At 36.7% G+C, this 72,089-nt stretch overlaps 2 protein-coding genes across 4 annotated transcripts in view; one reads left to right on the top strand and one right to left on the bottom strand.

Moving 5' to 3' along the window:
- Positions 1–2,865, top strand: part of LOC116246014 (BTB/POZ domain-containing protein At2g04740) — a 6,901-nt gene extending 4,036 nt beyond the window's left edge. The window contains exons 5-6 of one of the 2 annotated variants that reach the window (XM_031617684.2): positions 1,799–2,182; positions 2,363–2,865. In XM_031617684.2, coding sequence (XP_031473544.1) covers positions 1,799–2,126 — 328 coding nt within the window. In that variant the 3' untranslated portion in view covers positions 2,127–2,182; positions 2,363–2,865. Of the gene's footprint in view, positions 1–1,798; positions 2,283–2,362 lie in introns of both variants that reach the window. The other variant, XM_031617683.2, reaches the window with a different exon arrangement.
- Positions 2,866–33,832: 30,967 nt separating this feature from the next.
- LOC116246366 (fimbrin-2-like) lies at positions 33,833–59,791 on the bottom strand. Of its 2 annotated transcripts, none has more exons than XM_031618222.2 (14): positions 59,163–59,791; positions 58,859–59,049; positions 58,372–58,610; positions 58,098–58,269; positions 56,385–56,423; positions 56,141–56,209; positions 55,903–56,019; positions 49,665–49,876; positions 39,407–39,562; positions 38,669–38,868; positions 36,078–36,235; positions 35,895–35,991; positions 35,598–35,689; positions 33,833–34,319 (listed from the first exon to the last, which is right to left on the bottom strand). In XM_031618222.2, the coding sequence occupies exons 2-14, from the start codon at positions 59,018–59,020 to the stop codon at positions 33,987–33,989; spliced, it is 2,046 nt and encodes a 681-aa protein (XP_031474082.1). In that variant the 5' UTR covers positions 59,021–59,049; positions 59,163–59,791; the 3' UTR covers positions 33,833–33,986. The 2 variants fall into 2 exon arrangements, with proteins under 2 accessions (XP_031474082.1, XP_031474080.1); XM_031618220.2 differs by having other exon boundaries at positions 58,859–59,029.
- Positions 59,792–72,089: the final 12,298 nt, after the last annotated feature.

The following is a 72,089-nucleotide window of genomic DNA, read 5'->3' as shown; positions in this document are numbered from 1 at the left end:
TTTATTAATTATGTGTATTGTAGTCATAGTACTTTTTTGATTGGGAAACTTGAGCAAATACTGGTTGATACATCATTGGATTGAGAAATGTATGCATGCATGTGATATTTGTGGAGAATTACTAGGATGGCATGTAAAATGTGGACACATGGCTTATCATTTAGAAGCTGTATCTGCAGGGTTTAGAGGCTTTCTCAAATTTGCCATTTTAAGCACCTCTTTTCCTGTGCAAATTAAGGATAGCAAACCTTTTCTTGATATGTTTAACCACTTCGGTTTTTGCCTATGAAGCAACACTGAGTTTCTGCCTATTGATAGATAAGCATGATTTTGTGAAAGGAGATTAATATACTGCCTGTTTGTTCCACTTTGTGAGAATAGTGGATAATGTAATTAAAGTGGCTTAAGCACAGGTTCATGATTAAAAATGACGACTTGGTAATAGTTTAGGTGGTTTTGCATAGTTGCTCATATTCTAATCTTTAGGCTAACTGTCCCACATTGTTAGTCTCCAAGCTGTGGAATGTCTCCATTTGTTGTTAACTGTCTATCATTGTCAGTCTGTGGTATAATTTATATCACATACACGTATAAATTCTGCTGCATAAATTCTTGCTAGGTCAAGAATAACAGATGACAAGATAGTGAAGACACTAATTTTGCTAGTATCAAAATGAAATTTGATGGGTATTTAGTGGGATAATCCCACACCTTATAGACGATTATTGGGTCCGTTGATGTATTAGTATTAACTAGACCCAAATTGCTCATGCTGTTCATGTGGTTAGCTAATTTATGCATGCCCCAGCGTCAGTTCACATGAGTGTGTACTTTCAGATTGTCAGATGCATCACGGGAATAATAAGGGAGTTTTTCTGTTCCCCTCCTCTTTGAATTTAATTGCTTACGTAGATGCATAATCCTTTTTGCATAATCCTTCTTTTTTTTTCTGAACAATGAACTTTGTTCAGGAGGAAATTTTAAAGAAGACTATTGAATTGCCACATGTGGCTTCAGAGTCACAGCTTGTTGGTTTCTTTATGACGGCTCTTTGCTCTGCAAGATTCAATTTCCTTTTAAGCAAACTTTTGGTGATTACACTAAGTTTGAAGGAAGGTGTTAAAATATGCGTACATACTTATATGTATGTTTTAGTTATTATATATAAATCTATAATCAAATATGTTTAACACATATATGACTGGAAAATATATATATATATACTTGTATACAGGTTTTTATTGTATTTTTCTGTTTTATTTGTATTATTTTTATTCTTTGTTCGCTCATCCACAGCCTGGTTGAAATTGACTCTTGTTGGGACTAGCCAAGGGCTAGTTGCTGGCTCTTTCTCTCTCTCTCCTAATTGTGGCTGTTTCTGTAACAGCCTTCTTTACCAGCCAGTGGATTATTAGTAGTCGTAGATTTCCATATGCCCACTAGTAGTCGTACTGTTCTTTCTTTTTAGTTTCTTATTTCTGTTCTCATATTTGTCACACACCTGCCTTCTGTACTACTGTTTTTGGTAATATTAGGGGCCTTATTTACCAAATTTGTATTGTGATGTGAGTTAATCGTTCTGGACTTTAGTTAACCTAGTAGTAAGCGCAGCTTGCAAGTACTGATTCTGACTCAGTAATCAATTTGGAAACTTAGAATGAAAAAACTACAAGTTCTGTTGTAGGAAGACACTCTAAAGATGATTGCAAGTCTGAAGTCTTGTGCTCTCTCTCTCTCTTTATCTCCTCTGGGCAGGCATACTGTCATATATTAAATTTCATTTTGATTGAATTTGTAGGTATGATGTATTGAAAATTAGGGAGTACTGTCTAGATGCAATGGCTTGCAATTTTGAGGCATTTGCTGATACAAGTAAATTTAGAGCTATGCTCCTAAGATTTCCACCACCATCTGGTGATTCTGCATTGCGGACAACCCTTCCTAGTGCACCAGGAGCTGGTGGGACTACTAATCAAGGGAACATCCTTGATGATTTGCGTGAGAAATGGCTTGAGGCAGAAGCGGCTGAGCTGGACAAGAGAGACGAGAGTGCAGCACTATTTGATAGAAGATTGGAGATGCTTATTTTGGTTGCGAATGAAGAAAGAATTCATGATGGTTGTTAAGGGACCTTCATTATGCTTAATGAAAATTGTGAAGTCTATCATACTTTTGTCTTCAGGTAATCAAGCATAAGCAGGTGCTAAATTTTGGCGTTTATGGAAACTGGTTGCATACCTTCTGATATCTCATGGATTTGAATGAGAAGCCTTCATTATATGGTAAATTAACTTTTATTTTTGGTACTATATGCTATGTAAAATTTGGTTTTTGATTTGGTTGCTCTTTTTGTTTTTGGCAGAATTTCTTTTCCTGGTCCATGGAGGTGACTGAACAGTCAAGCGTGAATATGTGCACTAAAGTGGTGGGAGGTGCGTGCATTAGATGTGGTATTTCATTAACTAATTAAGAGGCGTACATGCTGAATAGTGCTGCTGGACCGTTGATGTACATGTAACCTACAGTACGTTGCATTTGACGTACAAACTACATTCACAACGTAGGACATGCCCATGCTGTTTCTGTGATTGTAAACTGTGAATATGCTGTTGCTGCTTCTTCCTTGTAAAGTTGATAATTTATCCTGGGTTGTCACAACCTAAGGGCTTGTATCTGAGTGGTCAGATTTGGCAGTTATGCAACACTGCTGGATGATTTTATTAACAAGTTGACTAGTGCATGGTAAAAATACATGCAGTGAACCATTATATACAGGTATCCTACGTAAAGTTGTGCACAGGACATGCGTGTGTTATTATACAGTTCCCCTTGGTTAATAAGATAGGCTTGTTTCTTTGATGTCCACCTGACTGTCTCGGCTTGTGTATGAATTGATCTTAGGCGTTCTAGAAATTAGTTTTTTTTTCTAGACATTGTTCACGAAGTAAAAGGCTATAAATTCAAATGATTGAAGGTACAATATAAGATAATTCTTAAGTTACATGGGTACTTCAGTAAAGTCCACGTATCTGTGTTGTTGTACCCGTACTTAAAATAGGTACTTTGACACTTGGGTACTTATAGATCCAAACTGTTTAATTTTATTTTGAATTAATTTTTTTTACCTTACTTTTTATTTTATTCTTTAGATGTGAAAATTTGATTGATGTTCATATTTGACTAGGGGGTTGCTTGGTTGTCCATATGTTTAAAGTTTTTCATAGGTTTCTTAAACACATTGCTGGAGCAAGAGTCATTGATATATATTTTCTATGTTATTTATTTGTTTATGTTGATGTATATTTTTTATTTTGATACATATTTTCTAAGTATTCTTATTGTTTACATATATATACGATCGTATCTCCGCACTCAAGTTTTTTAAAAATGGTCAATACCCGTACTAGCACCGGCACCCCGTACCCATACCTATGTGACATAGGATAATTCATATTTTATTCAGATGTTACCATATGGTTAAAAATTTAAAAAATGTTATAAAGATTATGTCATCATTGTATTATAATTGTTGTTGATCCTTTGTAGACACTTTAAATTTTTACGAGATAAAATGATCATTTTACTCTTTATAAAGGAGATTTTGAACTGATTTTTTAAAAGCCTTTCAAACATCAGGGTTAGACCCACCTAAGTTGTTGCCACTTAAAAAGGTGACCATTCTGCTCATGATAACTTCATTTACAATTATTTTATTCAAGAGTTATTTACATCTCTACAAATGACCAGATATCTTGGTAATATGTTTGCTAGCTTATATTTGATCATTGGTCTAAAAATGGTCCATTTTTTTATTTTTCAAATATTTCTCATCATCAACACACCTACACCTATAGACTAGGTCAGACCTACGATAGGAGCATTTTTGGATTCATTTTCAGCTTTGAAGCTCAAATTTCAATATTAGAGCGACCATTTCCAGGAAATGGTTTTCCATTTCTCCATTTTTACATATTTGATCACCATTTCTATCCAATTTAGGCGAGTTAGCTTGAATCGAGTTAGGATTATATTCTCTATTCTTAACTTCAATTCGAGCAATTATATATTAGATTGAGTATAATTATAGCTTTCTAATCACTATAGAGTGCCTGTGTCTGGACATTATCACTAGTGATTTCTGAACTAATTCTTGAGAGATCTAAAATGTCAATTCTCAATCTAAGAACACAGATGAATTCAACATCACTCGAGGAAGGTATAAATGTATTCACTTCCAATAGAAAATGTCGAAATCTTTGTTTTTCGATTTTACTTTGCACCTTTCTATGTATGTTTGATTTTAATTTGGTCAATTTTGAAAAATGTGATTTTTCAAAGGTAAATTGAGCAATTTTTTCACCAAACTTGCCACGCTTCTAAGATTAAGCCTAACCCACGTCTCAGTGTATTCAAAATGCTTACACAGCCTTGTAAAGTGTACTTTCTTGTTAAAGCCAAAATCGTCATTTGTACGTGCGTGCATTAGTGTTGTATAAACCTAAGTTTGGAGTTTACATGAACCGATGAAAGAAAAAAATTGCTGCAGGCTTGATGTCCCATGTGGAAGGTTCCTTTCAAGGAAACAAAGAACGAAACCTATTTTCATGCTGGCAAGACAACTTTGGCACCACACCTGCGCTTTGTTCTCCACCAATCACAGTTCTCATTGGCAGCAACCTTGTCAACGCCTCTCCACCAACAGCCATTACGTAGATAAAAATGGCAGGTTGCAAGGGTAAAATTGATCATTTTCAAGATGGTAGCAACCTAAGTGGTATGGGTTAAGTCCCTAGTTCTGGAATAATGTTCTTAGAGTTCCATTTCGAAAAATGTCCCCAACTGTTAAAATCATGCTTTGAAAACTGGTTCAAATCACATTGTGAATGACAAAACAATCATTTTGACTTGTGAGAAATTTGGGATGTCTACAATTAGATATGTCTATTAAGATAATGTTGTATATTTTTATCAGCCCTATGCACAGACAACTGTTCTAGTCAATACTTACATAAGTGGATGTAGAGATTCGCGTGCATCACTTGAAAACTACAAAAATGTATTTGCTTGGACATATGAAGATATACCAAGGCTAGATCCAAAATTGGCAGAGCACGGGTTGATTTTAAAGCCAGGAAGCCACCTCGTAAATCATAAATTAAGAAAATTAGATGCTCAAATTGAAGATAAAGTCAAAGAAGGGTTAAAGGGTCTACTAAGAGATAGATTTATTAGAATTATAGATTATCCATAGTCGTTGGCCAACATAATAGCGGTGCTTAAAAAGAACATACAAGTATGAATATGCATTGATTTCAAAGATCTCAACAAGGCGACACCCAAAGATAACTATCCTTGATGAATATTGACATGATAGTTGACAGCATGGCGGGACATGCAATATTCTCTTTCATGGATGGATAGACTGGTTACGACTACAAAGGATCAACCCAAGACATCGTTTGCTACTCCTTGTGAAACTTTTTGTTATGCATATGTGGATACCTAACATTTATATAAATCCAAATGATCATTTTATCCTTTACCCTGAGATTTCAAAATTGATTTTAGAAATCAAACTTCAATAACAAGTGTCATTACTGAACCACACAAGCACATTTTATCTTAGCATTGAGCACCTAGACCATGACCACCTATGTCGCCACTGTTAAAAAATATTGTTTTGCCCCTTTGTCCTGTCACATTGATCTAGAAAAGTTGGGATTTTCACCAAAACTTAGAGAATTGTCTAACTTTTGAACAGTTGAGTCATTTAGCATCTTTACAAAACCTCATGAGTCATTATTAGTCTTCTTCAACTCAAGACCAGCTCACTCTAATCACTCTAACCTGATCAGCTCACTGAGACTATACACCTACCAATTCTGGTGCACCAAAACCATGTCAAGCCAAACTAGACTTAACAAAAATTCTCCTCAGTGTCCACAAAATTTCTTTAGTTACTTTCAGTTCTGGAATCTAGATTTGAGTTCTAGAGCTTTGTCCTAAAATCAGAGTGACAGCCTCTCACCAACTTTGGTAGGTCCAAGCTAAGATTCTCCCAATCGAGAGCATATCAACTTGCACCGATCTAAGATCATATTATGTATCCCATTTAAGTATTTCAGACTTTGATTTAAGTTCAATCATCCATATTTGAGCTCAATTTCCACTTTATAGATTTAGAAAGGGTTGTCTAATTCTGAACATCTAGCGTCACTGTGGCTCAATTTTTCGAACTAAATTATGATCAATTTGGAAATCAATTTCTCTATTTCTTTACATGGTTGCAATCAGCAACTCTTCAAGAAAGTATGTCCAGCTCTAGATCAGACAGACATACCTCATATTGAAAGTTGTATTTTGCTTTTGCCTAGCCTTCAAAAAAGGGTCCTCATACTACCCACGAATTTTTTTTTTTTTTTTTTTGGAGTTTTGGAGGGGAAAATGAGGTTATTTTTCAACTAAATTTCACAAAAAGCCTTAATTGTACCTTGTGCACCTTATAATATGGTCGACATGCCCACACAACCCATTGGTTTTGATTTTCATGGTAGGTTCATTATAGTCTTTTGTTGCTATGTACATTTTTTTCATAAAACCTAAATTGTGAGTCACATGAACCTAAGTTAGCATTTCATACAAGTTCATATGAACCCAGTATCCTCGAGCCCAAGTTGAGCCCACTTCAAATTTCAATTGAACCACGTTTCCCAAAACATAACATAAATTGAGCCCAGTAGACCCCTTGCCATGCCTAGGTCTGAACCAATTTTTAACTGAATCCAACTTCGATCTAGTACAAGTGATTGAGTATAAACCCACCAAGCCCAAATTGAGCTAGGTCCAGGTTCATGCCATTTTCAGATCTCATATCCAGATTTCATGTTTAGATCTCATATTCAAATTTCATATCTAGATCTTGTATCCAAGTCTCAGATCTGTGATTTGTTTTTTAAATCAAGATTCTTAATATCAAATCATGATCCAGATCTTCATACCATATCCAGACCCTTTTTCTAGAACCTTATTTAGATCTAGACTATGATCTAGGTTTCAAAATCAAATCTAGGTCCAAGATCCATATGTGAACCTAATCCACATTATATTCATATAATGCATCGTGAATTTCTCACTTTATGCCTAAGGTCAATTTGTGAAAGGATATGAATCATGCAAAATTATTTCTGAGTAAGCCATCATAGATAGGATCTTCATCCATATGTAGTTGGAATGAACATTTTTCTATCTAATGTCTGTTTTAATACAAGCTTTAAATGTGTGTTTTCTCCGCTCCATGTTCATCGTTCGTCCTCCACGCTTAATGTCAATCCAAATTTTTTATCATGAATCGATCAGCACTTTCATGTGCACATGTGGTTTTCGCAGAATTGAATTTAGATTTGAAACAAGAATGCAGCAAATATTTTTCAAATGAAAACGTCATTTTAAACTAGTTTTGTGTTTTTGAGTGCGGGAGCATGACTAAAAGTTTAGTCGTATATCGATCTCCCTTCGGGGAGATCGACCTCCTTCTCACCTATGAAAGGGGCCTTCCCCCTCTCTCTCCATGAATTATTGAGCTATTAAAAAGGCCCATAAAATTTGGACAAATCCCACATAGGTGCTTAAAGAGTTTGGCTCACTTGAAGTTAAATTGTTTTGGAGCTTAGGTCTAAGTCTTGAGTTTGAGCTGCTGCAGTAGCACTTAACCAAGACCCAACTAAGCTCAGTGCAAAGGTCGTAGGAGCAGGCTCAATTAGATCTCAAGGTTCGAGCAACCTTTTTTCCTTCTTTCTTTTGTTCTTTGCAATGTAGTGCTTTTCTTTCTTTTCTTTTCTTAGGAGCATGATTAGGTTTTTCTTTTTTGCTTTCTACTAGCTTAGTTTAGTTTATTTCTTGCTTATCTCCTAGGTTTGGCTTTATTTTCCTTAATAATATAGTAGTTTAGCTTATTTGCTTTCTTAGGATTGAATTTAAATTAATGCTCTGAGACCACGCTTAGGGGTCAGGTATGCCCCTCCCATCGCGCTTTTCTTTAATTTTGTGCTTTCTGTTTAGTTTCCTTTTAAAGCAAGCATGTAGTTTATATATTTCATTCTTGAATTAAGCATGTGTTGCATGATTATTTAAATATGCACATTAGTCACTTTGCACATACGTGCACTATTGTTTGAAACTAGATTGGGCTAGCTTAGTAGCATACCTTGACGTAGTAGCCCTAGCATGTGAGCAGCTCGGCTCAATCACAGAGGACAACTTTCCAAAACATAGTTTTCTTTAAATGGTCTCAAAATCAACTTTGATAAAATGATTTCAAAAACAAATCATACAGACATGGAGTCTAACCCTATATCAGCTCTCTTATACCTCAACTAGACCGGTCTTAGAGCCCACTATCCAAAACTGAAACCCTAGAGCTAGGACATAGCTGACCTACACAAAACCCACTTCTATTGAACATGAAGTCCGAAATATAAACAACATGGTCTGCCAATTTCAACTAGGTTCGTCCCAAAACCAGACCCAGTTTAGCTAGGTTTGAGCCCCTAAGCCTAGCCAGCTTAGTCGACTAATGCTTATTCTATTCAAATCTTGGATCTCGATTCAAAAGCATTGAATCTTAATTATAAACCCTAGATTGCTTGGATAATGAATCCAAATCATGATATCAAAACCAGGTCTACCATTTTTGGATTTGGATCTCTAGAATCACAATGTGGATTTCAGATCTCAGATTTTGGATCTTAGACTTGGATTTTAGATCTTGAACATTTGATATTGGATCATGAACCCTAGGCTGATTCCCGTAGAATTGAATTCAAATCAAGAATTTAAATCTTGTTAACCATCAAATTTGAATTTATCCTATCTGAATTTGGATTTTAAAAGATCAAATCATAGATACAAAATCAAAATTTTATTGGATTTCAGACCTCTAACTTTTGATCATGAACCTTAGACATCCATATCTTGGTGGATCTCCATAACAGCTCCTAGTTCAAATTTAGAACAAGATTTCATAGAAATACAAAGAATTAAATTAATATTTCAAATCACGGTTACAAGCATTTGAATTTGGATCCTATTTCCCCAGAAATAGGTCCACCTCGTTCCCGATAGGTCCTTAATTTAGTCCTTACACAGCATTAAAACATTTTGATTTAGTCCTTAATTTGATAACCGCTGGTAAAGGCGCTAGGAATGGTCAGACCTCGTTCCCGATAGGTCGAGTCCAGTATCTTGGAATCCCACATTTGAAAACAATGGCAAGTACATGTAAAATTATATCCCAATTATACAGTTTACATGTAAGATGCGAATTTGGCATGTAAACAACATTGATGCCTTTCGGATTGATAAATGTCAAAGCAACATATCAAAGAGCAAAGGCCACCACCATGATCAAATGCACAAGTTCATGGATGCCTACATAGATGATATTCTTGTAAAATCTAAAACACATCAGGATTACATCAGAGTGCTAACACAGGTGGATTCAATACAGGCTCTCATCAAACCCACAGAAGTGTGTGTTTGTTGTTGAGTTAGGCGAACATTTGGGATATATGGTGAGGAAAAGGGGAATTGAAGTGGACCCCACCAGAGCTAAGGCCATTATAGATATGCGAGCCCCAACCGATCTTAAAGAACTATACAGTTTACACGGTAGGATACAAGCCATCTGCCGTTTTATCTCAAATCTAGCCCTCTGATGTAAACCATTTAATCAGTTACTCAGAAAGGGCATCAAGTTTGAGTGGGGCCTGAAATGTTAGTAATCCTTCAATCAAATCAATAATATCTCTTGAATCCAAAAGTTTTGAAAATAATGGCAGAGGGACAACGGTTGATGATCTATATTTGAGTAAACAATTCCATTTGTGGATGATTTCTAGCATAGTATGAGGAGGGCTGTACATTGAAAACATGCAATCTATTAGCTCAGCAAAACCTTCGATGCAATCTCAACTCAAGTACATTTTGGAGCAACATTGTCCCACAAGAAGGATCACCAAGTGGCAAGTACTTCTAATGCAATATGACTTTTAGAGTACATTTTTCAAAAATCTATTAAATGATGTTGTATATTATAATTCTAAGATGCTTAAATGAATCGCTCGTGCTCAAGGCTTAAAGACACCTGTAACTGTCCTAAGCAAATATCATCTAGCATGTGTATGCACAGTCATATTGATTCTCATTAAACATATAAATTATAAATTAATCATAATTAAAAAATCATTCAACTCTACAAACTCTCAATCCCAATCAATTTAAGTGGGACATATCATTCTCTAGAATCAAAATACGTAACAATTTGATACAAATCATTTCCAAAAAGTGCCCTTTTTCTCTATTACACACACACACACACACACACACACACACACACATATATATATATATATATATATATATAATCTTCTAATTAGCAAAAAACTTGATGTTCCTTAATCTAAATTTTTAGATTTCTAAGAAAAATGAAAATATATTTCAAAATTTCCCCCTTTTGTAGTGCATAATTTTATTTCTGTCTCTATGTCAGAAATTTTCTACTGGTAGGTACTTGTATGCATCTTATTTGCATAAATATCCGTAGTAGAGCTTGTTGGACGATTACTTATCTGAAAGTAAAGCCCTGAGGCTGAGGGTTAGTAAAATTCCAATTTTATTCTTACGAAATTTACTCATATGCGTTTCATAAACATAAATACCCAGTTTTACGACTTGATGCCATATTCACAACCAATTGCTACCCAATATAATTTTCTTATATAATTGCCCATGGTCATGTAACTGAGTTTGTTAAATCAGTGCACATTGCCACTTGACCCCTGTCGATTACCATCACGAGTTGGCACCAATTATAGTTGCTGCAGCGTGAAGACATCATTTCATTCCAAGATTATCTGCAGCACATATATGTGCTTGCCATTATCAACAGAGCGTATTTCAAGCGGTCGTTTGTGGCCTGAACATCAGTGGACGGAGAGAGTATTTGGCCGTTTAGTCGACGATGGTGAAAATACTAAAAGGCCGCATCCACTTCAAATTCGTGACCATCCTAACACTAAGGTAGTGGTTGATGGTCAATGGTCAGGTGTTTTACTGTAGCAGTAAAATAATATTTCAAACTTTTAAAATATTTCTTGTTTATCAAACATAGAATTTAACATGAAAATCAGAAACATATTTCCGAAAATATGTTTCCACCCGAGGGGTGGAAACATATTGAGCGGTTGGGCTTGATCGTGGAAGGAAGGGAGAAGGGAAGGAGGCGGAGGGGAGGAAGGAGGGACGAGGAAGAGGGGAGGGGGAAAGCGGAAGGAGGGAGGAGGAAAGGGGAAGAACGGAAGGAGGGAGGGGGAAAGCAGAAGGAAGGAGGAGAAAGAGGGGAGGAGGAAAGGGGAAGAACTGCGGAAGGAGGAGAGGGGAAGGAGGGAGGAGGAAGAGGGGAAGGAGGAAAGGGGAAGAACGGAAGGAGGGAGGAGGAAGAGGGGAAGGAGGGAGGCGAAAGAGGGGAAGAACGGAAGGAGGGAGGAGGAAGAGGGGAGGAGGAAAGGGGAAGGAGGGAGGAGGAAGAAAGGGAAGGAGGGGAAGGAGGAAGAAAGGGGCGATTCGTCATTTCTTGCAAGGGGCGATTCGTCATTTCTTGCAATCAAACTGGAAATTTTCAGAAAAATAATTCATGGTTACCAAACACAACATACATTTGAAAATCTAAAATTTTATTGCCAGAAAACCAATTCCAGAAACATACTTCTGAAAACTTTTTCCAAAAATATGTTAAATATTAACCAGACATTCTTAAGCTAAGATACATGTTCACCGTTTAACTACTCAGCACCGCCTGGCTAGGGAACAGCGGGAGTGCCATATCTTTTAGTGAGTGACATCAATTCAAAAGAGAGTGTATACCCACACACACACACACACAATATTTTATCTACATATTTTTAAAAAAATCGCTTACTACCACTACGAACAAGTGAGATTTAATTGCCTGCTTCTCCTTGCTTAATTTGTTGGGACGTAAGCTTATGAGTTGATGCTTTTTTGGTCTACTTTGCTTCCATTTACAAATCGGCTCCCGGTTGTCATTGTCATCAGAGTAGACCTAAAAACAAGTGGGTGGAGAATTAAGTCAGTTGGGGCATGCCCATCCTCCCCGAACTGCTCTTTTTTACAGTGTTGCTTATCACGATGGAATGAGGTATCTTCTTCACTGTGCAAAACTGTGCAAAAGAACATCCACAACCAAGATTATAGTGAATTTGGGCCATCGAGATATTCCACTTTCAGCATTATTAATGTACCAATTCTACTAAATAGCCATGCAAGCAATAGCCATGCAAGCAACAAGCAATTGCCCTGAGCATCACCTTTTTGTCTACTTCTTCCTAAGAAGTTGGCACAAGCTACCATTAAATGCACAACCTATCTCAAGAACTTGTTTATTTTTAAGGGTGGGCACGGGGCCGGGCAGCCGGCTGGGGCCCGGGACCCGGCCCGGCACAAGCCCAGCCTGTTAACATTTAAAAAATAGCTTTTTTATTTTTTTAATTTAACAATATATATTTTATTACTAAAAATATATTTGATATTAAAAATTATTTTATAATTTAAAAAAATATTTTTTTATTTTAAACGGACTGGGCCGGGTCGGGCCCGGGCCTGTATTTGGGTCTCAGGCCCGGGCCTGGGTCCAAGTTTGGGCTGACCCGAAACCGATTTTATGGGGCCGGCCCGGTCTGGCCCAGCCCAGCCCGATGCCCACCCCTGTTTATTTTATCAATAAAACCATGACGTACCAAATCTGGATTATCCTACTACGAGAAAACAATAAAGTAGCAGGACAAATTGGTGTTGTCATAAGGAAAATCATATGCTAGTGCAGCTAGTATGGTTAAAACAAAGTAAGCTAGATCACCCATAACTGGTCGAGTATTCTAGATTCTGAGTTATGATTGTTGCTGGATCCTAACATGCTCTTAAATTTAAATAGATGAGATTTAGAAAATCAAAATGGATCATTAGAAATTAGAGTGTATGAACAAAAGATTTTTATAATCCAGGGGTACAGTTCCTGATCCGTATTATCATCGATTCATGCAACAATTCCTAAATCTAATATGAATGAATGCAAACTAGTTTCAGACATGGTTGAGAACCGGTTTCTAAGGTTTTAGGGATGTGGACATGAAAAGAACTATGAACTGAAATCCAAAATATTGAGATCAAAATCTGTATCCAAGATCTGGTTCAAGAAAAAAAAACCAAATTTAAACTTTATGATCCAATTTGAAAATCTAAATCTAAGGATTTAGAATTGGGGTTTTGAATCCAAGAAGTCAACAAAGGTTGAGATCTGAGATCCATTTTGAAATTCCAACTTGTAAAGTTTGAGATCTTGATCCAAATATTGTGAAGATCTGAAATCCAAAATTCAAGTGAGGATATAATCCTAATCCTATAAGGTTTGAAATTGTGATTCTAAAATCTAAGATCCAAAATTTTAGGTATAATATTCAAAATCCAAATTGGAATATAATTATGTGTAAGATCCAAAATCATGATCCAAGTTACTTGAAATCTAGATCTGATGCTCTAAATGTGAGAAATTAAGATCCAATTTTCTAAATTCAGATTCAGTTATATCAGAATTCAAATTCGAAGGTCTAAGATCCAATTCACAAGATCTGGATCCATTACAGGTTCATAGGATCAATCTAGGTTCAAAGGGTTAGCTTAGATAAATCTAACTAGGATCTAGGTTTCAACTGAGTTTCAACTTGAGTTAGTAGTGGAACTTGACGTCCAGTCTTGACTAAGACATCGTGTAAAGCTGATGTGGTTTGAGGTAAGTCAAATCTTGGGTTAGATCTCAATCATGTCTAAAGCTAGTGTTTGAAAATTGGTTCAATTTTGAAAATGTGCAGTTTAAGACTAAGTTTTTGAAAATGTGTGCCCTTGTAGAAATAAATTTGGATCAAGTACATGCAAGGACTCTTGTCATATGCATGCAGCTAATAACCCAACCTCATTCTTACATAGCCTAACTCTAAGTGCAGTGTTTGAAATTAAATGCATGATACAAAGCGAAAGCAAAGTATATGAATGCACATCAAATATCATAAAACATCTGATTATACGATGTATGATTTTGAAAAGTAAACCCACGTAGGAACCAATTTGAATCATAAATACATGTGCAATGACTATTGTTTCAAGGCACGTGTTAAACTAGCATACATTTCTCAGTGAATCCGAATGAAAATTTGAAATCAAATGCTACATTATAATATCAAAGGCAAATGGGCTATGCATAATAAAAAGAATGTAAATAAACTTAATAAATTATGATTTACAAGCATAGACAAAAAGCCCTAACTATGTTCGAAACACAAGAAAAAGTCTAGAAAACTGGTTGGTCAGCTACATTTGGTCCAACTAAAACTCTATCTTCAATTTGGATTAATCTGAAAATTGGTCTGTAGACTCTCCACATAATAAAGAATCAACAGCATTACACAGATCCGAAAAACATGCATGGGGTAAAAAGTAATGACTTTGGGAACATAAAACATGAATAGCAAAAAGTAATAGAAACAGAACTGATTGGATACTTATATAACTACATTTAGAACAAGGATAGGGTATCAAATCAACCTATTTTTGCTTAAAAATTGATCTACAAATTCTCTATGTAACAGAGAATCATAGGAGTTGAAAGTTTCACAAAAAACTATATATATATATATATATATATATATATATATATATATATATATATATATATATATAGAGAGAGAGAGAGAGAGAGAGAGATAAACGACATCACGAAGTTGGATAAAAATATGATTTGTAGAAAGTTGCAGAAAATAATTTTGCCTAAATCACCTAATTGATTGGTCAAATAAACTTGAAATTGACTTACATTTGATGGGAAGAAACTAGACACATAGATCTAACTTCTAGCTTTTTACAGGATGCAAATAAGAGTTCTCAATCAAAAGTTATGAAGTTCGCAAGTTAGACAAATTTTAGGACCCGATTTCTATAGGTTGAAAGTTACAGAAAATAAACTTTGGGGAAATGATCAAATGAAGAACCAAAAAAGCTTACAATTTGATGAAATTTGTGGAAAATAGACATATAGGGAAAGACATGCTTTTTATGGATTCTCAATACTATTTCTGATTAAAGAGATGGAGCTTCTCGAAGTTAGGTAAAGTTTTGAAATTTCTGCACTTCTCAATCTTGCATGAACTCAAGAAGTATCTCTAAAGCTAGAAAACAAATAAAAAACCCAAAAGTCTTGACCTAAAAGCTTGGAAACCATTAATTTAAACATGTTTACAGTAAACGTGAAGAAAAATGACAAAATCGTATATGTTTATAATGAAAGGGTGGAAAATCCTATCTCAACTTCTTCTTTTTCTTCTTCCTTAAGTTCTTCTTTTCTTTCTTCTTTTTTTTTCTTCTTTTCCATTTCCTTATTTGGATGTGGGTAGCAATTGAGGCTTTCTTCCAAAATCGATGCAGACTCCAAGGGCTAGAGAGGGGGATGGGCATCCCCCTTTTAGGGCTTCTCTATTTATAGAGAATTGGAGAATCTCAAATACAAAGGAGTCTCTAGAATTGTGACAAGTGTCAAGTATCTAAGAGTGGAAGACTACCAAATGTGGTGCACTCTTATTATGGCATATGCCTTTGAGTGTCTGAGATCAGGCAAGATGATGACACACGTCCTTGAGAGTGAGAAAATTTAATAAAAGGGTGACGTGTTCCTGAAGAGTGGAAAATTTAAAAGGATCGTAGCATATAGTCACTTTGGATATAAATCTTGATTCAGATACATGTTTAGATTGTTATCTGGACTTGGAGAGATCTAGATTGATATCTGAATAATAATTTAGATATAAGATTTGAATCAAATGTCTAGGTCAAGATCTGGTTTGAAATATTTAGATTTGAAGATCTGAAATCAAGATTTGGATCTAAATCAGAGCAAATTATAGATTTGAGTTCTGATTCTATGTTCTAGATTGAGGATCTGACGTCTAGACTTAGTGTTCAAGAGGTAGACCACGGCTTGACCTAGGCCTTGAATGAGCTGGAACAAGTCAGGCCGCGCTTAGGTCGAACTGGGTTATGTTATGGTCAAACAGGTTCAAGTAGGTTTGAGTCCAGTTAAGTCCAATTCTAGGCTGGTTCAGATTTACTAGGCTCAGATGTCGTGTAAGAATGTCCTAGGCTTGATTTATGTAACCAAACTTAGATTTATACAAAAATAATGCACACTTGAACAAATAACGATTTCACCCCTAGCACAAAATTGGGCTCTACATGGCTGGTTGGGTAAGCTGTTTAACCACACTAGGATGTGGGTTAGGCTTAGTCCTTGGGGCATGCCGAATTTGGTGGGAAATTCTTTAATTTGCCTTTGGAAAATCACATTTTTCAAAATTGGCCAAACTAAAATTGACTCTACAAATGAAAATGTGAAAAGTAAAATATGAAACAGGGATTTTGACCTTGTCTATGGAATGTGTGAATACACTGATACTCTCCTCGAGTGACATTGAATCGTTCTGTGTAGGATTGAGAATTGGCATTCCAGATCTCTCAAGAATTAGTTCAAAAGTCACCAGTGATAATTTATGGACACAAATACTCTTGGAATGAATAGAAAACAAGTATGCTCAATCTAAGATAGAATTGTTCAAACTGAAGATAAGAATAGTCATATCTAGCACTGAATAATGAGATTCTAGATATATTTGGGCTGACTCGCTTGAACTGGGTAGAAAATGTTGATCATATATGTGAAAATGGAGAAATGGGATACCAAATGGTGTTCTAACATTGGAATTTTAGCTTTCAAGCTGAAAATGCTCTGCTAATACTGAAGAGAACTTGTCTAGGTCTAGTCTATTCTGCAAGTGCTCTAGTGATGAGAAATGATAGAAAACCTAGGGAAATGGGTCACTTTTGGACAGTTTCTAACCAACTGTAAGTTGGTAAACATGCTACGATGATATCTAGTGATTTGTAGAGATGGAAATAATCTTGATTGATCTTCGTTTAAATAATTCTCAGGACTTCCATGACTATTCAAAATAGTAATCATGGGTATGTCACTTTTCTATGTTACAGTCTGGGTGATGTGGGTCCTAGTGTTTGATGCCTAGAGCATATTATTTGATCTGGTGTAGTTCGTGGCCCCTATGCTTTAAAGTTCGTTATACAACATTCAAAATCTCATTTATGAGGGGAAAATAGTCATTTTAACCTATAAAAAATTTAGATTGTCTATAAAAAAATTTAGAGTGTCTATAGATGACCCTCTTTTCTACTAAGTCAGTACAAAGTCATGCTTAGTGGCAAAGACATGACACCAAATAAAATAAAATGCCCTAGTATAAGAGAAAGTTCTTGGCTTAGAGAAACCATAAATTGATGTACTTAAAAGCAACTAGTTTTAGAAAATCTTTCATAATTTGTGAAAATTTGAGTGCAAAATCTGCAGTGTTCTTGAAAAATAAAGGTGCCATATTTATAAGACTGGAAAAACATTGTGAAAAGTTTCTTGTTTAAGGCATTGTGCACTTGTGAGAGCAAGTCCTAAACATTATGTGCCCATGAACCATGAGTTACAAAAATTGTCTCTTTAAGGACGAGTTCAGTGTAGGATCCATAAGGATGAGTTCAATGTGTGTCCACAAAGATGATTTTATGTGAAATCCAACATCTTGTAGCAAAGTTATGTGCTTGTTGAACTTAATATCTCGTCAGAAACCTGTTATGATCCATTAACATTAGAAACCTGTTAACTTCATTGTCATTGCATGATCTTTATGCTCTCTAGTTCATAGAGACCCTTGTGAGCAACTATTAACCTAGTGGTTTCGAGATCATGAGGAATTTCATGCTATTTGTAAAAGAATTTCTAATTTGAGTAGTTCATGCCTCTCGAGAGTAGACACTCTTTATTTTTTTTTTCGTTTCATGTTTCTTTTTCTTTGCTTTGTTCACTTTGCCTCTTGTTCTCTTATTTTCCTCTTTTATTTTCTTTCTTTCTTTTATCAAGCTGACCTTCACCTATAGGGGAAACACCTCACCACCACACAGACACACAGGCTACTATGGAGCCCCACCATTTTGATGACTACGTATCATTTTGTTATGTGTTCTATTGAACCCATGTAGTGAGCTTTCAGGTTAATATCTCCTAAGCCCATTGGCCTTAGGGTACCAAGTGTAGAACGCTCACTAGACTTATTTATTCAAGTGTAAAAGGCTTAAAGAGACATAACTAGACATGCATCGCATTCATGGGTCACATGACATAATAGATTCAAATCAAGTCTTATGCATACTTGGTACTTTCAAGTACTAACCCAAAGGAACAACTATACTTGTCCCAAGCCTATCTCTTAACACTCATTGTGTTTGTTTAGTAAATCAAGAGTGTACTTCCGTTGATTTAACACAAGGCTAGTACCGGACCTAGTAATTTCAATGCCAAGAAAATATTTTAACTTGCCAAGAAAATATTTTAACTTACCAAGGTTCTTGAGATCAAACTCAATAGCCAACAGTTCCATTAACTTTGTTATTTCATCTTCATCATCACTTGCGACAATCATATCATCAACATATACTAATAGAAGAGTAACTTTATGCTCATTCCTCTTCACAAAGAGAGTATGATCTTCATTCCCTTGATAGTAACCATGTTATCTCATCACCAGTCTAAGTTGTTCAAACCATGCCCGGGGAGATTGTTTGAGCCCATATAAGCTTGCAGCATTTTTCAGGTTTCCTCATATCCTGGAGGCGTACACATATACACTTCCTCTTTAAGGTCTCCATTGAGAAATGTGTTCTTAACATCAAGTTGGTATATATTCCACTCCTTTATCATGACTAAGGACATAATGACTATGACTGTCTTCATTTTTACAATGGGAGCAAACGTTTCCAAGTAGCGAATTCTATATTTCTAACTGAACCCCTTGGCAACTAGGCGAGCTTTATTTGTCTACACTCCCATCTAGCATATATTTAATTGTGTAAACCCATTTGGATCCTACCAGATGAGCCGCTTGAGGGATATTTACCACGTCTCATGTTTTCTTTTTGTTCATTGCTTTCATCTCTTCTTGCATTGCATGAGCCCACTTGAAATTGCTCTCAACCTCAGTAACAGTCCTGGGAATCACAACTATAGAAAGAGATGATATAAAACATTTGTAGTTATTGCTCAAAGTATGATATGAAATTACCAATAGGGTGTTGAATACATGACCTGATATCCTTTCTAAGAGCAATGGTAACTCTTCATTTTCAGCCTCAGTACCTTCAACCATCAACTCCCAAGCATGACTTGGGTCATCCTTAGAAGGTATAACATTAGGATTGGGATTAGAATTTTCATTACCAGTCACCTCATCAGTGGGCTCAGTTGTAGACAATCTTTGCTTAGAGTAAACCTGCCCAAACAAGCGGTTACGTTCTTCCTCATTTCCAGTTGAGCAACCATCATCCTTATTGTGCTCTAGAAGGTCTGTAGCCTGAACATTTTCCTTTTTGTTGTCCAACAAATCTGTAAACTGAATATCTTGATTTGGAGAATACTCTTCTCTAGTTGTACTAGTTGTAGACCTCTCCTCTTGAAGAGAATTCTCACTAAAATAGAAAGTATTTTCCAAGAATGTGACATCTTTGGTAACATAAAGACGACTAGTAGAAGGGTCTAGACACATATCCTTTTTGAGTGGGCGAATAACTTAGAAAATGCCCTTAATCGACCTTGGATCAAGTTTTTTAATATTAAGACTATGATTGTGAATAAAACAGACACAACCAAAGACTTGAGGTGGAAGAGAAAAAGGTTGACGACTCCCTGATAACATAAAATGAGGTGTCTGCCTATTCAACACGCGACTAGGCATATGCTTAATCAGATATGCACTGGTGAGTACAGCATCTCCCCAATACTGTTTTGAAAGATACTGTTGGAATAAGAGGGACCTGGCGACATTTAATAACTGATGATTCTTTTGTTCAGCAACCCCATTTTGAGGGGGGTACATATACATGACGTCTTATGAACAATTCTCTTTTTTCGAAAAAAACTATCAACAGAATAACACATATACTCACGAACATTGTCAGACCAAAATGTCTTAACAGATGTTCCAAATTGAGTTTCTACAAGAATGATTAAAGTCTCTATGACATTAAGCACTTCACTACGGTCTTTTAGCAAGTATACAAAAGTGTCACGAAAACAATCATCTATAAACATTATAAAGTACTGAAACCCATGGCAAAAGGGAATTCCTGAATGCCCCCGTACATTAGAATGAATCAAAGCAAAAACTTCATTGAAACGATTGGTAGAAACATGATATGGAGCCCTAACATGTTTAGCCAAATGACATATATCACATACCATTGTCATATTTAAACTAGAACATAAATCAAGAAACAACTGTCTAAGAATTTCAAAAGGAAAATGCCCAAGGCGCTCATGACAATGCAGAACCAACTGAAGGAAGTCTTCTCTACACTTATTTGTTTTGCTAACCGCCATCATGAGAGTTGTGGCAACACACATGGGTAATCGATATAGCCCTTCAAAAACTGAACTAATCACAATCCTCTTACTTGTCACAAAGTCCTGCAAAACACAACGATTAGCTGAAAGAATAAGTTCACAATTCAACTCTTTCATAATTTTGCTAACTGAAATGAGATTCAAGGGAAGATGAAGAATATGTAGAGCATTGTGAACTAAAAACTTGTTTAAAAATGAGAGACTCCCTTTCCCAACCACAGAGATAGAGGAACGATTGGCAAGAGAAACTCATTCATTCCCTGACGAAAGCTTATACTCATGAAAAAACTTAGGATTGCCGATCATGTGGTAGGTTGCACCACTGTCAACAATCCACTCTCCCATACAAGAATTACCTTTTTCTCTATAGATAGCAAGGGTGCGATTAACTGATGTCTCAACCTGACTAGTTTCAAACTGATGTCTCAGCCTGACTAGTTTCAATCTAGCTTAGGTATGCATAAAGCTCATGAATCTATTCAGCAGAGGTAGATGTTTTTTTCCCCACTAGGATTAGTAACATCAAGAATAGGCTTCTTCCTATTAGAAGATCTCTCATGACTATTCTTCTTTTCAGGATGCAAATCCTAACAGAACTCTATGGTGTGACAGGTTTTTTTGCAGTGAGTATATTTCTGAGAGGGTCGAGTAGCCCCCATCTATGAGCTTGGCTAACAAGAGCAAATCTTTCACTATAAGCCCCTTTTTTCTTGTTATAATAAGACATCTTTGCTCTTCAGCTTCAACGCGAGAATAGACATATTCAATACTATACACTTCTTCTAAATTAAGAATTTGACTACTTATACCTTCGAATTCATCATTCAGTCCTGCCAATAACAAAACACTCGGTTCTTCCATTCCTTGGCCCAATGACACAGCTGGTCTTAGGGACAATTCCAAGTATCATCAGAGTAGTAGTCAAGTTCCTCCCATTTTGATTTCAATGCCACATAAAAGTCTGTTGCGGAAAGTTCTCCTTACCGTAGGGCATAGACATCCTTCATCAACTGATACACTCGAACATCCTTCTTCTTCTGGCCATATATCTGTTCTAAAATAATCCACATATCTTTGGCAGTCCTCTTACGAAGAATGAGGAGTTGAATATTGGAAGACACAACGTTGATAATCCAAGTTTTGACTTGGTTGTCCTCAAGAAACCATGTATCCCAAGCTAGACTGGTCTCAAGTGGTTCAGTCTTCTTCCCAATGACATAAGCAATCCGCCCTCGACTAGCGATCCCCATAGTGATAGTAGTAAACCATTAAAGATAATTATCCTTGGTAAGACGAATAGTGGTGACTTGAACAGGGATATTTTCAGTTCTAGAGGTCCCAACATTTGCTTGGTCAATACTAACAACAGAGGAGGCTGATTCCACAATCACCGAAGCTCAACAATGTAGCAGCGGTGGCAACTGTGCAGGTAGCGACAGAGGTGCTATAGCTAAGGGCTCAGATGTGCACACAGGCGATGAAGTCTGCTGCAGTCGCCTGACGTGCGTGAAGTGTCATCGCCATCTCTGCCCTATTGTTGCATGTTGCTATCTTCTCAGCCATTGTTGTGGTGTCTCGATCTTCCGCTACATCGCTTGAGGTTGAAAGTAGAAAAGACAGCAAGAAGACGATATTAACATGGAAAACCCTCGACTCGACTGATAAAAAAACCATGATAGAGAAGATTTGGCGCCCACTAGTAGTCGGGCCCTCTCACACTTAATTTTTCATTCACACTTTTAAATTAGGGTTACAATGGCTTAAATAGAGCCCAACAAGAACAACAGATCGGATCGAGTCCAGACCCAAACCCAAACTAAAACCCAAACAGCAAAAACAAGTCAACAAATCTCATTTGGGATATTTAGTTAAAAAATTGCATAGTATTTTGCCATTGAATGTTGGGTGTTCTTATGTTTGTTGAAGCTCGAGTTCTATTCACTAAAGTATGAGTTATAATACACTCATATGTTTTCGTATGTATATGAGTAGAGTTCTGGTGTGCCAAAGCACAAGTTCAAAGGGTTTTGTGCCCATGTGTCCCTGTATGTACATGGGAACAAGTTTAATGTGCATTTGTGTGAGTTCTAGTTCGTAGGGTTGTCCAAAGGGTGCACTGAAGAGCGAGGTCCATGCACTATGTGTGGTTGTTCATGTATGGTGAGCCAAAGTATGAAATCCACGCACTAAATGCTGGTGTTCAGCTGTTTGATGCTTATGGATCTTTACTACTACTTATATACTAAAGTACGAGTATCAGTATGCTTGTGGGTCTCGCACAAAAGCACAAGTGTTTGTATGCTTGTGGATTTCGTAACGTAGTATGAATGCATGTGTGCTTGTGAGTCTCGTACGAGTGTACGTGTGCTTGTATGCATGAGTGCTTATAATGCTTATAGCTCTCGTATGAATATACAAGTGCTCGTATGCTTATGGGTCTCGTACCATAGTACGAGTGCATATATGCATGAGTGTTTATATACTTGTGGATCTTGTATGAATGCATGAATGCTTTTATGCTTGTGGGTCTCGTACTGTAGTACGAGTGCTTGTGTGCATGATTACTTGCACGCTTGTGGATCTTGTATGAATGTATGAGTGCTTGTATGATTGTGGGTCTCGTGCCATAGTACGAGTGCTTGTATGCTTGTGGATCGTGTATAAAAGTGTGAACTCATACCAATGCACGTGTGATTAGATGCTTGTATGGTGCTTATAAATTCTGGTGAGTGCTTGTACAATTTGCATTTGAGTAATTATAAATTTGTGAAAGGTCTCGGCTAAAATTGCCAAAATTTCCTAAAATTTCCACTTGAAGGTTTAAAGCTTCATAGAATTTTTGATATGGACTAGGGCTTCTGGACTTGACTCTGGGATTTTGGATCTAGATGTGACTATTTGGATTCTAGAAAGGACTGAAAGTTCTATTTGGATCTAAACTGGATTGAAAAGTGAAATCTCCACCCAAAGAAAAGTGAGATTTTGGAAGTGAGATTCGGATATTGATTGGATTATAGAAGTGGGGTTTGGATCTTGATGGGATCCAAAAGTGATAGTTTGGATCTGAATGAACCCAAACACGATAATTTGGATCCAGTTGTACCTAAAACAGATGATTTGGATTTAAATAGTTATGCAAGTGATAGTTTGGATCCAACTGTACCATAAATGGATAATTTGGAACTAAGTGACTGTTCGGGTTTAAATGGATTTGAAAGAGATAGTTTGTGTCCAAATGGATCCGATCACGTGTGGTGGAAAGGTAAAGGAAGAGAGAGGAAATTGAAAAGGGTCGAGGAAATAATTAAAATAGGGCCATCACACTAAAGAAAAACAGAGATTAAGTATATCGATTATTACAAGAGGAAACAATATCTAATTTACAATTGATATTTCCATGTTTAGTTGATTCGCCTCTCTGTTTGGCAATTGTATCTTCGTCTCTTGTAGTATTTGCCTGGCCAGCCATTGCCTTGCATTACTTTCTTCATACGGTTGGCCAGTGCATATTTCCTTGTTGATATTATTTCCATCGTGAGTGTTACTGTCTCCATTGTCATGACTGATTGGTGTTTCCTTCTTGAGAAGATTACAATCGTTGCTGCCTTCATTTGCTTCATTGGCGTGGCTGACTGATGTTGCCTTATTGATTCCCCTGTTATTGCCTTTACACACACGTGTAGAGAGGGGAAAAAAAAGGAAAGAGAAAAAAGGAAAAAGGTTGAGAGAGAAAAAAAGATGCGGTTGTTTTTTTGGATCCAGATTCTAATAATTTATTAAATCCATCATTTTTTATCCAAAACAGATGCGTTAATGGGTCCCCCATGTTTCTTTTAAACCAAATTCAGCCCATTCTTAAGATCTTTGTCTAATAAAACCTATTTATCCAGGTCAAGCCCTAGAATCTGATCCATTACCGTCGGACCATTTCAGTTTTTTAGTCCTACCTTGTTTTCATTTGGACGGACCCAAACCAATATTTTGCTTCGGATTTTTTTTTTTTTTTATCATGGTTAGATTCATTTTTAACTCATTCAGTTTACTTGGTCCATAACTATTTTTTGGGCAATTTGGTTACATGTTTATAGGATGCAATCTGATCTTAATTTCAAATATTTAGACACCCATTTGTGACCCAATCCTCTTATCCTACCAGTCTAGAGGTCAAGAAATGTCAACTACATTTAAGACCAAGGAATTTGATTGGACCATTAGTTTTGCCCTATGGCAAGTTAACATGAAAATGCTTCTTGTTCAACAAGGAATACACCAAGTACTTTTAAGCATTGACAATATATATGCCAGCTAATATGTGACAGGACCGCAAGCAGGAGATAGATGACAAAGCTCTCATCATGATACAACTCTCCTTGTCCAATCAAGTTTTACGAGAATTGGTCCATGAAAAGATGGCCGCAGCTCTATGGCAAAAGTTGGAGTCCCTCTACATGAAGAAGACGCTCACAAGTAAGCTTTATTTAAAACAGAAGTTATATTCCCTCCGAATGAATGAAGGTGCGTTTTTACAGGCTCATTTACATGAATTATGAGTTTAATGTTATCATCATGAACCTAGCAAATAGCGATGTTAAGATTGATGTTGAAGATCAGAAGGCATATTGTTATGCCCGCTGCCAACCCCTTGTTAGAATTTTAGGGATACCACGTTTGTTGGAAGAGACATGATCTCCATGGAAGGAGTGACAGAAGCTCTTTTCTCTAAGGAGTTGATAGATAAAGAGCTTATTGAAACATCACTTAGAGTCAGCTTGAAGCTCTGACGGTAATGGGAAAGCCTACAAAGCAAGCAAGCAAACAACATTCGATCTAAATCAGTCTCCAAACCGGGAGGGGAAATTTTAAGCCTCGCAAATATTGCAAGAAGAAAGGTCACATAATAAAAGAGTGATACGAAGTAATAAACAAGAAGAAGCACCGTAATGAAAAGGAGCAACTTGTTGAAACTAGTGGTGCATAAGAAAATGAACTTGTCCTACTGGCCACCATATCCAAGCGATCAACTGACGATTGAATTATTGATTCTGCAGTTCCTACCACATGTTGCCCCATAGAGATTGGTCCTTTACGTACGAATAATTGAAGATGGAGCTGTTTTTCTGAAAAATGAGTCATGATGCGTAGTTGGGAAAGGAGCTGTTAGAATTAAAATGCATAATGGCATAATAAAAAACGCTTACAAATGTTCGATATGTTGAAGGACTTATGGAAAACCTCATCTCTCTTTGTACTCTAGAGTCAAAAGGATGCTGGTATACTGGTAAAGATGGAGTGCTTAAAGTCAGCAACAGTGCATTGGTCCTCATGAAAGTATCTAGATCTAGAAATCTATATAAACTACCTGGATCTATAGTTACTAGAGCAGACATGTCATCTACAACAAGTCATGATAATACTAAGTTGTGGGCATATGAGGCTAAGGCATATGAGCAAAATGGGGCTAACCATACTCTCCATGCAAGGACTGCTTGATGGTCAAAGTACGGGGAAGGTAGATTTTTAAGGCATATGAGCAAAATAGGGCTGACCATACTCTCCAAGCAAGGACTGCTTGATGGTCAAAGTACCGGGAAGGTAGATTTTTTTGAGTACTATATTCTCTAGAAGCAAGGAAGAGTAAGTTTTTGACAGCCATCTACCATACAAAAGGTACGCTAAATTGTAGACATTCTGATTTATGGAGTCCCTCTCGAGTGCCATCGAAAGGCACTGCAAGGTGTGCACTTACCTTTGTAGATGACTTTTCAAAGAAGGTCTAGTTTACTTTCTAGAGTTTGAGTCAAAAACTTTGACTTAATTTCAGCAATAGAGACACTTATTAAAAAACGAAGCAGGCGAAAGAGTGAAATGGTTGGGAACAGATCATGGTCTTGAGTTTTGCTCAACTGATATTTGAAGCCTTTTGTAAGGAGGTGAGAATAGATTGACATTGAACTATGAAAAAACTCCACAACAAAATTGAGTATGCAAGCATATGAATCGAACTCTTTCAGAGAGCTCTTGATGCATAGTGTTGAATGCCAACCTGGGTATAGAGTTTTAGGTAGAAGCTGTATCTACAATAACATATCTGCTAAACCATTCTCTATCTACACCCTTCAATTTTAAAAATATAGAAGTATTATGGTCTAGTAAGCTTGTTGACTATTCTCATTTAAGAGTTTTAGGATGCTCAGTGTATGTATGTTCTAATGAAGGAAAACTTGAGCCTCAGACTAAGAAATGCATATCTCTCAGATGCGCTTCAGGGACAAAATGATACAGGTTCTGTTGCCCTAATTCTAAAAGTCTCGGAATTACCATTGAAACAAATGTGACTTTTAATGAATCTGAGATGCATTACTTGAGAAGGATATTGCATTTGAACCAGAGAAAATCAAGAGCATCAATACACGAATGGAGTGGCATACTGGTCAATCACCTGGTAGCTAGATACCAAGTCATTCTTCTCAACCAGATGATGAGTCAAGTCCTTCTATTGGCAATGAGTGTGAAGATGATCAAGCAGAATCTACTCCAAAAGAAGAACCATAATCTATTGCTCGAGAAAGAAACATAAGAATGATTTGGCCACCACAAGATATTCTAAACGTGGCCTTGCTTATGCTCTGTTGGCTGCAGATGAGATAGGTGAAGAGAATGAACCTACAAAGTATGCTAATGCTTTTTCAAGTCTAGATTCTAACAAATGGGTATAGACTATGCATGAAGGTACAATCTCTTCATAAGAACAAAACATGGGTTATAGCGCATCGACCCAAAGGAAAGTGAATAGGCGGCTGCATGTGGGTCTTCAAAAAGAAAGAGACTGATGATAGACAAGTTAAATATAAAGCATGTTTAGTTGCTAAAAACTACAACCAAATAAAACGTATTGACTATCATGATGTTTTCTCTTCTGTCATTAAACATACATCTATTCATTTACTTTTTGTTGTAATAGCAAAACTTGATTTAGAATTAGTTCAACTAGATGTTAAGGTAGCTTTTCTACATATAGACCTAGACAAGCCAATATACATGCAATACTTTAAAAATTTTGTCATGAAAAAGAAAGAAGATCATGTTTGCTTACTGAAGAAATTTCTATACGGGCTGAAGCAATCTCCAAGACAAGTGGTACCAAAGATTTGACTCATTTATGCTTAGCCACAAAGCAAGTATGATTCTTGTGTTTACTTTAAGAGACTAACTAATAATTTTTTGATCTATTTGCTATTGTATGTGGATAACATGCTTATAGCTGCTAAGGAAAAGTATGAAATTGACAAACTAAAGCAACTACATAGCAAAGCATTCAAGACGAAAGATTTAGGAGCAGCAAAAAAGATATTGGGGAATGAAAATTCATACGGACAGATAAGCAGGAAAGGTCTATAATAGCCAATAAGCCTATCAAGAAGGTCCTGCATTGCTTCGGAATGTTGAAGGCTTCTCCAGTCACTTTACCTTTAGATGCTCAGTTCAGAAGGTTGTCTGCCTATGCCTCTCCACAAACTAATCAAGAAGAACAGTACATGTCACATGTTGTTTATGCTAGTGTTGTTGGAAGCATCATATATGGTATGGTATGCACTCGACCAAATATTCAACATGCTCTTATTGTTATGTATAGTTATTTGCATAGTCTGAGCATTGGCAAGCAGTAAAATGGATCCTACGGCAGTGGCAGAGGGAGGGGAGGGCCCGCCTAGGCCGTGGCCCGCCCCAAACAGGCTGGAAAAAAAAATTACATTAGAAAAATAAAAAAATTTTAATTGTTCAATGTATTTTTTTATTTAGGTTCAGTTTGGCCCTACCCAAATTTGAGATTGAATTATTTGACCCGTCCCTAAACGAAATCCTTGGCCCGTCCCTAAACGAAATCCTGGCTCCGCCCCTGTCCTACGGCACTTGAGGGGTACTTCAAACTACCACTTAGAATATGGAAGAAAAAGTGACATATTAGCCAGCTACTATGACTCAAAGTTTGCAGGTGACCAGGACAAGTGGATGCCTCTCACGAGTTATCTATTTACTTTTGGGGATTGCGTCATAGCTACAAAGCTTCTTTACAACCTACGATTCCAGTGTAGAACCAGAGTATATGACAACAACTGAAGCACTAAAGGAAGCTATTTGGCTAAAATGATTGAGTGCATAATTCGGTATGAATCAAGACCGTACTACAATCTTTTGCGATAGCCAAAGTGTCATACATCTCTTAAAGGGCAAGATGTTTCATGAAATAACAAAACACATTGATGTAAAACATAATTTTGTCAGAGAGCTCGTTGCTCCGTGTGAGTTTCAAGTCCAAAAGATTGGAACTAGAGACAATCCAGCCGATATGTAGACAAAGGTTCTGCCTCGAAACGAGTTCGAGTATTGTGTCAATTTAGTTGGTCTTTTCTATAAATAAAAATATTAGAGAAACAGTTTATCTGGCTAAGGTGAAAATTTGTAAAAGTGTCCTAATTTCAAATAAGCTTTAGGCACCGACATTATAGAATGTTCTCCACCATCTTGTAGAAGCTTCATTGAATCTTTATTTACCAACATTACCACCCTATAAATAGGGTTCACAGATTCGTAGCTAAGCAAGTGAAGTGAAGTTGACTTGTGTTCAATCTATTCTTTCTCAATAATTTTTTTGTTTTTCTCCAACCTTCATCTTCTTCAACCTTATGATTTTCTTCTCCTTCCTTCCCCTTATCAACAACCGCTAATGACCCTAATATAGATCCACCACTAATTTTCCACGTTTTTATTTAGAAACCATTTGATTAAATTGGTCTCTTCAAATAACCCTTAAGTATTAGCTCACAACGCATCTCCTCACTCCCAATAAACTCTCTTGCTCAATAATTGGTTTAAAATTCTTTTTTTTTCACATATAAATCCCCAAAATAGCATTTATGAAAAATTTAGTTACATCTACCACTTTAGATCTTGGAATTTCCACCTCGACTATAATTCTGCTCGCATCATAACATTTTTTTCATCAAGATGATAATGTCAGTAACCATAAGTATGATTTATACTCTTCTCTAGATGTTCTCCGAAGGTAGAAGCATAAAGTTCCCTAATTATCCCTTAAGGCCAAAACCTTGTTCTATCTCACACATACATTTAAAATGTTATCTCTTAGGGAGATTGTTAGGTATTGCAAAAATGGTGGGTCCAGTCTAAGGTGGACTGACCAGGTCAGGCTTTGAGTTGGGACTAGACTCAAATAGATGTAGGCTTTATTATATGGCTAAAGCCTGGTCATTTTCAGGTTCAAAGCAGGTTCAATTCTAGGTCCTTAGGTTCATGCATGACCTATACTTAGGTGTATGCAGCATAGAACTTAGATGTATGAAGAAATAATGCACTTTTTGAAAATGGACCATTTTGCCCTTGGTGCAAAAACTGGGTTCTATGACCTAGGTGGTAGTTTGACCACATCCCGTCATGAGTCAAGACTAGGTTTAGGTGCACCCTTAATTTCAACTCAAAATTTCGTTATTTACCCCATTAAAATCACATTTTTCTAAATTGGCCAGCATGTAAATGGTTCTATATGCAGACAGCATGAAAGAGATTATGCTAAACATGATTTAGGCCATGGCAACTCCAACTGATCTCTAAAATACTCTCTTAAAAGTATTATAATCTTGAATACATGAAGAAACTACGAAGTTGATGTCAAGATTGATAAAAAATGATATCAAAAGTGCAGCTTCACACTGAGTGACTTGTTTTCAACTCGTCAACCTTTAGTGAATTTGTAAATTGTAATTTAACTCAATTGAAGATGAATGGGTCAAAATGAGCTAAAAAAAATACTTATGTCCAGTGCTGAAAAAAAATGATTCCGACTCGGTTTGAGTTAAGTAGTTTTGGTTGAGCTCAAATTAAGTTATGATCTTGCCAAATAGGTGACAGAATACCCTATGAAAAGACATCTCAGCCTAGAACTGAAATTTGAATTCTAAAGCTCAAAGTAAGTCAGGTTTAAGTTAGATTTCATTGAGGAAATCCTAACTTGACTTCAGCAAGGTCAGAGGATGTTCTAATGATTTATAATTGGCAAGTATTCTATTTTTTGTAAGCCGCTTTGGGTTAGAGGTGACTCTTAACGGTTCCTGAAGACTTGCAGAATGAGAATTATCCTAATTGAATTGGTTTTAGCAATTCTCAAAAATTGTAGGATTTTTAATGTTTTGGGTCAAAAAGGTCATTTGATAATGTGGCGGCAACCTAGCAGGCTCTAGTTTTCCTGAACCTTAGGTGTTAGCCAACATGGGATAGGGTTGGACCTGGTTTAGGTTTAACGCAACTCAGTTTGAACTGCCTTTGCAAGCCATTTTGAAAGTACCATTGGTGAAGGGTAAAATTATCATTTGGTCATGGTGGAAAATTTGATGTCCTTACAAGGAGGAAACATATTTGTTATGTTTCAACCAAAGAACCGATTGCCAGCATATTCATTAAACCATTAATGAAAGAAAATGTTGGTCTAGTTCTTCCCAAACTCGACTTGGCCAAGCTCAATCTTAACGTTAAAAGATGAGTTTAAGGGGAAGATTCATCACAGCTGAAGGAAATCTCACTACCAGCAGTATTCACAGCTCAGTCATTCTTACCATGGTTTGCATTATCAAGATGTCAAGGTGTCAACAAAACACGGTCAGCAAATGAAGAATGGAGAAGAGGACGAGGACGCCGTTGTGCAATTTCAATGTCTCTAAACATGTCCATTGTCTCAAAACTTATCAAAGCTTCAAAATAAGCATATATCTTTTTTCCTGGTGTGAGTAAAATTTGAAAAACTATCTCATGGTGGACATAGGTCTCTAGGACTCAACCACTTAAAAACCTAAGCGTGCTTATCTTTATCCTTCGTGATTGTCTCTAAGCTTAGTTTGTTGGTTTATAGATGTTATGTTGTATCAATGAGTTTTGAACTCTTCAAGTTGTTTTACTACTAATTGTGTCAAATGTTTGTCTTTCATAAAGTCTACCATATCCAAACAAGCTGCTCTATACATTTTAGGTCCTCCATAATGGACATGATTATGAAAATAAATAGCAGACCTAATACTTGGAACGTATGTGTCCTTTCACCCTTGACACCAGCCTCTAATGCTATTTATTTATTTTTTCATTTATCTACTTCCTTTTTCTTGCATGACCTTCTTTGTCCAGTGCTTGTTTTGTGATTGTCTGTTTGTTGGATAATTGCACAGGAGTGAAGATGGAACAGGAAATTTACATGAATTGGGCACGTAAAACATCATGGACAAGTTTGGTATTTCATTCAGGAAGTGGGGTAGAATCAAGTGGGCAGAACTATAGGGATCTAAAACATCCGAATTTGGGATGATGGTTCTGTCATTTTCGATGTACTAGATTCAATTCTAACCTGAGCTTCCGATATGTATATTTTAGCTGTTCCTGTTGTGTACCTTCTAGGTTTCCAGCTGATGGGCATCTTCCTTTGACATGCCAACCCTCCTGCAAAAACAACCTAAAGAGGAAAGCAGAATTCCATCTGTACTTTTAAAATTTTTAACAATTTTGCTGATCAAAGGGCCTACCTTATCTCAGGTCATGAACCGATCGAACGATCGCTTTTTGCCTTTTTTGTTGTGCCATATCTGACTTTCAGAACGCTAGGGTACATAATCATTAGGTACACCACAACTTATATTTGAATGGTGCGGTCAACCCAAGCTTCCCTCAAGTCTAGCTACAAATTCAGTTGGGACTACATCGATGGAACTAATGTAGATCTATCTAGCACAACGGTCCGCAATTCTGGTTGCCAAACTATGCATGAAGCCAGCCTGATTATGTTACTTTCCCTAGCTTAGACGTAGTCACAAGTCAAGCCGTAGATCGTGGACGAGTGCTTCTTCTGTTTAACAAACAGTAGAGTTTACCTTTTTGTTTTCGTTGCATGACATGCAAATGGTTTGTTATCAGGTGGGAATTTAATCCAAGAGTCCCTTTTCTTCCTCGCTAAAAACTTCCAGTTCACATAATCTAAAAAGTAATTCTAAAACTAATCTGATGTGACTATGTTTTATACTGAATACAGTAATTCAGTTAGGTTTCAGGACCTCAAATATAGACGAAATCGGACCATTTAATTTTAGATTTTTATTAGCCTCTTTGCACATTTTCATTTTTTATTTTCTTTACAAAACAAAGTGCAAAAAACATTTCATTTTGCTTCAATTTTATTCTACCAAACATTAGAAAGAGAGGTGGAAGTTGTAATGCTCCATGTTTCAAATGTGCAGTTAATATGAATTATGACGCGAGTTAGTGAGGAATTCTTGATTTATGGTGAATTAATTTAACTTCTGAAATTATACGTAGTTGTTAGAATATAGAGTTTTCATGTTTAAATTAGCATAAATGAATTGTGTAACTCCTAGGTAGAAGGAGTAGGTAGCATATAAATTGTCTTGTATTTGTCGTATGAGTGATGGAGAGAAATGAAATAGCAGTTTCTTGTATTTAAGTTCATGTATTTTTAGCATTGTATAACTAGTCCTCTCCTCCTTTTTAGAATTGATTTCAAATCAACATACCAACAGAATAACAAATTTAGCTTAAAGTGCTTTTAGTTAAAAAAAATGGTTGATTGGTCTTAGAAAAAAGATTTTCATGTTCATAAAATAGATTAATGAATACTATAATGCATCTTTTTCCAGCCTATTCAACTGCATAGACGCAGGAAACTACACTCTAATCAAAACCTGGACAATTTTTTTTTCTTTATCCAGAGGTTTTTGAACATTTGATAAGGAGAAGGATGCTAACTAGTCAGCTTCTCAACATTGGTAGAAGTCAAAGTCTAATTTATCTAAGTCACGGCTTTTCAAATCTACATTTTCGTCCTGTACCAAATTCTTCTTGAGGCACTTTATTTTTATTTTTCACAATGAAGAAACGGAATGTGTGTTAATATCTACCAAGACTTGCAGTTAATTCATAGTAACATTTGAATTCAAATTTTATCTACTCCAAATCTGACACTGAAACCAAATGAATTAGACTCATATTTACTTCCAAACGTACACGACTGGCTCAAATGTTAAGTAAAATTCAGGCAATTTGCATCCCAAGTATAATTCGGTGCAAGAGGCGCTCCTCTGAATGGGATTCCAACGAGTTTATCTAAGCAGAATGATGTGGTGGAGATGGATATATTACAAGTACCACTAGGGGCTTCACTTATGCTACACTTCTTTGAGTAGCTCTTAGTGCAATATTTAACTTTCAGCTGCTTACAGTCTGAATGTTAAGATGTACTTGTATACAAAGAACAAAATAATAGAGAGAAAAAGATCAAAAAGAAATTCTACATTTCTTTGTTTAGCTCACCTTCTCCATCTTGTTCTTGCTGTGGTGGAGCCTCATTGCCTATGCACTCCTCCTTTTCAGTAACTGGCAAAGACGTTCCTGTGTTCAATAAAGAGGCTTCAACAAGTTGAGGTGGCACCACGTCTGTATTTTCATCTGGGCAAGAAGATGATGCTTCTGGAACCACGCCTTCAATGCTCAAGTTATCATTGCCATCGGGAAAACTCTCATTTTCACTATTTGAAGTGGCTGTAGGTGCTTCTTCAGCTGGTTGTTTCAGGCTCCAGTACATGATGCTTGCAGTCAGTGTCAGAATCATCTTTTGATTCACCTGCAAGGTCATTGAAAAAAAGAGCTGCTTACAGAAAGATCATTCTTTCTCTTGCATCTGTGTTAAAAAAGTTCCACAAGGATAATTCTCTCTCAGACTCTCACATCTGTCCTGCATTTCAGAAATCGAATGACTTATGCTGAAGAAAGGCAAAAAAAGACGATCAACAGAAAAAGGTTTAGATAGCAGGTTTGTTTACGTGAAAACAAGAAGACAATTGCTGTTCTAATAAGCCAAAATACAAATCTGTAGTTTATTATTGCACTAAAACTCAATAAAACAAAAATATAAAAAAATGAAGGATTTTTTTAAAATAATCAACCTTTTACTTATTTTGAACTTCAAAATAATGTTTTCTGGAATTACTTAGGACAACTAAGTTCTAAGCTGTTTAAAAGCTAATTACATATATAAATATACATTGACCACTTGACCAGCAAGGAAACGGCTGAAGGAAAAAAAAATAATAGAACACTTCGGCCCATTTCTGGGCCAGTAAGGCAGGAAAATAAGCTGAGTGAAGGCTGGCTCATGACAATGCTTGTTTGTTGTCACATAGGCTTTACGAACAAACCTCAGTTCACATATTACCAAGCCCAGTATGAAGAAGGCTGCTCACCTCAGTTCACTAATGAACAATATAAGTATAGCGTGTATCAAATACAGATATTTATTTCTACACGTTTACTTTCTAATGAATTTGGTAATTGTAAATTTACTGTGTACATTCTACACATTATGATGCACATGTATCTTAATGTAATGCATATACTTGATATATCAAATTTATGCATATACCAGAGTTTGGATGATGAATAACCTGCCATTGAAAGTCAAGTTTATGAAAACCAGGTTATCTATCTTGGCTACCATGCCCATCGAGCTCACCCGGGAGAGAGAGTGCTTTCAAGAATTCGCACACCTCTGTTACTCTTTAGGAGGCCTCCACCCCAGATAAACTACCCCCCCCCCCTCTTTAAATGATCGGTGCAGCGGTTAGGCATCCTTAGTCAAAAGAGTGGTCTTTTAGGATTGGTCGTTGAGTGTCACCACCTCCCACCAACCCTACACATTCGATCTAGACCACCTTTTCACTCTAAAACCTGGTTTTAGACCCCCAAAAGAAAGTTCCCATACCTGGTTTCAGCCTTAAAATAAATATAACAAATTAAAAAAACTCCACCTACTTTCTGTTTAGATCTTAATAAAATATGTAAAGAAAGACATATGTGCACGTTAATGTTGCTGTATATCTCAAGATATATTAGATAGCAATACCTCCATGATGTCCTCAGGCAACAAGAAAATGGAACATCCAAGCTTTCGTGCCACACTGATGATGTATGTTGCATTCAATCTTTTCTCCTCATCTGCATCACCATTGTATTCATGACAAATCACAAAAAGTTTGCATTGTATGAAACACCAAGAAGATGCAGCCAGGTGAATCTTTCGGTCATTATGTAAGTGAAAACTTCATAAGCAACATGAAGACCAAAATAACATATAATAGGTTTACAGTTCCAGAACATAATTGAAAAGAACAACTATTTCAGCACGAGTCAAAAAGTGTACCAGTTTCGCCTTTAGTGACAAGGTTCCAGTTGACAACCCTTGGCTCTACTGCACTGAGAAGTTCAAGGAAAAATATTCCATTTGAAAGATTTTTGTCCTGAGAAAAGTTTATAAACGTTTGAAATTCATTAGAATATCATCGATATTCTGCAACACCTATACAATTTGCCCATGATTTGTCACCTTGAAACTTTCCATTTCAGAGGTCCGCCCTGCATTCTTGACTTTGCTATTTGCCCAATTTAAGATATCAGCATCAGTCACCTCCTTTCCTTGGGAATGAGATCTCAAGTTCTTCAGAAGCTGAAGAATATTATACCTCATCAACTGCCATAGGAAAGCTGAAACAAGACCATGTTACATTGTCTCATAGAAGAAAATTTGATAAAAAGGATATGCAGTTCCTTCTATTAAGAAACACCGGATTAAAATTTTGGAGGAGTAATATATAGAGGTATCCCCATGGTTTAGTTTCTTGTAGCCCCAGAGAGAAGCAAGTCAAGCATTGGAGACACACAATAACAACCAGTCTCAGTCCCTACAAGTCTCAATCCCAAGAATACAACTCTATCAAGATCCCTGAATTCCATTAAGAAAAACAACTACTGTCCGGGTATTTAAAATTTCTCTGAGCCTAAATGATTATATTAGAAGTTAGGGAAATTTTCACCAATGTAATACAGACTCTTTAAGGAGGTTTCGACACCCATGACACTCCACACCAGGTGCTGATGCTGTTACAACTCATCAAATGCAATTGCCAGCTATCAAAGACCATAGCTTAATAACTTTACTCTCATGGCAACCGTTTTTGCTTGGCTATCTGAAATGTTTAAATTGTATATAAATATATGCAGTCAAACACATAAACACACACACACACACACACATATATATATATATATATCATGTCTCAGAACCCAACTTTTTCAAAGTTTCTTTTCATCTGTGTTCGCTTCCATTTGCAGGGGTTTAAACTCATCAACCAAACTTTGGGAGATGTCAACAATCCCACAAAGTTCTGGTTTGCCTCAACCGAATTTTGAAAGACTTTTTTCTTTTACAATTTTCTTAGTTGGCATATCTACAAACTCCTCAGTCAGACCCTTTCTCTTCCTCTCTCTCTCTCTCTCCCCTCCCTCCTTCTGCATCCAGATAAATATATCTTAGGAGCAATTGGAATGAGTTCAGTCTGGATTTCAGCATATCTAAAGCTAAACCTTAGTGTGTAATTAGATTCAAATCTGAATCCAGCACATGTATTACTTCTAGCTGGAACTGAATCCTGATCACTCTGTATTAATGAATCTAATAGAAACATAAAAAAAGGTTTTCATATTTAATCAAATAAAAAAATCTCATAAAACATGTGTTTTCCACATAAAGATGAGTTATAATCTGGATCCAAAATGAGGCAGACCAAATACTGATCTAGTTCCAATACAATCTGAGTTAAATCTAATTTTTCAAATCTGACTCACATTCAAGGAGCATTCAAATAATACATCCAAAAGCTGAAATTAGATTGTTTCTTAATCTATTGTTAGATAAAAAATAACCACAATTGGCAATGCTAGCAATTACATTACAAGGGTGGAGAAATTCACCAATTAGTAAGAAGGTAAAACAGTAGTATTAAGAAGTAAGAACAGTATACCATTTCAAATTTTAAGTTAGATGGATGCAAAAAATTATAATTTTCATTATCTATTACAAAGGCAGGACCATAACTTTATATTGTGAAATTAGTCAACCAAAAGTCTTAGTCAACTTAAGAAATTCATTAGTGGGAGACATTTGATTAACTCTGAAAAAAGCTTGAGAACAAACTAAAATTTTGTGGACAAATAATTTTTGCTTCAAGGTTTTGTGAGCATTTGAAATTTTCCCTACAATTTGAATATGTGATTTTCTTACACAAAAAAAAAAAACTGCACCTATAAAATTAGGATTTAAAAAGGTATGGTTAGCTGTGGGTGGTATTCTCCTGAGTGGAGAAGGAGACGGTGGAGAATATGAATGGAAAGAATATGAACCCTGAACGCAGACAATTGGTTGGAGACACTTAAATATTTTGCCTTAACAGGAATGAACCATGTTTATTCTGTTCAAGTCACCAGAAATTTCAGGGTCCTGTTACGCCAATGCATATATTGGTCCTTCTCAGAAAATATTGTTACATCAAGAGTTTAACCACAGGGAGTAGTATTTCTGTCATCTTCCTCTTCAAGTTAATTGCGCACATGACACACTAACTCTAATTGGGGAACAAGTCATTTCAATAAATTTTCATTCCACCACTGGTTTATAGAAAATTATTTAACCGTTTTATGGAAATAGATGTTCCCGATAGACCAAGGACAACTCGTGCTTTAGCACAATGAGAATTGGTTTAGAAAGGGCCATCATCAATTGAAAAGCATGTAGTCCGGATTGTAATTAGTTGTTTATCTAGTTTTTAGATTTGCATGATCATATTTATTATTTGACTTAATTTTATTTGGGTTCTATGGAATAAATGTTTCTCGAAAAGAAAAAGTGTGTGCACCTTTCGCTAGTATTCATAGCAATAAGTAGATATTAGCTTGGAAAGGGAATTCCTGGAAGTTAAAATGCAGTTGGCAAAGAAAAATTAATAAGCCTATCTTGAAACAGAAAGGAAAATTCCTGCATCTCACAGAATAGCATAAGTTAATAAGCTATACATCTAGAATTTTTACAGCTTAAAATTTCCCATTTCTGTATAAAACTGCAACACACAAAGATAGCCTCACCTAATATTAATTTCTTGTTTCCCTGCACAATGTCATTTCCAGCAACGTTCACTAGAGAGAACTTCAATTCCTTCCCAATTCCTACAACTTGGTTGCAGTTTTCCACCTTTCTGAATGGCATCTTAATTGGAGGTTTTGATGCTTGTTTCCATTTAACTATTCCTGGAGATACTTTGTCGAGAACTTCCAAAAGAACCCATCTGGTCACATGAGCATTGCAGTACAATAAACAAGCATTAACAATTATCATTCAATGCCATTGACTTTGTTGAGTTGATAACTGAGAATGGATAGGGATCCTGATTAGCTACACTGAACCAGATTTTGCAATATTCCAATTCAGTCCTATTATTCCACATACAAGGTTGATCCATGACAACAGGGCATGTCTTTAATATGGAAATACACAAATTTGAAAGCAAAAAGAATCACATGATTTCTTTTACAAATGTTGGATGTGCTAGCAATGATTTGAAAATGAACCCAATCCACACACAGGTAGGGAAATCACAAGTTGAAAGATTTGAAACTACACATCCAAGATGTGAACATTAATTTGATTTCATATGGTCTGCACATGAAGTATTTTAACAAGATTATGCATAGGCAGTTCATATTCAAATAATAAATACCCGGGAAACATTATTTATGTCCTATCCAGCAAAAAATATGATATGTAAATTGAATCATATTTGAAGCTAGGAAAATGTTCTCAAGCGAGAAAGATCTGCAACTTACCCATTTCTTACATCCTCAAATACATTGTTAACATATGTATCAACACCGAGACTATTAATCCACAATCTGAATGCGCGTTCCTCTCTAGAAGTTTGCACATCTTCGCTCATTCTTTCAGCAAAAGATATTTTGCTGCTATCAACTGATAAACCATTCCTAGAAAACATAGATTGCATATATAAAGTCATAATGTGCAAGTACAAATTTATAGAATGAAAATGACAACCATAAAGGCCCAGAGGCTCATTTTATGGAAAAAAAGTTTATGATACTGCTCATATTTCCGCAGAGCTGTGAAAGAATATGGACTTTTAACTAGATACTTAAAAAGGGGGGGGATGTAATGGAGGAACAGGGAGTGAGGAATAAGAACTGTGGTAATCATGGAACCCTACCATGGAAAAGTTTTTTAGTTGATTCTCAAGCCAAAACAGGGAGAAACATAGATGTCAGATGATTGAAGATAAAACGCCAGTCAATTTCCCAAGTTCTACTAAAACATTATTCCATTACTTAATCAGAACCCAACCCTATTGTAAAAAAATAAGCAACAGTAGTGAGAAACATAGTATAAGAATTTCACCCAGTTAATCATTGCCTGATAGACAAAAGGTTATTACTTATTAGCACTACAAGGCATAGCCTACATTCACATTCTACAACTAAATGAAGCAAATTTGAAGGAATAACTGATCATATTCCATACAAGCTTACTTCATTCGTAAGGAAAACATGAAGCAGCAGCGACCAATAATATACATACATTTATAGATAAATATTCAAGCATATTTGTATGTTTGTCTGCATGTATTTTTATATCAAAAATCTTTGTATTCATATTTCTAAACTGCCATGACACAGCCTTCGCAACTGTCGAGGAAATAGGTCTAATCAGGATGCTTTTAGTAAATTATTAGAAGTCAAAATAACAAAGAGGACCTCTTACAATAATAAAAATAAAATTTTCATTTCAGTATAGGGACCTATGTTTTAATTCTGTTGCAGCCCCTAATCCCTTATTAACATGGGATTAGGGTTAATGAGAATCTACTCTTTCTCTCTCCCTCAGCCATGCGCCAACATGGGATCAGAGACAATCCTTCTGGGATCTGCTTGACGCTGGCAGGGTTCTGGGATCTTCTTCTCTCCTTTCCTCTCTGCTTGACGCTGGCAAGCTCACTACCATGCACGCATGATACATGCTCATTCATGTTTCATTCTCATTTCTCGCTTTTCAGATGTAATGGCTGACAAGGGAAAGGCAATTTCAAGTGCTTATATGTCGGTAAGTTCTAGCAGTAGTGTCATATTGATTCAACTGAAAAAACAGATCAGTCTCAACCACTTCGGAGACTTATATCAAAAGGAGAAAAAACTCCCGGTGGTGGAGCAAACATACAATTCAAATGTAAGCTCTGCAATGGACGATTCACTGGTTCATATACACATATTAAAGCACATTTCTTACACATCCATGGCCAAGGAATCAGACCATGTCCACAAGTGGACAAAGCTACATTGAGAGAATTCAAAAAAAGAACAGGAGGCAGCTGAATTGAAGAAAAATTTAGGTAAATCAAGTGAACTTTCTATTCCTTTGACTATTGAACAAATTGCTGATATGTGGAAGAAAATAAAAATGAGTTTGCAAGGTAACAAAACAATATAAAAATCATTCAGAAATATGAGTAGAGCAGAAATGGTTAAAAAAATAGCTAGATTCTTTTATGCAAGTTCACGTCCATTTAATTTAGCCAGAAGCCCTTACTAGAAAGATATATTTACATCATTGGCTAATTGAAATCTGACTGGTTATGTGCCCCCAAACTCAAGAAATTGAAAACACTACTTCCAGCATGAGAGAAAGCAACGGTTGAAAACATGTTATAAAAGAAAAAATTTTCATGGAATGAACATGGATATCTATCGTTTCTGATAGATGGACAGATATACAAAGGCAACCATTAATAAACTTTATAGCTTATTCAATTAATGGTCCAATCTTTTTAAAGTGTGTTGATGCATCTGGGGAATATAAAGATGAAGAATATTTGAAGTTGTCGTTCATAAAAGTGATCAAAGAAGTTTGCGAAGAACATGTAATGCAGATTATTACTGATAATGCGCCAGTTTGTAGTCGTGCAGGTATGAATTTGTCAACTGAACCTAAATATAATCATATTTTCTGGACACCTTGTGTAGCACATAGCTTAACTCTTACACTGAAGAGTATCTGCAACCCCTCAAAAGAAGAATCAAAAGCATATAGTATATGTTCATGGATTGAAGAACTTGAGCATGACGATAAAAATATCAGAAATTTTGTTGTAAATCAACATCATGCTCTCTCTATATTCAATAAACATTCTGATTTGAGGTTGTTAAAGGCTGTTGAGTCACGTTTTGCTTGTTTGATTGTAATGTTGAAAAGATTTAAGCAAGTTGAGAGTGCATTGACATTGATGGTAACTGACAATGATTAGGAATTTTATCGTGATGATGATGAGAAAGCTCAAGCAATTAAAAACTGCATTTTAGATGATAAATGGTGGGACAAAGTCACATACTTCCTTCAATTTACAAAGCCTATACGGGAGATGATAAGAGAGGTTGATAAAGATGGTCCCATGCTGCATAAAGTTTGTTAAATGTGAGATATCATGATTGAAAAAATTCAGAGTATAATATATAACATGAGAATGTAAAAAGATGGAACAAAAGCAATACTCCTTTGCATTGCGTGGCACACTCTCTAAATCCCAAATATCTCTCGCAAAAGTGGCTAAAAGGAGGAGTTGGTCACGTCCCTCCTCATCGAGATCCAGAAATATCAAAGCATAGGCTGCTTTGCTTGGGAAGACCTTATAACGATCATCATACATTGAATATAGTAAATAGTGAGTTTGGTAAGTTTTCAAATGGTAACTTTGACTCACTGATAGGTCTTATAGCAAGGGAAGATGAAGATCCGCTAAACTGGTGGGCAACTTACAGTTCAGAGACACAAAACTTTAAAGCCTTGCATTAAAATTATTGTATCAACCTGCTACATCATCATGTTGTGAAAGAAACTGGAACACATATTCTCAAATTCACAACCTCAAGAGAAACAAAGTCAATAACAAGAGAGCAGAGGAACTGGTTTATGTTCACTCCAACCTATGACTACTATCTCGAAAGTGTAATGATTACAACTTACAAGTATATTTTTATTTTAATCTTTCTTATGTATAAGTCATATTCAATAATTGTTTGCTTGTTTGCTTATTTTCTTATTAAATATTAAGTTATATTGCGTTGCAGTTCTGGAACATCTAAGTACTGGGATGTAATCCAGAGGAGCCTGACTTTGATGGAGAACATGATTCGAATACTTCTAATATGGACTTTCTAGAGCCGGTGATTCCGTCCAATTTGGATGATATTGATGAACTAAATTAATGAGAACACATTTCTTGGATGAAATAGAACTTAGTATTTATTTACTTTGTTAACTTTTAGAACAATGCCTCCAATTTCGAGATCAAACTTGACTTGAATTGATGAATCATGACTGAAATGGTGAATGGTACATTTTTAGTTTGTTTAAAATCTTCATGAATGTATTTTTTAAATTATTATTTCATATATATATATATACACACACACACACACATGGTCAGCCACACCCGCGTACTCGTGATTTTGAATTAGGTCCATATCCACACCCACACCCACGCCGATGTGACATAGATTAGGAGTAAATGCTGCTGGGCATGAAGACGATGCTGCTCCAGTTGTAGTCAATGAAATCTAGTATGTATACTTCATGTCTTGGTTGTTTATTGTTGCCATTTGAGGGATGCTATTTGAAGCCCCTATCTCAGTCATTGATGGTGGATCTGTCATCTCCTATGGTAGAGTTTGACGTCATTCGACTCCTATCGTTGGCTGTGTGATATCATTATGAGGCTGATGAATTGATGTTTGTGTTCTCTTTATATTCAAGATATCAATGGCTTACGATAAGAGTATAGAAGGGGCAATAAATCAGACATAGTGGTGATTATAAAGCATTTTCCAATCTTTTCTCGTATGGATCTACTATTAATCTTGATGGCACCAACTAGAGATGTAGTCAAGCACTTTCATGATGTCAGTTGTAGGACATAGAAAGTACCATCTCATTGAAGAAGATAAGCCCGAAAGAAAAGGTGAGAAAGTATGCCATGTGGAAAGAGGACAACATTGTTATGGCTTGGATTTTGAATAGTGTCCAGGCCTATATTGCTAGTAGTTTAGTTTGTTACACCACAACCAAACAGACGAGCAAAAACGTCAGTAGAATTCTTTAAGTGGAACATGAGATTTTTCAGCTCCAACAGCGAGATTAAAATCTTGCATAATATTTTCTTTTTTCAATCAAATCAACCTATGAGAGCTTGAATGCAGTTTGACCTCCTTGTAAAGCTTGCTACAAGACATATCTGGAGCAGACTAAGGTAGCCAGATTCTTGTCTAGGCGATCTGTTGATTATGTAGTTGTCAAAGTGCAGATCCTCATAGGAGCTGAGATTCTAGATCTTGCAGTTGTCAAGTCGTACTGAGTATCTGCAGCTTCTCACCCAGCAATCTGCTTCTACATCTACATCTGCATCCACTATGGTGACAAATGCTGCTCATTCAGTAGCTAGTATGACAGCAAATAATGGTGGTGTGCAGATTATTGACTCAGGAGCTTCCCAACATCTTTGTGGAGATTCTTTTTGTTTTTCTAATCTGCTTTCTTATTCCATTTTCTGGCATGCTTGTCTTGCTGATCATTGTAGGAGAAAGGGAGGTTCACCTGTCTCCTACCTTGCATATTCAGAGGGTGTTACACAGCCCAGATTTCTCCAAGAATCTTCTATATGTGAGCCAACTAACTAAGGAATTGAACTGCTGTGTTATTTTTTCACCCCGGATCTTATGTGTTTTAAGGACTTGCTGACTGGGAAGGAGATTGGTAGAGGCCACGAAGAAGAGCGCATCTACTACCCTACTACAGTAGTTGAAGTGGCATCTTTATCTGTTGGGTCAAATACCATACGGTTTCAGTGGCAGCTTAGGCTTGGTTATCATTCACTTCAAAAACTCTGCCAAGTGTTCCCCAGGATTCCTCCTCCAATGTTCTTCCAGTGTGAAGCTTGTCATTTGGGAAAGTACAGTCATAGTTCATTTCCGCGGAGTCAGAGTCCTTTTGAACCTAAGTCATACGGGTGCGCCAACTATGATGACACACCTACACCTATGTGGGTCCGGGTGTGGCCCAACACGACACCTGACTCAGTCAAACCGAATCGGGTACTGCTGACCACACTCGTTCTTCTTCTCTCTTGTTTTTTTTTTTTTCATTTTTTTCCTTCTCCTATCTTTCTCTCTTCTTTTTTCCCTATTCTCTCTCTCTCTCTCTCTGTCCCCTTATTTTATTTAATAAAACTTTGAATTTGTGTGAGCTTAAGGTAACCTTGATAAAAAAAAAATTAAAAATATAGACAAATAAAATTATATAACAAATAACATATATATGTATATATATATATATATATATATATATATATATATATATATATATGCTCTCACCGTACCCGCACCCGCACCAGCACCCGCAACCCACACCCATGTGACATAGTTTTGAACTTTTTCATGTTGATGTTTGGCAACCTAGTCGAGCTCTGAGTTGATCTTTTTTTAAGTATTATATTGCAACATTTTGGAAAATATCGTGATATTAACATAAAAATAATAAAAATGAAAGAGGGGAAAAATCACAATATTTTGGAAAAAATCAAGAAAAAATATTTATCACAATTTTTTCATGATCTTTTCATTTTTCTATTTTTTAGCATTGATATTATCATGGATTCAAACATAAACTTAAAATAAATTATTTTCATCATCTTTATTATCATTAAAACATTCCTAATGTATATAGTTTTATTTATGTTTTCCTATTAATTTCTCATTTATTTCATTTATACCTAATTTTTTATTTTCTAAAATTTTCTGAGTTTTTCTCGAGATTTTCTAGAAGACAACAACTTTGCCGATAAAAACCCGAGAAAAATCTCCCCATAAAAACCCGAGAACGATATTTATGACACTGTTATATTGTCACTATTGATGATTATGCTTCTTGGGTCTTCCTTTTGAAGTGTCAAAAGTTTTGTGCATTCTCAAATCATTTGTACTTGGAATAGAGACTCTGTTTGATTCTACTATAAAAAATGTTTGCATTCATAATGCTCTCGAGTGCAAATCATTCCCAATTATTACAGCTCTATAACGATCGTTATATTTGTCCCCAATATACATGTGCCCATACTTCTCAACAGAATAGAGTTGCTGAAAGAAAGTATTGACATCTCTTAAGTGTTGCCTGCCATCATGCTTCAAGTGAACGTGCCTTTTCCATTCTGCTTTTATCTCATTAACAGCATGCCTTCTTGTTCAATTGACCATAGAATTCCCATACAAGTTCTCTATCCAAAAGTCTCTCTGTTCCACCTACCAATGGCCTTTGGGCGCACTTGTTTTGTCCATATCCTTGGTCCTCACAAAGATAGGTTGTCTGCCCAATCAATCAAATGTTTATTTTTGGGGTACCCAAGAAATCAGAAGGTGTACAAATGCATCCCACCACGAAAAAGAAAGTATGTCAGTGTGGATGTCATCTTTTTTGAGTCCAACCCTTGTTTTCCTAGTCATGTTCCCTCCAAGAATCTTGAGGTGTCTTCTCCTCCTCCTTTGCCTATTGCACCTGTTCCACTAGAGTCTTTTATGTGTCCTTCTTCCCATACTGACAAGTGTTTCACTCGTTATGATCCTCTACTGGTGTATACCCGGCGGCCAGCCCCCTCTCATAGACCTCCATTGCTTCCTTTTCACGAGGTAAGTATGCCCTATCCCCCTGCTGATTTTAGAGATGTTCTTGATAAATCTGCAGACAGTCCTGAAGTTGAAGATGTTCTGCCATTGCCCTCAAAAAACGCAAGCACTAATGCGCTCTTCATCCTTTCTTTAAGTTTATTTCTACTAACAAACTTGAAGAAAACATGCAGCACTTCACACCGGCTCTGTCTACTTCTATTCCTCACTCACAAGCAGACCCTTCTTGATCTCAAGTGGAGAGGAGCCATGCTAGACGAGATGGATATTCCTAAGTCAAGATGAACGTGGGAGCTTGTGATCCTCCTCTAGTTATTGATATTGTTGGCTCAAAGTGTGTATTTACAAATAAATACTGTTCAAAAGGCTTAATGGAGAGATACAAGGCTCTGTTGGTAACTAAAGAATATTCTCAGACTTATAGCATAGATTTTTTTGAAACCTTTTTCTTGTCGCCTGTCTGGGGACAATTAGGCTCACTATCTTTATTGAAGTGCATTTTGGGTGGATTATACCTTGACTTAATGCGAAAAATGCTTTTATACAGTGACCTGTCTGAAACAGTTTACCTGCAACAACCACTTGGATTTGAATGGCAGGAAAAATGTCAAAAGGTATGTAAGTTGAAAAAGGCAATCAATGACTTGCAGCAAATCTCACGGGCCTGGTTTCATAAGTTATTTGAGTGATGTTAGAATTTGGTTTTCAGAGGTCTCCCTCGTTCATAAAATGGGCTGCTAAACACATGGTGATAATGGTGGTTTATGTAGATGACATTATCTTGACTAGTGACAATGAACATGAAATTTCAGAAACAAAGAATTATTTACAGAAACACTTTGTTACCAAAGACCTTGGTCCTCTTAGATACTTACTGAGAATTGAAGTAACTAGGAATAAAAATTGTATTGCCCTTTCACAGAGAAAGTATGTGTTTGATTTGCTGCAGGAAACAAGTATGCTTGGTGCCAAACCAGCCAATATTCCCATGAACTCTCCGTCAATGTTTTAAAACCCAGTGACCTGGGACTCGACTCGGCTGTTCTCAACTCATGACTCAGTGAGTCAACTCGGCGATTCAGATTGGGTTATGTTAACTTTCCTTTTAAGAAAAAAACAATATGTAACTTGTCTTTTGAACATAAAAAATTTGTAAAATGACTTAATTTCGCTTATATGATTAAAAAAAAGGCAAACTAACAATAAATGAAGTCACAACTAAGTTCATCCTCCATGAATTGTTGCAATTTAGCATGTCGAATGGAAAGACATTAAGAAAACTCAACCAATTTTGTTAGTACTTGACTTTAACAAACTGAACTTGTATCTTTAATAAAGTAACAAACAGAACTTATATCTTAACATGTATCAACTATAAATAACAATAAAATATTGAAGCATGAAGTACAACGAGTCACCCTACTGGCTTGAATCATTAGGGAGGCAAGCCAAGCTGAGTCACCCGAGTTACCAGGTTGACTCTGCGAGTTTTTTAAACATTGCTCTCGATGACAGTTGCAAGATGATGAGTCCAAGCATGTGGACAAGAAGCCATATAGGTTGTTTTGGGCAACCTTTATATATAACAGTTACTAGGGCAGACATATCGTTAGCAGTCGGGAAGCTAAGTCAGTTTATGGACAAGCCAAGGGTAGTCCATTAGAAAGCAGCCATAATGATTTTAAGATCTTCCAGTTTTCTCCTAGCAAAAGACTAATTTTCCAAAAAGGTTACCCTCTGGATGTCAAAGCTTAATCTGATGTAGATTATGCAGGTTTGGTTGATGATAGGAAGTTCACTACCGGCTTCTATGTGTTTCTTTGTGAGAACCTTATCTACAGGATAAGCAAGAAACTAGCAGTTATTGCTAGATCCAGTGCTCAATCAGAATATAGAGCAATGGCTCAAGCGAATGTTGAAATGACATAGATAAGAACTATGCTTAGAAGTTTAGGAGTCTAGGTAAGTTGCCTATGGAGATGAGGGTGATAACAAGACAGCCGCCTACATTTCCAAAGACCCAAAATTCTATGACAAGACGAAACATATAAAGGTGGATTGTCACTACATTCGTGACTTAGTGTAGCTAAGGAGCTGTATCAACTGTCCATGTGTTCTCACAAGACCAAGTTGTTGATTTGTTCAACAAACCTCTTTCCATTGGAGATTTTGCAAGATGCTGTAACAAGCTGAGAATGACTGATATCCATGCTCCATCTTGATGCGGAGTGTGGAGAAAATAGACCATACAAGGGAGGTTTTAGTAAATGTTTAGAGGTCATAATTTTATTTTTATTATTGTAAGAGGTCCTCTTTATTATTTTCAATTCAGTATAGGGACCTATTTTGTAATTCTGTTGCTGCCCCTAGTCCCTTTTTAACATGGTATTAGGGTTGATGAGAATCTAATATTCCTCTCTTTCTAAGCTGTGCTCCAGCAGCAACCACATTCACATGAAATATTCTCATCATGTACTTGGTAAAGCAGACTTTGTTCATATGCTTCAGATATACTTGTGGGTTAATTCTTGAAGAACTATGAACTATACAATAATACCTTCAAAAAGTTATAAAGCATATTCTTAACTACCTGTCCTCTCTTGCTAAAGATCTATAAATGGTGTAGCTACATAAGAATGATATGTTACAAGCTGCATTCTTCCTTTAACTAAATGCAAGCAAGCAGACAAAATGCACACCTTAAAGAGTTTGTTCAGCAGAGCAGACCAAACCCAATAGGCTTATGATTGACACAAACTAGCCGCAAATGTAGCTCGAGAATGACCACAAGTGAAAAAGAAGACGTGCAGATTTCCCAAACTGCAGCACAACTGGTTCTGGTGAATGCAAGATTATTTGCATTTTGGTGAGTGTTTTTCCTTGACAATAAAATTCATCTGACCCATGATGAATGATTTGCAATATGTTAGATGCATAGAAAGTTGTTGGTTTTTTATGTTATAAAATGTAGAACACTATAACTGTTGAAACAGCATACCATAAATCACTTGTTACTAAGTAAACCACAGAAAATGGACAAACAATATATTATCAATCAGAGCTCTAATAGATTCAGAAGAGAGTCATTTGATCATCAAGGTATCTTCTTTGTCCTTATCTGTGTCAACCAATATAACTTCTTGCAATATAGAATACTGCATTTATTTTGATCCAACGAGCTAATGTAAAATAAAAACAAGGACTCTGTTTATAAAAGTCATCATTTTGTGTTTATTATAATTATAAATCTGGTACGATGATGGGGATTTCTTTAAAGTGTTACATACTAAGAAATATTAATATCTGTCATTATCAGACAATAGTACAAATTTGGAAGAATAAGCACCCTCACCTTTGATGAAATATTTGGGCAACAAAGGCAAGATTAAGGTTTGGTGAGCCTTCCACAATGTCCTTTGGAGTTAGATATCTTTTGCAATCCATTCTCTCAGCATGTTCAAGTACCAGGTTTGCTCTTTCTGAAGGATCCTTTGCACTTAATGTGGCTGGGTTACAGTGTTCTGGGGCAAGGACATTTAAAAGGAACGCGTATGCCTCACCGTCCTGCAGAAATCACATAAAAGAAGGCATAATTCATGAATGCTATATTTGGAATAAAATAACAAAGAAATTTTTGCCAAGGTATTGATATCAAAGAATTTATGATCTACTTGTTGAAATATGCAAGTTTCCATAAACATAATGAGGAAACGTAAAACCTATGTCACAAGCATGCAGGTCTGGGTGCAGAGTCTGCAGACTGCAGAGTAATTTCAAAAATCTCGGGCAGAAACATAGTTATATGCATGAGTAGATATATACACATACATATAATGCACATATATATATATATATATATATATATATATATATAGTAAAAGTGGATGCTGCCGTGTGGAGTCTCATATAATTCCAACAATTGCATAGTACACCAAGGCCAAAGATATGTGGTCTTCCTTAAAGAAAACATATTCTCATGCTACTAATGTTATTAAGATTTTACAGGTGAAAGAGAAATAGTACAAAATACAGCAAGGTGATCAAGACTTCTCCAAATATTTTGCCACATTGACGGCTGCATATAAAAGGTTAAAAGCCCTTCACGGGCCTTGCCAGTAGTGTTATGCAGTACACTTTGAATCTGCTATGGTGGCAAAGTTTCTTTCTATGTTATCTTCAGAGTACTCTATGGAAAAGGCACAAATTATCACGGGCAATGATATTCCCAACTTAGCATATACATATAACAGGCTGAGCCATCTTGCGGTCACCCTTTCTGAGTCTACACATGACACTCTAGTCTTTGCACTTGTGGTATCAGGAAGATGTGGTCATAGTTCCTATGTTGGAGCTAGGGGACGTGGTCCAGGCCGTTGTACAGGTTGCAGTAGATTTCAATGCACTTATTGTGGCAAATTAGGTCATTTAGAGAACCAATGTTGCGATAAGCATCCTCATATCCATTCAGCTGGTCTACCAAGGCATGAGGGAGGTAGGATCACTGCATGAGAAGGGTCATTTCCATCCCAAGTAGCTTCCTCACAAGCTACAGCATCTATGGTCGAGCCTCCTACTTGTTCTCCTATACCTAACTCATATTCCTTAATTTGAGCAAGGATGAATATGATCTTGTTCTCACTCGGAGATCCTCCTCTACGTTTACCTCCACTGCTGTAGTGGACTCGGCCACTGCTGTAGTGGACTCGACCTTCTCTGTTAGTGCTCTTACCAATGACCAAGGTACGATGTGGATGATTGATTCAGGGGAACATCCAGGCACTATTGTAATCAGCCACAGATTTTTTTGTCATCGATCAAGTTCTCCACACCACAACATGTTAGGCTTGCTAATAGCAAGCTGTCCCCCATTAAGTGCAGTGGTGATATTTGTCTCTCACACTTGGACACTATTACACATGTGCTATATGGTTCTCGTTTTCTAGTTAATTTGTTATCTGTTAGGAAACTGGCTAGTGATTTATAGTGTAGAGTCATTTTTTATCCCGGTTCATGTTCTTTTCAGGACGTACAAACTGGGAAGACGGTTGATGGTGGCCATGAACGTGAAGGACTCTATTTCTTTCTATCCCAATCGATGTTGCTGCATCTTCCTTCACATCGAGGACCTCTCCTTTGTAGTGGCATCTCAAACTGGGTCATCTATATGTGTCCAAACTTCGTCATGTGTTTTCAGAATTTTTTGCATCAGAGTTTTTTCTATGTGATGTGTGCCAATTAGGCAAGCATACATAAAGCAGTTTTCCTTCAAGTCAAAGTTCATCTAGTCAAAATCCATTTGATCTTCTTCATATGGATGTTTGGAGTCCTAGCACGATTGCTGTTTGTTCTCTTTTTTGGTATTATCTTGTTTTGGTTGATGATTACTAAAATCAGTTGGGTATTCTTGTCAAGGGAGAGATCTGAAGTCATTTGTATTCTTCATAAATTTGTCAAGGAAATAAAAAACTCAGTTTGGTTTAATTGTCAAAAGTATTCGCACTGATAACGCTCTTGAATTCAAATCTTCGGTAGTACTTCAATTTATACCGATTACGGAATTTGACCACAATATACTTGTCCACACACGTCGCAACAAAATAGTGTCGTTGAATGCAAACATCTGCAACTCCTAAATGTGGCCCGCACTCTCATGTTGCATACTCATATGTCCCCCTATTTTTGGGGTGATGTCATTCTTACTGCATGTTACTTTACTAACCGATTGTCTTCGTCTGCCATCCAAGAAAGAATTCACATTTAAATACTATATCCAGATCGACCGTTATTTCACATACCTCCCAAAGTATTTGGATGCACTTGTTCTGTACACATTTTAAGCCCAAATAGAAACAAACTTGTTGTCCAAACAATCAAATGTGTATTCATTGGATACTCTGCCAATCAAAAAGGATGTCGGTGCTCTGATCCCCAGACCAAGAAAGAGTTTTTATCAGTGCGGATGTCACATTTTTTGAGTCTCATCCTTACATCTCCTCTCCAAGTCCCACTATGTCTGAGATGCCATTTTTTATTCCTCTTCCTATTCCTCCATTGTTACTTAAGTCTATTCCCTCTTCTCCACCTATATCATGTGATCGTTTCCTTGATCCTCCATTAGTCTACTCTTGCCGTCAAGGACTCCCTCCAAACCGTCCACCAAAGTCTTTCCACAAGGTAAGTTCTATTGATAAGACTGACTCAGACATAAGTGATGACTACCCTGTAGACGATCTTCCCTTTGCTATTCGCAAGGGCCAACAATAGTGTACCATGCATCCAATTTCTAACTCTGTTTCTACTGACTATGTGAGTACGAGTTTGGTGCAATTTGATCAGGCTATGTCTAGTCACCTTATTCCTTCTTCTCACCACCAGGCCTTATCAGACTCATGGTGGAGGCAGGCCATGCAGGAGGACAAGGATGCTCTGATCTCTAGGGAGACTTGGAACTTGATTGATCAACTGATGAATTGCGATATTGTTGGCTCCATCAAGTATCATTCCGATAGTTCAGTAAAAAGGTTCAAAGCATGTCTTGTTGCTAAAGGCTATACATAGACTTATGGAATTGACTTTTTTGAGACATTTTTTCCTGTGGCACAGTTATGCACTATTCGCCTAATTATCTCTCTTGTTGTCCAGAGGGATTGGCCTCTATTTCAGCTTGATGTGAAAAATATATTTCTATATGGGGATCTCTCTGAAACTGTATATATGCAGCAGCCACTTGGTTTTGAGTGACATGGGGAGTGTTCCAAGGTATACAAACTCAAAAAAGCTATTTATGGACTTAAATAGAGTCCCCGTGCATGGTTCTATAAGCTAACAAAAGTTGTATCTAAGTGTGGATTTCAAAGATCTCAACTTAATCACTCGTTTTTCATCAAGCGAGGCACATCTGTTACAGTGATACTGATTGTGTATGTTGATGATATTGTTCTCATCAGGGAATGTAACCAAGAGATAACTCAAACAAATGAGTTTCTACAAAAGCACTTTGTCACAAAAGATCTTGGTTAACTCTGCTATTTCCTTGGTATTGAAGTGGTTCGTAGTAGTAAAGGGGTTGTATTATCTCAACAAAAATACGTTCTTGATCATTTGTAGGAAACAAGTTTCTCAGGGGCCAAACCTACCACACTTCCTATGAATCTACGAGTTCATATTCATAATGATGAATCAGAGACTGTTGACATGAGATCATACAGATCTTTGATAGAGAAACTTTTATATTTGACTTCACTCGGCCTAACAATAGCTTTGCTGTAAATAAGCTAAGTCAATTCATGAAAAAACCTTGAAATATTCATTGGGGAGCTGCATTAGTGATGGTGAGATACTTAAAATCAGCCATGAGAAAGAGGTTATGGTTCAAAAAGGGAGAATGTATTGACATAGAAGCCTTTAGTAGTGCTGATTATGCAGGATATGTGGATGACATGAAGTCAACTACAGGTTTTTGTGTCTTTGTTGGAGGTAATATTATATCTTAGAGGACCAAGACGCAGAATGTGGTTGCCCGATATAGTGTTGAGTCTAAATATAGGGCTATGGCTCAAACTGTAGCTGAAATGTCATGGGTCAGATCAGTGCTTTTAAATTTGGACATGTCGGTGAATATCCCAATGAAGATGTATTATGATAACAAGACAACCACCTATATTGCCAACAACCTATTTTCCATGATAGGACGAAACACATTGAAGTGGATTGTCATTATGATCCTAACCTAGCCCACTTATCCCGAACCAAGCCTACTTCCCTTAGCCCTCCTTAACCTCCTCTTCCCCTTGCCCGAGCCTACCCATAGAGCTCTTCCATTCCAAGCCCTAACCCAGCCTTAGCTAGGATTAGGTTTAGCTGTCGGTCAGGCCAGCACCCTAGCTGGACTAGGTGGCAGCTCCCTCGGCCTGCAGCAGCACCTCCGCCGACAGTCCCGGCGCGCGTGGCCGAGCCACATCAGGCGCAAGGCGGGCGCTGTCGAGCTACTCTCGGTAGACCCCGGCAGTGACCTGCACAGCGGAATAGCTAGCTACGAGCGACAGCAAGCGCGGCACCTAGTCTCGTCCAAATCTACCTTGAACGGTATCTTCTACAGTACAAGGTCCACATCTTTGCAAGCATTAGAACAGTTCGAGACTTGGTACAGGAAGGAGTAATTAGTACTATTCATGTCTCATCTGAAGATCAGGCAGCTGATATTTTTACCAAGGCTCTTCTCATAGGCGACTTCTTGAGAGGATGTAACAAGCTGAGCATGATTGATATCGATGCTCCAGCTTGAGGGGAAGGGTTAAATATCTTTAATTGTCATCTAGAGTCTTTCTGCAATATTAAGAAGTTAGAGTGTGTATTTTTAAAGATGATCTTATTTTATTTGCACTGATATTATAATTTTTGTTACCGCCAGCCCTAATCTCTTTTAACTTTGAGATTAGGGTAAAGTTAATTGAAATTTTTACTCTCTCCCTGGTCATAACATAGCTGATATTGCATGCTTCACAGGGAATATGGCGACCGATACAGGTAGGGCATGAATTATCGATTTAGGTGCCCCAAGGCCATTTTGTGGGGACTCTCAATACTTTTCTTTATTTATTGCAACCCACATGGTCCTCTCCAAACTAAAAACAAATACCAATGTTTGTCAAGGTTGGGCTTTTTCCTTACTTTAATCTCATCAGTCATCTCCAAAAATATGAAGAAAATTCAAGTTTACTGCTCCTTTCTCTTCTGCAGTTTACTTTTCTTTTACTTTTCTTGGGTCTCCTCACTGTTGGTGGCTTCCTACTGGTTGATTGAAGAATGGGTTCAAAAATATCAGGTTTCTCTACTACGTTTTACATTGTAAGTGTAACCTTGGTTCTTGTAGTCTGGCTTCTATCTCTCTCTCTCTCCAGCAGCAAGGAATGAATTTTGCAATCTGTCCACTCATTTTACCTGAAAACTGCTAATCTATGTTGATTCAGCAAGCTTACGAATCAATCCACCAAGTTCTTATACACTGGTAGATGCTAAAATATTCTCTCTTTTTTTCTTTTCTTTTTTTTGAGGCTAACACCAGGGTCACCAGAAATTTAGTAGGATGGGGAAATTCAGGGAAACTCATAGCTTCTAAAACGTAATGAGATGAGGGTTTTCTTTCAATTATGTTACGGTTCCTGCATTCAGTCTCTTTTTTTCATGCTTCCCTTAATTGGTAAGTATGTTTTTCAAGTTTCAACATCTTATTGATACTAACTTGCCTTCAAAAATAAACTTGTCATGTTTTTCCAATTAAAACACCACAAGATATTATCTATTATTCTCTATTGTTACACTAGTAAGACACCAAAAACTTTAGATCCCACACAAATAAAACTAAATTTATATGACCAGCATACATACATGAACAGATCTCTCTCTCTCTCTCTCTCTTGTATACATGCAAGCATCCTCTCCATTGTGTAAAAGTAAGCATTAGCACATGAAAATGCACATACAAATACACACATATATGTCCATATGGATACAGATATACATATGTGCTTATAGACTGTAACAGTACCCACATGAAGCTGAACATCACGTTCATTCAAGCTTGACCATACCTTTAGATCAGAAGAAAAGTTTGTTACATTCTTTTTGTAGCCAGACTTTTTAAGATGGAAGTTCATCCATCTCAATAGTACTTTCTCTGGAGGTAAACTCATGAGTTCTTCCACATCCTGTCAAATGGAATAGAAACTAATCACATAGCTTACCTGAACTCCACTAGTTTGAGCCATTCTGATTACTGTGCACAAATCCACAATCTAAAAGAAATACATCTAATTCACTAACTCTTACCTTGCTATCTTCTATCAGTTCCACTAGCTGTGGCGTCTTCTTTAAGTTCAGGTCTGCCAATAGTTGTATCTATGGATGGGATTTTGTAAAAGAAATGCAAAAAAATAATATAGCGCAATTAGACATCGTGTTCAGTTAACACATCACATGCTTCTATATTTAACAATGTTGAACTGCAACCAACTTTTCCAAAATATTTTCCAAAGGTCAAGTGCAAACAGGGACAAAATGATGGAAAAGATACCTTGATAATTTGTGATATCAACCCAAGAACTAGATGGGGCTGCATAAAGTAAATAACTATATAAGTACATAATTTTACTTGATTTCTTCCATATTTCAACATTAAAGTCTCACAACAACAATGCATGGAAAAAGTGATTGATTTTACTTTAACAAATGATAACACATCTAGCTATTATATGCACAATGCTTTGTTTATCTTTTAGTTATTCTGTTTTCCGGATGAGCAAGAAGATTACGACCCACTGCATGGAAAAGAGCTAAATCCCCGACTTTCCACTTGCATACATGGTTTAGGGCTGCATTGGTGCCTTCTGTACTTATTCTCATTTACCCTGTTTGGACCTTCGTTCAACTGTTAACCTATCAAAAGAGCCCAACTTAGGACAAGGTACAAAATGACAGGAATAAAGCAATAGAAGCTTATCACCAGCCAACCCTACATAGGTTTTGAGCACAGATTTTTCCAGAGTGAGTTATATTGGCATGGACATCTTTGCCCAACTGATAATTTCAGCAAATACTGAGGCTAACCCTCTTTTAAAATCATAAACAGATACCAACTCCATGTTTATGGTGTAATCAAACATATAAATGAGAATTCTTGGTAATCAGAACTCCAATGGAGAGTAAAATCTAGTTGTTTGAGCAAAATGCAGAAAGCCCAAGCGGTGTCAGAGTTATAATAAATTCTTAAGAGCTGGTCAGGATATGTTTTCCAATAGTATTTGTAGTCACAATTTACTGAAATGGAATCTTAATTTCATTGAAGTTACAAAATCCTCTATTTCGCAATTACTTTGGCGCAGACTTCTAGGAATACCAAAAAATGAGAAACTTTCCACCAACATTTCTCCCATACAAACACACACTTGTAAGGCAATATCCTGACCTTCAAGATTGGGAGGAATGGAGCTGAATCATGTACCCTGAAGAAGAACTGAAAGACACTTCAACCAAGGATTTTAAACATACATTATGGTCTAACTGATGTTTATAGTACCTCAATGCTATAACAACTGAGTAATTGATTTTGAATTGTTTTCAGTTCCCAAAAATATGCAGTTTTAATCATTCTCCGAAACTCAAGTAGCTATCCTTTTCTTGAGAATAATTTCACAGGGAATAATAGCTGTAGATGGTGGGAAACCAGTACCCATTGGAAATTCAGAAAATTAGAAAAATCTTGAAATGAAAAAGAAACAGGAAGTATATTCATAATTGAAAAAATATGTAATCATAGTCGCACTTTAGAAAAAAGCTAGCATAGCCATATAGAAAAGTTATGAATATTCAATTGGTAAAGATGCTATTGTTGATTTAATTCAAAGCTGAGCCCCTTAAACTGCTATGTGGTTTCTTTCCTCAACCATCTGCAAGAGTCAACCTACTCATTTGGATGTACATTTGATTTCTTGGAACTAGAACTATTCCTTAAAAGCACGTTACTAGGTGAATATTTAATTATTATAATGTAGAATCATCTATGAATGCTTTCAGTTGTCACTATAGTTTCATTAGATGCTTCCTCATTTGAAAACGGGCACAACTTCATTACTTATCAACTCACAGACTGGGGAAAAAGAGGAAAAGAATAGACATGGTGAAGCATTTACGACAACGGAAAAGCATGTTTTCTGGATTATCAATAGATGTTAACCAAAGAAACAACAACTCATATACTAAATGGATACTGTAGTTTAGTCTCACCTACCCTTCCCTCAACCAGATCTTGGGTGCCAATGTTTACGACAGTACACCCAATAGCCTTTGCAGAGTTGAGGCAAAGTGTATGGTTCTCATTCCTCTCCCAGGGATTAAGTATACTTTTGGTGTTAATTGCCCTCTCATCAATGGTGCCAGGCACGGCAACATTAATCAATTTACTGTATCAGGATCATGAACTCAATCAGAAATACTACATTCACCCATTTGAAGTAGGCGCAGGACTGACATGGAGAAGAATTCAACAATGTGGATAAGCATACCAGAGAAGAACACCATCCTTGGCAAGCTCGAAAAGGTCATTGGTGGAAGGATCAATGGGCAGGTATTTCTTCAAAAATGCATCTTGTCCGAGGTAGCTATTGATGTGGGCAACGTATGATGACTTCTCAGGTTCACTAATTGTATGCAAAAGCGTTGTGGTCGCATTCTTGAGAAACGCAGATGCATGCTTAGCATCACCCACTTTTTCATTAGCACGAGATAACATATTCAAGTAAACCTGGAACATATTTGACATTGTCAGATCTCCTCAGCTCAAAGTAACCCCCCCCACTTCAACCATTGTCCAATCCAAGCTTGTACAAAAGCGTCTATAAACTTTTTCTAGATTAAAGATAAGATCATACTTCCTCAATCATATGCAATGCCAAAAGAAATGTAAACATGTATGGAAGAGTAATTGCGAGCTAAGAGTGCTCATTCATATAATCAATTGTCGGTTGCAGCAAGGAGAATTAATCAACCAACCCGAAGAAATGCTTCGAAATCGATTTCAGTCTCCGTGTCTGGATAAGTGTCAGCTAGGAAGCCAGAGATTTCCTCCTCGGTCAATATGTCGCTGAGACGCTTGAGCTTAGCCATGTTAGCAGGCAAATCCGCAAGAGCAACATGTCCCGATCCCTTCCTCATAGAAAGGAACTAAACCCACACAACCACAGCTTATAATTCAATCACAATTAACAGGCAAAGTATTAAGCAATCGCCACGCAGTTCATTTCAGTTCTAATTCATCAAAGGAGGCATGAAGAAAAGAAAAAACAAAACACCTTACCTTGGACTTTAGCACGCGCAGCTCCACCTGAGTAAACTGACTCTGGAGCCATTGATCCGAAACAAGAACGCCTACGAAACTGGACATAGTTTTCGCTCTCTTGCAGAGATCTACCACCACCACCAAGGGCGACAAAGCAAAAGAAGAAGAAGACAATCCAGGAAAAAACGACAAAACCAGAAACTAAAGACAAGCAACTAATTCTTCTATCTCAAAAACTTCATGAAGAAAACAGAAATGGTTCCTTCCCATGAATTGTACATAACTCAAGGATCCCAACGTGCAACCGTGGTGACAGGGGAATGAGATCACGGGCAAGGATCTTCCGTGAACAAAGATCCCCCCATTTTCATTTTTCACGAACCCAACCAACAAAAATAAAAGTAAAAAAGAAAAAAGAAACAATATAGTACAGAAAAGAAGAGAATTTACTGTCTCGAAATTCACTCTCTTTCTTCTACGTTATTAAGGTAAGCAAGAGAAGACCCGAAAAAAGGGAAAATGCGAAAGATCGAGAGTAGCAAACTAAATAAGGAAATCAATCGTTGAGAAATTCAAGCTCTCTAGAGAGAGAGAGAGAGAGAGAGAGAGTTGGTTGCGCCAGCTGGTTTGGTCCTGTTGTGTAGTGCATGGCAAATTTCCACCACCTCCGCCCACGCAAGGCCGGCCAATATTGGTGACATACCTCACGGGTTCGGTTCGGGTCGCACCAGATTTAAGGATCCTAACCCAAATTAAATCCAACCGGCCGGAGGAACGACACTTCCGCTGATCCGGCCAGTTCTGTAAATATCCGTGACTCGGAATATGAGGCGAGACGTTTTACAAAACCAAACGGTTCGCCGTCGGACGTCAAACAGTTTCTATCTCTACATTTTCAAAGTGCTGTTCTTCTTTAAAAACGTAGGAACTTTTCTGCTTTTCGTATGCAACTAATCAAGAATGTCCGGTATCGAAAAAATCAACCCTTGATAAACATGATAAAAACAATGAACGAGATAACATGAAGTTTCTTATAATAAACTTTATAGTTTACACATAGACATAATGTAAAAGTTATTACACATGAAGATGCTATGTTTCATAATTGGTGTTCTGATAAATGTAAAAGTTATATCAGCTTTGAATAATTAGAAGTATTTGTTAAATAAGATCATGAAAGCTTCATCATTGATTATGAGGTTTATGTAAAAATAGGCTAAATAGTATGTTCTGTGTGTAAGAAAAATTACAGGAAGAAGCCCCTCATTAAACAGTAGCATTTAAAGTCTATATTGAGAGTTGACTATCTTGTTTTTCAGAAAAAAGAATCTTTTGTTAGTCATTTTATCTTTTGTTTTTTGGTGTGTATACGAGACCATCTAATTCTTTTTTTTTCAAGTGATAATATATAATCCTAATGACATTTAGTAATTTGTTTCATATTTGAGTTTTTTTCCTTTTAAAGACAACAAGGAGAATGGATGCTTCCAATAAAAGTGTTTTTGAGCTCTTACATAAGGGAGGTGGCGTATCATAGATACTTTGAGTCAAAATGCTCATGAAACTGTACTTGTAAAATATGATTAAGATTATCATGAGATAAGCCTACAAATGAAAGGAAAAACACAGTTTATATACTGATGGATAGGTTTATTTGCAGTCGAAAAAATTGTAAGAATTGAATCATTTAGAGTGGAGTTGGAGGCACTTCGTATAAAGTAATATAATACCAGACTAATTTTAAGGAGTAATAGTGATTGCAAATCCGTTGAAATGAAAATGATAATTTAATTGATATTAGCCATGGAAGAAAAACTCTCTGACAATTTGCAGGTAAGGAACTTGATTAATTTATTGTTATTGCAATTAAATATTCTAAAGATGTAGAGAGCACGATCAGAGATGAATTCATTTGTTTTGTTCAACCTCGTAAACAGAAATTAACCTATATTTAGTGGAACAACCGAAAATATAAAAGACATTTTCAAAGGGAAAAGGTGAAACGTACATAATTGTTCGAACATGAGTGGTCGAACCCGTGGAGAAACAAATTTTGCAAGTGAAAAAGGAGAAAATGTGTCAAAATGTTAAAAGGTTAATTGTTCTGACCGACTAAATAATTAATTTAGTGCAAAAATTTGATCGCTATATTGTTTAATGTTTAAATTACATGAAATATAAAAATAATTAAAACTGATTCCAAATAAATTCAACGACACTAATGAGAATACACAAAATGTTGATATCATAGAGAAAGAAGCAGATTTATTGCATAACAAATTATAATCTTGAAACCAATGCATAACATTTTGATAGCATGGACTTGCAATCATGAGTAATATTCTATTTAGAGATAATTTGTATGGATATTGTGTGTAGTGCTTTTACGCTCATGTTGAAAAGCAAAATGAATGCTTTTGTATCTGTATGAAGGTCAGATGAAAGTGGAAATACTTTTCTCATTATCTTAATGGTTTTCATCAAGCAAGCGCTTGAGTTTTTTCTTCAATTTATGATGTATTACGTTCAAGCCAAAATGAGGTAACAGAAAAAGAACAATCACCTTTTATATAAGAAGGATGAGGTTTAAAAATTTGCCAAATGGCTTTTAGGACAATGTAATTGCTCAATTTTACAAATAACCACTTTAATTTTATCATATTACAACTAGCCACCTATTTTTGTAAAAAATCAAATAAAAACTTAATTTTGTAAATTGTACACAAAGACATGCTTCATGAATTTCCGCATCAAACCTACTGGAGGACTCCTCCATAAATTTTATTAATCCAACGGTGCCAAAAAACAATATTTACATGGGAATTAACAAAAATTGCTGCAACTTGCACAAGAGAAAACAATGAACCTCAAACTAATGGCAGCAATGAAAGAGTATGCACATCTGGATTTTCATTTGTGATGCGGAAAAGTTGAACTTTGTTAACCACAATTTGGGGAGCAGCTCCATTTCGCCCTCTACCTGCAATAAGAGAACTAAGCCAGAGTTTCCATTTCCTGTTGTTAGCACTGATGATAATGAGTGAGCAACAATTGAAGTCAAAATGAAGAAGCGTCCAAGCTAACATTTCTGTCTCAGGGAAAGGAGATATCGATCTACGACAAAAAGGATTATCAACGTCAAAAACATCTTTGACTCCATTGACCTGAATCACAACCCAACAAGTACCATTAGATTTCCTAGATGCTATTTGGATAGCTCCATGGTTAGGATGAGTGGTTAGCCCTTTGCCCGGAAGAATGCCAAAAACTAGTCCAAAACCGCATTTCCAAAAGTTCCTCTGGCCGGCTATCAAGGAGGGTGGCAAAGCTGTTGACACAATCCAACCATGTGTGCGAGCTCATGAAATCTACGGATCTGCTATCTCCCCCATGAAATCACTTGTTTCTCCACTTCCATATACACCAAATTACAGTTTGAAAGCAAATCCTCCAACATCGAGTGACCCAACCTCTCTTGAAGCTACAATTGTACCAACGCTTTAATTCATCAATGATACTTCTTCCTCTCAAAATTTTCTTTCCAAATTTTTTAGAGACCAAATTCCATATTTTTCTAGCAAGGCGGCATTCCAGCAACACATGCCCATTTGATTCTCCAGCAACAGTGCAAATAGGACATCTATTTGGTAGGGAAAGTCCCATCTTCTTTTGTCTATCTTGAGTAGGAAGATGACCATTTAAAGCAATGTAAGTGAACCAACGGCCCCGAGGATGAACATCTTTGTTCCAAATGAGTTCCCTCCAAGTTTCTATGGGCCACTTCTCTCTAATATCCTCTCAGGTATCTATCACCTTCGCTTCAAGGGCAGACCTCCCATCATAATGAAGAACATCCAGACCACTTCCCAATTGAGGTTTGGGCATTTGAAGCCTACGAAGAACTGCACCGAATTGAGGAACAAGGAAAAGATCAGAATCCAAAATTTGCTGGATGGTCATTGTTCTAGATTCTTGGAGAAATAAAAGTTCTTCTTCTAAAAGAGTATTAGCCAGAACATGACCTCCCCAATTACCATACCAATAGCTTATCTCACCTCTACCAATCTGCTACACAACATTTCCCTTAACAGGATACCAAGACATGATGCAGTTTCTGAAAAACCAAGATTGTTTCGCTTTGGGCTTAATGACCCATAAACTCCTAGGAGTAACGTATTTCTTGTGGCAAAATTTGGCCCAATTTACATCATGAGCGCAGATGGAAAGAGACCATTTTACTTGGCACGCCTTTGACCATTCTTCGAGACGTGGTAGCCTCACCCACAAAAAGTTGCTTACAATTTACATTTTTTGTTACTCTCTATACTTTGCCTTTGTGTGATTATCGAGACAACAGGGGAGAAAGAGGAAAAGGTTGGGGGAGGAGAAGGGGAGGGGAATGTAATACACATTTGCATGGGTCTTAGCCGACAAGGAGTGAACCAAAAAGGAAAAGTACTTTTTACTTCTGCTTAGCTTTTTGTGCCCTGAATGAGACGATGAAACAAAGATAGAGTTGAAAAGCAAGCAATATTACATACTTCCAAGTTAAACGAACAACTTGTGCTAGAGAGGAGTCTTAAAATAGACGCATGGAGAACTCCTGTTGTGATCGACAAAGAGGGCATCAACTTGCTAGCCAAATACAGGATCGCTGAGGGGCCTCTTGATCAGTTTATATATACTCTTTGGAGGTTGACAAAGCTGCAGGCTAAGAGGCAAGTCCTTGCAGGAGCAGCCGCACCACAAATTGAAGTAGGAAGCCAGTTAGGCCAGAGAGGCCTGACAGCTTGATAGATCTAGTTGACTGAAAACAAGCCTTATGGGTTATTATATTGTGATAGAAAGTTAGCTAAGGACATATTGTTGATTTGAAGTTGCATGACCAACGTTTCCAAATGTGGGAAGATGTCCTTGTGGGTGCCAATTGAAGGAGTCTAATGCCAACAACTGTAATAATATATCTGGGTCTAAGAAAGGTCAACCAAAGGACCATAGTGACGGGTCATTTGAGTAAGAGAGCAATGTTTGTCGGTATGATGTTTGGTATTCCTTGGCCGCTCATAATGGCCAAGAAGACGATGGCAGAAGAATGCGATGAGCAATGAGAGTGTTAGGGGCATGAAAGCGATTGAATATGAAGATTCTCGAAAACTTCCGAATCCAATGGACCCTCCCTGATGACACATGTTATAATGGTGGATCCTGCAAATGGGACCCACTAACCAGTCCCTTGGCTAAGGACGATACTTTCCCTCTCAAACAAAAGAAAAGAACTGCTGATACCTCAGGTGACAAAAAACTCACTCAAAAATCGAATGATGAATACCTTCCATCTTCTTTCGTATTCGTATAATTGTGAATATGTCCCTGAGCTACAATCCATCAATTCGAACCATCTGACCTCTCTGTCTGTGGAGTTTGTATTTAATCTCTTTCAGTTTGATTGTGTTCCCCAAAAGCATGGTGAAGCCTTCCTGTTGAATCAGCAGTTTAGTGAAGGCTTTTAATCTACGTTGTCGCGAGAACAGGTTTTGGAGAAGGGTTTCTAGTTGAATAGTGAGATATTTCTACAACTTGCATTGGGTTTCTAGTTGAATAGTGAGATACTTCTACAACTTGCATCTTGATTTCTCTTCCTTACTTACTATGGTGTCGACAAGGAGAGTGAAGTGGTGATTTCCCACCCTCAATCAACCAAAGCAAAAACAAAACCAAAACCACCAAGGAAGCCATTAGAGACGAGATTGATGGCCTCACCTGGGGTGAGTTTTAATGTACAATTGAAGTACCAACGAAGTACTGTGAGCCATATCCTGCTGTCAATAGCAAGAAAACCTCACACTTTGAACATGCATGCGTTATGCAAATCAAAACACAGAAACCCTTACTATTGCCAGCAATTGTGAACTCATAGAAGCAACAATTGTTGAAGAAAGAGGCTCAGAAGCAAGCAAAAAAAGATATGCCAAAACCAACACCATCAAGGGAGCTGCCAAAGCCAATGAGAGAAGTTGGAATTGTTGACAAGTTTGACAACCTCACCTAAGATGATTTAGATGTTCAATTGATGCACCTGCTAAGTACTATGAGCCATATCTGAATGCAAGAAACACCTATCCTTCAAACCAAGAGCTGTTGTGAAAATTGACACAACAATTTTCCATGTTGCCAGCAATTATCTACCTATAGAAACACCGTAAAAAAAGCTCAAAAGTACCTATTGCCAACAAATGAGGCTATGAAGCTTGCAAAGGAACAGACGTGGTGGAACATGTTAGAGTAGATAAACATCCAGAGGGGCAGATGTGCTCTCCATCTATAGCATGTAAGAAATTGGCATCCCTCGAGCCGGACATATAATCAAATGCAATTGTGTAGGCCAATGGAATAGTATCATCATCAGCCTCCACAAGCAAAGAAGAGTTCAAAGAACTTCTTGAACAATTTAACAAGGCTTTGAGATAAAGCGACTTTCGTGCGGAGGAAATAAAATATAATAAAAGGGTAGAGGAAGAGAAGAAGTACAATAAAACTACAAAACAAGTTTTGCATTTGGAGGATGAGGAAGACGAGAATGAGGAAAATATTGATAAGGGAGATGAGTATGTGCAAGACTAGAAGATGAGGATGAAGAGACATCGTATGAGGAGGAAGTTGAATTCATGGACTCAAGGTAGGGTAGGAAGAACAAGGGCCATATGGTAGAGTGTGAATAAGAGCAGGTACGATGACTTAACTATGCTCTGCTAATAGCATTTTTGTGCAATTGACATTTTTTCTCCTCAATAGGTGGCACGTCTCTTTTGCTACTTATTTTAACATGTTTGCTATATTTCTGTCATTTTTTCCAATAATACCACCTAAGTTTGTTTTGTTTTGTTGTTTGTGTACTATGTCACTGGTATTTGAGCTAAGCTTATGTATAGTAATGTGAAAATGCATTCTCTTCACCTTCTTGTGGCTGCAGGTGCATAGCCTTTTTCATGTCTAAATCAACTAACCCATGGGGCAGTAGTCATACTCAAAGCTAGTCAAATTTTAGAAACAGCAATTAAGAGCCATATATTTTGGTGGCATTATGAACAGAAAGCAATTTAAGATTGATAATCAAAGTTGATATTTTTTATCCCAATTTCAGGATCCATATATCAATATGTACTAGTTCAATGACTTTAAAATAATTATCACAATGAAAGATGTCGGCATTTTTGGGCAAAGTTTGTGAAGACTGATATTACCAGTTCCACTAAAATTGGTTTACACGAGAATAAACCTGGTTTAAAATCCCTGGAACAAGCTCAAGTCCAATGGCTGATAGGGAGCGGTCCAGTTTTATATTGTTCTTCTTTGGCATTACTTATTTTGTGACATTTTTGAAGGGAGCATAAATGCAAATATCATGGAATTCCTTGAGATCCTTAAAGAGGTGGATTATTATGCATGGGGTGCAGTTGCACTAGCCCATTTTTACAACCAAATGTGTAGGGCACAAACAAATAAATGCACAAGTGGTTTCAGACCAATTGTGCAAGTAAATTACTATATTACTTTGTTTATTATTTTGTATTCAGGTTACTTAAGCTGTTGTGTATGGTGTAAGTTTTTATGTAGAAACATATCCCTGCTCTTGCTTTGGGGTGGTTACCTAACATTTATGCAATTACCAAGTTCAAGAAATAGAAATGAGCAAAGAAGAAAGAATACAAAAGGTTTGGCTAGAGGAAGGTTGTTTTGATAGACTGTAGAAAATGAGGTACATCATCAAACTCTTGCTTGATATGGCAGTTCAATTGTTAATTTGTTGTCATACATGTTGATCTTCTTGCTTTATATGTTATTTTATTGGTTCTATCATTGTCAAATATGCTCTATTTTTGACAACAATTTGTTATTTATAGACATTGTTAAATTCCTTACCTTCTTTTGTAGTTCTCTTTCCTATCAATACTTTTTACCTTTGTTGTTTTGTTATTCTACTGTTGTAATAGTAGTTGATCTTGTTATTATGTTATCACTATCAATTTGTGGATATTGTTATTATGTCGTCATATCACAGGTGATGTGGACGCTCTATCATTTAGTATGATAACAAGACGTGGAGGATGCTTTGCTAGCAATGAATCAATCGAGGAAGAATATTTGGCTCATTTTCATGAATGTTGTAGAGTAATAGTATGGTGGATGTGTGTTTAGGCTCACTAAGCTGGATCAACCAATTTTTCAATCGGTGATCAACTCTTGAAACAACATTGCATACCTAGTTATTGCACTACGAGAGAGTTTTCCTGATCAAGTTTACATTTGGGAGCATGATGGATATGTGTTGAAGGAATCATTTTTTAATTACAATTATCTAATTATTTTAACTTGTATTTACATATATAGATATTCATGTAAAAGATTACAATCACAAATATATAATGATATAAATGATGTTTAGGTATTTGTTTGCTCAGTTATAGTTCATCTAATGAGTTTAACTTGTATATCTATAAGGATTCATTTAAATAATTATAACCACAAGTAATGATACGATATATGTTTAAGTTGACTAATTCAATTATAGTTCATCCAATGTGTTCATCTTGCAATTACGTCTTAGAGATTCAATTAAATGATTGTAATTTCACAAGTACTTAATGATAAAAATGTGATTTAAGTTCATCGTTTGCTTAATTGTAGTTCATCAAATGAGTTTAACTTGTAATTATATTAATAAAGTTTCATTTCAATTATTATAATCACAAGTATGTAATGATACAAACTAGATTTAGGTCCTTCGTTTGCTCACTCATAATTCAACTAATAAGATTAACTTATAATTACGTCTTGAGACATTCATTTAAATGATTATCATCATAAGTACATAACAATACAAACTATATTCAAGTTTGTCATGTATTCAATCAACAAAGATTTAGTTAAAAGATTATAATCACAAGTATGTAATGATAAGAATGGGATTTATGTTCTTTGTTTACTCAATTGTAGCTCATTCCATGAGTTTAACTTTTAATTAAACATATAGAGATGTATCTGAATGAATGTAATCACAAATATGTAATTAGACAAATGAGCTTCAAGTTATTTGTTTGCTTAATTGTAGTTCATCTAATAAGTTTGCATTTATAGGGATTCATTTAAGTTATTATAATCACAAATACATAATGAAACAAATTATATTTAAGTCTATCATTTACCCAAATGTGGTTTATCCAATGAGTTTAACTTGTAATTACTTCAATGTAGACTTATTTAAATGATTATAATAACAAGTACAAAATGATAAAAATGGGATTTAAGTCTTTTGCTTGCCCATTAGAGTTCATCCAATGAGTTTAAGCTCTTAACTGACAATTACATCTATAGTCTTTCATTTAAATTATTATAATCACAAGCATGTAATAATATGAACAGAATTTACGTCAATTGTACTTTCAAATATAGTCAATCCAATGAGTTTAACTTAGAATTATCCCTCATTATAAGTCATCCCCTTTTTTATTCTTGAGGGGCTCTGCAGGTCTAGGGATTTAGAACAAAGAATTCATGTTTTCAGAAATATTGAAGAAGTTTGGTTTGAATCATGGAAGTGTTTGCTACTTGGGGATATTGTGTAGAGAATCATTGGATAAGGTGTTGAAAAGTTGATGGATAACTTGAGTTGTAATTTTAATTCAATGAGAGACTGCTATGTGTAGCTCTTAGTTCAACTAGCTCCATTATAGATCTTAGAACATGTGTTTCTCAGTTGCTGTCATATGGAGGTTGGTTGGGTTTTGATGATTGTTGTAGTAGGACAAAAGGTGGAGGATCCCAGTTCCTTCTTAAGGCAGTGATGAAGAAGGATCTCTTGATGAATCTTCTCAGTTGTTTCTGAATGCATTAAGTATTCTAGTATTAATTTTTTTGATATGTTCAACTTTTGAGTCCTGGTGGTAACTTCCGAAATGAATCTGCAAGGGGAAAATGCACCCTCAAGCCTTTTATTAGAAAAAAAATGTGTTGTATAGAAGAAAAAACATAGAATGTCACTACTGAAACAACAGAAAAACACTCTATGGAAATAACAAAATGAGTGTTAGTAGAGACGTTACATAATGATCTTACAAAAGTTAGCAAGCACCCAAAGAGGGGAGCTAATGAACAACACCACACATTAGAGGAATAAGGATATTCACTATCTAAAAAGGGACGTGGTCATTCAAGATGAAAATATTGGGAGTCCTTAGTTTGATGAAAATGAAGGCTGAGAGAATCGAGTGAGCTGAATGTTGAGCTACAATAGCCCTACGAAAGAATCTCTTCCAATGATGGTTCCAATGATCTGCTTGGAGGAGAACAAAATGGAGAGGATATGGATGAAGTAAACGAAACTGCTAGGGAGAGCCAAGGACCACATTGGATGTCAAAGTTAATCCAGAATTCAACTTCTTTAGAGTAAGCTTTCTAGTCAATAAACAAAATTGGCTCCATCCAGGATGACCACACCAATTTAGAAAACTGGCCAATAGTGAAAGTTTTGTCCAAGTGCAAGGCCTCGTTCCTAAGTAACCAGATCTTCTCAATGGTTGTGGGGAAAATGAGCTTCTGCATTGCCCTATCCAGCCTCTCTTAAAAAATGCATCGTTCCATTTCCTAAGTTCATAAATTAAGTCCAGATGGGAAATCCTGGATTTGTTGAATTTCTTAGCAACAAAAAAACAAAATTTGAGGAGAACTTACAACCAAAAAATAGATGAATGAAGCTTTCTTCTTGGCATTTGCAGAGAAGACATTGGATGAGGAGGAGATAACCAATTTGTCAAAGCCTGTTTTGGGTGGGCAACCAAGACTTACATAATAGGTATAGCATCCACCTACATTTGGGGTGATAGAAGGAGCACCGGATGAGCTCACGCCAACCTTGTGAGATGCCAAGAGGACAAATGGCTTCTAAAATGTAAAATGCCTTCTTGACAGGTTATGAAATTATTTGCCATTCCAACTTAAATGATCAGGCCTAGATTTCACATCAATATTGAGACTGTGAAGCCTAGCTGAGATGAACTCTGACAAAAGCCCTGACCAGAGCATAACGTTAGAAGGATTGAGCATTTGATGATTCATGACACCAGAATTAGGGTAGATTAAATCATGGATCTTGAGTCGACTTCATCAATAAGGATAGTGGGGCCCCATTTTTCCACCCAAAAAATGAACCTGACAACAATTAGAGACCTCCCATTGAAAATCATCTCTATTCTCAGACCAATGCTTGAACATGTTCTTCCATAGTACACACAGGAATGCAACCCAGAAGCCATAACATGGCTGCTTTATTCATAATAGAAAGAGAGTTAATAGAAATGCCCCCTTGGTCATAAGGCCTACACAATTGATTCCATAAAATGAAGTGTGGACAACTGTTTTTAGGCCAGTCATTCCATAAGAAATTAGACATCTTCCTTTCAATGGACTTCAGGACATTTAGTAGGACAGGCATGACAAATATCCAATATTCAATCAGTTGCGAAATAACCGATTTAAGGAGCCAAAGTCTACTTACATAGGATAAAAGTTGACTTTTCCAACCAGTGAGTCTTTTAGAGCTTTGACCAAAAAGTGACTCACAGAGGCGAACCATCATATTGCCCAAAAAGAGCGAGATTCTCAGTTAGGTGGTGGGAAGCACAAAGCAGCTCCTATCGTAGAGCCTTTCTTGTTGAACACTGCCTACATGGAAGAATAACATGTTCAATTTTGAAATATTGATTGAGAGTTCTAAATCCAAGGAAAACTCCTGAAATGCTCTACGAATATGAGAAATAGATGTAATATTCACCGTAGAGAAACAAAGCAGATCGTCAGCATGTATAATACAAAAGAGAGCCTTGACTCCATAGCTGAAGGAAAGAGGAATGATCCTTTTCTCCTCATGAAGCTTGCCCATTCTGTGATGGAGAATTTTCATAGCGGCAATGAAAAGATAGGGAGACATTGGGTCACCTTGCCGAATTCTTCTAGATGTCAAGAAGAAGTCCCCTCTAGCACCATTAATCAAAATTGAAATAGACATAGTGGACACACATGTGATCCTCTGAACCCAATTGTGGTGAAATCTAAGGTGAAGGAGAACACGATAGAGGAATCTCCAATTAAGCTTGTCATATGCCTTAGATAGGTCCAGCTTTAGACCAACAGGGGGATAGTGCAAATGACTAAGACCTTGAATAACCTCATGAGCAATGATGATATTATCCCTGTAGAAACAAAATATGCACGAGAGTAGAAGAAAGCACATAGATGTAACGTGGAAAACTCTCAACGCGAGGGAAGAAAAACCACGGGTGAGGAGGTCTGGTACCCACTAGCTTCCAGACCTCTCTCTCTTCAAAACTTCATTAACACTAAGATTAGGGTTTACAGAGATATAAGTAGTCCTAATTAGGACAAACCGGATCGGGTAAGGATCCGGACCTGGACAACAAAACCCGTCAACACTCCCCCTCAAGTTGGGCATACATATCAAACATGCCCAACTTGGATACATTTCTCTCAAACGGAGTTACACTTAAGGCCTTGGTTAGGATATCAGCAGTTTGGTCTTCAGACTTCATGTATGGTAGCGTTAATTCCTTAGCATCAATTCTTTCTCGGATGAAGTGACGGTCAATCTCCACATGCTTTGTTCGATCATGAAGAACCGGGTTGTTAGCCAAGTTAATTGCAGACTTATTATCACAATACATCCTCATAGGCCCTTCAATCTCTATTCCAATATCTGTCAGTAAGATCTTCAGCCATAACAATTCTGATACCCCAGTAGCCACAGCCCTATATTCAGCCTCTGCACTCGAGCGAGAACACACATCTTGTCTCTTGCTTCTCCAAACAACTAAATTTCCCCCCAAGTAGATGCAGTACCCTGAAGTAGATCTGCTGGTGTCGACACAGCCTGCC

The sequence above is a fragment of the Nymphaea colorata genome, chromosome 1, assembly GCF_008831285.2.
Source record: "Nymphaea colorata isolate Beijing-Zhang1983 chromosome 1, ASM883128v2, whole genome shotgun sequence".
NCBI lineage: Eukaryota > Viridiplantae > Streptophyta > Magnoliopsida > Nymphaeales > Nymphaeaceae > Nymphaea > Nymphaea colorata.
This window is presented reverse-complemented; position numbering and strand designations above follow the sequence as displayed.

Coding starts and splice junctions, on each gene's coding strand:
- LOC116246366 (XM_031618220.2), bottom strand. CDS start 59,249: ATGTCCAGTTTCGTAGGCGTTCTTGTTTCGGATCAATGGCTCCAGAGT. Junction 56,020..56,140: donor AACTGATAGAAGATAGCAAG/GTAAGAGTTAGT, acceptor TCCATTTGACAG/GATGTGGAAGAACTCATGAG. Junction 34,320..35,597: donor TGCCTGAGGACATCATGGAG/GTATTGCTATCT, acceptor ATGACCTTGCAG/GTGAATCAAAAGATGATTCT.